The following is a 72,089-nucleotide window of genomic DNA, read 5'->3' as shown; positions in this document are numbered from 1 at the left end:
CATCCAATTGCAAAAGGAAACATGCCACTCTATGATCACCAATGCTTGTTTTTGAGAAGATATGGAATTCATGGCTGTTGTTCAAAGGGGTAAAGATTGGTCCCTTTTAAGCATCCACTTCATCTCCTCAAAATCCTGTTCTTGATTTAGGTTCCATTTGTAATCTTGTTGGACTTTATTAGGATCTTGACTAGGAGTAAAGTCTAAGCTATGTATTCTAGAATGAATCTCTAGTAATAGCCCACCTTCTAGAGTTGTTGACATTCCAAGGACCTGGAATTTCTAAGATGCATTGTACCTTGTCAATGTGATTGCGAACCAATGGTGGCTTATGATGTCCAAGAAGAATCTATATAGGGCACTTCAAAGATGCTTTTTTTGGATTAAGAGATATGGAGTGCTTCACTACAATTAGTGAAGGCATCACATAGCTCTCCATTGGGCAGGTATGGTTGTTTCCAATGTTAAGTTATCCATGAAAGCCTTAAGGTCTTTTAAGAAAAAATTGCCACAGGAGTCATTCTATCTAGCACCCTATCTTTTGGGCATAGGACATGGCACTTTTCTTAAGCCAAGCCCTAGGTTGTACGTGGACTAGAGGAGGAAATCGACTCTCAAATCCAACTTTCTTTAAATGAATTGTTGATGGCTCCTTATGGTTGTAGCCATGGTCATGCTACTAATGGTATAAGTGCTATTGGTAGTAGGGCATTTACCAATGTATTACAACTACCACTAGTTATTTTAACAACCTTTTTTCAGATAATAGTTCATTATTATTTCATTACAAAATTTTGGACTAAAAGATGTGCCTTGTAAGAGAGTTCTTCTTGTGGAGATATGGTAGGATAAGGTGAATAAATATGAATATAAATTTATCTAGTGAAGGTTGTGATATGACATCGTTCTTCCAATTTTTAATTCAAATAACCCAAACTTTGATGAGCCCTTGTACTTGTGCCCTCACCTCCTTATCACGTTTTTGAATTGTAACCAACCTCACAAACTAAATTTCTCAAGCAAACCTAAACTGGATCTCTTGAAATCAAGTCCTCCCATTTACATACTACCTTCCTTCTATCTCAAACAAATATCAAAACGCTGTATATTGTTTGTAGGAAAGTTTCAAAGTGAAAAATGCAGTATAAGCACACCGACACATAATTTTCAACACTCATGCATGATGCATGGTAGAAAATAAGGAAATATGCATTCCCAACCATGCAAATGAAGCTCAATGGGTATGATACTTTGCACAAAACTTAAAACTACTTAGTGAAAGTATTATGTAAAGTATCATACCCATTTGAGGTATGTGCATACACCAAAAGCACACCGATGTTTATTCTTCAACACTCATGCATAATGCTTTTGTTGAAACTTAGGAAATATGAATTCCCAACCATGCAAATGAAGACCATGGGCATGATATTTTGCACAAATCTTAAACCTACTTAGTGCGAGGCCTGTACAAAGAATCATACCCATCGAAGCTACACCAAAAGCACACTGATGCATATTTTTCAATACTCATGGATGATGCTTGGTTGAAAACAAGAAAAAATTCATTCCCAACCATGCATATGAAGCACATACCCATCAAAGCCATGCACATACACCAAAAGTACAACAATGCATATTTTTTAACACATATGGATGACGCTGATGGGCTTTTTTATGCGACTGGTATCTTTTTGTATTAGATGAAATATGCTATGTAAATCACATATAAAAGTACTCATGTGTAGGAGGCAGTAGCACTGATAGGTGCACATGAAGCTAGCACGGATAGGATAGAAGATAGTAGCTAGAAAATATCATGACATTGGCCCTCTCTATTTTTTGGGATGATTTTTGTATTAAACATATATTTTGAAAATAATTATGCGCTCGTATGGAGAACCCTGATTGCAGGAGATAATGACAAAAATTTTGCGACCAAATTGATGGTTGGATGACCCATGGAGTTGGATGTGGACCTTGGATTTTGCAGTGGCACATGGAATGGATGGTGGAGAAAGTGGACACTGAAGCACTCAAGAAGGACTAGTGCTTTCCTAAAAGAGTGCAGATAAGGAACGCTTGCACGACTACAAACGAAAACAGTGGGCCACAAGGAAAGAAAATTAAAGGGAACTACTAGTTTAATTCCTATAAGGAGGATGGATGGCCTTGCTTCAGGGTATCTTCGTGCTCATCTTGAAGGTGAAGAGGGCAGTTGATGACAGATTTCATGAGCTTTGGGCTCATTCTCCATTTCTTGTTCGGGGAGCCATCCATTGTGTGGGTGCTTTCATTTGCTTATGCTGATTTCGGAAGAGCTTTGGCTCAGTTTAGGTTGCTTTGGTAGTGATTAAGTGATTCGGGCTCACATCTGGTGGTTCTTGTTGAATGATCAGAAGTTCTGAACATTCGAAGCCTCTTGAATTGTTCCAGTAGTAGCGAGATTCTGGATCGTTTGATATAAGCTCGTAGGTTAATTTGTGAGCACAGATATATTGAAGGTCGTGGAATGTTTGGTTGCGCCATCAGCATTTTTTCTTGCTCAGAGGTCTTTGGTCATATCGAGGAAGCTCGTGGAGGATGCAGGAGGTCATGAAGCTCCTGGCAGCCTTACAAGGATGTCATACTTGATTACGAATACTGCTGGTATGAATATCTTTGCTGTTCAGGTTGTGCGAGCAGATCAGAGGTGGTAAAGCGTTGCGCCATAATTTGTAGAGGCGGCTGAATGCAGTTTTGCCTTAGTCCAAAGGTTTTTGATTCGAGGAAGCTCGTTTGTGGTTGCGAGAGGCTGGAGGGGTCCTGTCAGCAGCCTAATATGCACAAGATCGCGAATATCACAAGAAAGTTATCGCTTCAATAGGAACTGTGAAGATAGACGGTTTTCACTGCAGCTCGCTTCAGTTGCAGGAGTTGCGCAGCTGCCTTTTACGATCCACGGGCCAGCTTGGGCTTGCTCCAACGATTACGGAAGGCTCAGAGCTTGTGCATGACAGCAAAAGCCACTAGTGATGCAGCTGATTGTAGAAGACCTCCTTTTACGCCATGCAAAGTAGGGTGGCCAGACGATAAGGGATGCAAATTGTACGCTTGAGTGTTTCCGGTGAAAGCTTTGAGACGGTTATGGCTGTTATTGGTACTCATCTTTCTCATGTCAAGGTGGCTTTAGAGATTCAAAAATGTCGAAGATCTACAGCAAGAGGCGAAACGAATGGAGCGGCTACAAGCAAATAAACATTAGGTTGCCCTGTACTTCTAGGCTTGAAGCACAGAGTTCTCGAATGTTAGGAAGCTGTCTGGTGACTACTGCACCCATGAAGTCTATGTATTGTGTTAAAGAAGGACAACGTTGGTAGTATTTTTATTTTGCTGAAGTAATACAAGATGGCAATGCTGACAAATCAGGGCTAAGGGATGTTGGGGATCAATTATTAGCGACAAGCGCGAAGATCAATTAATAGCGACAAGCGCGAAGTTGCAGGGGACCTGTTAGAAGACCTTTCGAAGCTATAGCAGTGTGACTATAAGCTGGGAGAACTCTATAATAATTACTATATAAGAGGCACTCTACATTTGATGTGGTGAAGGCCACGTAGAGAGGGATCGAGCTAGCTACTTGGTGGTTTCTTTATGCATATGTAGATTGAGCATATAAGGTGGAGAAAAGGAGAATCTGACCATAAGACAAAGTTTTGCCGAGTCACTAAAGTGTTCTAGAAGAGTACAAAGAAGAGAGCAAGATCCAAGTTCCATTCCAAGCTCCAGGGCATCCTGTCGATCATTGGAAGCAAGAGTCTATTTGATCCTAAGGGGGTTCTATCTATGAGTTCTTGATTTTTAGGAGGTTGTGATCTCTATATATTTCATTGTCATATTTTTTACATTTATCAGTGGTTATCGGTATATGGTATTTCCTAGTGTTTTCCCATGTTCATGGTGTTTTGAGTTTGGTGTTTCCTCTCGGTGTGTTTGCAAACATGACTGTCCATCTAGCTATAAAGGCATTTAAGTGTAGCTCTGCTAGTCTCATCAACACATGGTGGAAAATGAGGAAATATGTATTTCCAACCATGAAAATGAAGCTCTATGGGTATGATACCTTGCAAAGCCTTAAAATAATTAGGTTCAAGGCTTGTACAAAGTATCACAACGATCAAGCTTCATTTGCATGATGCATTGTTGAAACAAGGAGCTATGCATATATTTTGACATTCAAGGCTCAATATTTATCTCTATCCCATCCCATCTTTCTCAGCCCATCCTCTGGGCCTCCTCTCTACCTGCATCTTGTTACCTTTGATCCTTGACCTCAACCTCATCTCTGCCTCCATCTCGCAACAATTGGGCCTGAAACTCACCTTGGGTGTCCTCTCTGCCTCTTGGTTGCAACCTTCCTTCGTTAAACTCCACATTCTCTATACCAAAGTCTTGCAAATTCCTATCTTGGAACTCAAAACTAGCCTCCTCTTTACCTCTACCTTTGCAATATTCCTTCCTTGAACTAGGCATCCTCTCTCAGCTGAAGGCTTGCAACGTTCATTTCTCAAACTCTCCCTCCTCTCACATGCCTTAAAATCGGCCTCCACTCTGTCTTGACGTGCAATGTTTTGTGTGCAAACTCAACCATCACTGAATCATAGAGACTAGGACTCTTTTTCCTAGCCATTGTACCATGCACAGGAGCTATGGGCCATGTCTTACCAAGGCTAGTCTCACAGTACGCAAATGTTTTGGTGATATATTTGTTGATGGAAGAACCTTATCATGAAGGCTTTCCTACCTCTTGGTTACTCCGATCAATGGAAGAAGAGTTGTTGTGATTGCATTTTTCCATCAATAGATATTGCCAAACCATTTCCCTTGCAATTGCTCCTTATAGTACACCCATGATTCTCAATTAGTAACTGATGCTCCAATCGTTAGGAAACAAATTCTTGGTCTAAGTTGGAAAATAATCTATGTATTTCTTTCCTAATGAGGGAGACCATGATGATGAGATTTTCATCAAATTATGTGAGTACATGCTTCCCCCATCAGTTCTAGAAGATCATTTGACATTTTTAAATTCACTAAAGCAAGATTGTGGACTCTAGATTGGAAGTGAATTTTTGGACCATTTTTTTATAGCTTGACAATTTTGAGAGATCTTATAGATGGAAATATTTTTAGAACACATCAATAGGATGAATTTGGACTACCGTCATCTTGTGCATTTTTTTATGATTGTAGATTTTGTGTTATAGTGTAATAGGCCTGTAGTTCTTAATGTAGATGCATTTAAGCTCATAGGCATCCCAAGACAACACAAGTAGAGGGAGACTTTATCAAAGGGTATTGTGTGATTGTGCACGATGCAAAGGTGTTATAAGGAGACCATGCACCACTTGAGGTTGAGTTAAATGATGGGGTATAAATTCCATTTGTTTGCAATCAATATAGGCAATGTTTTCTTATATGTGACTTTTTTCAGATGATTTGCTAAATTATTTTCATGCAAAGGGATGAGCTTATTCCTTGGACTTTGAGAGAACATGCATTACATAATCACTCTGAGTCAATGTTGTCCCAAAAATATTGAAATGCTCTAAGGGAAGATCAAGAGATAAAAGAGAGACAAGATATAAGCATTAAAAAGGAGGATGCATTGAATGAGGATGAGATATTGGAATACATGACAAGCACTTACTTTGATCCTCCTTCACTTCAAGATTAAAGAGATGCAAATCTGGAAGCAATTAGTGACCATAACATGGGTCTTAAGGAGGAGATATTACAACACAAAGCAAGCACTAGGTTATATGAAGTGGTAGGCAAATCTCATCTTGCAACCATTCTTCCGATCTTAAATTTGCCAGCCACTTATGGATGGTTAGACATTATCATTTCATCCCTATTTTGGTAAGAGTTCAAAGTGACTCGAGCCAATAAATAGTCTCGTTGTATGTACTTCCAACTTGATGATTTCACATACTTACTATGAATTGATGTATTAGGTTGATTCAAGCAATACTACCACAAGGGAATACAATTCCAAAATTAAGAAGAAAATACTTGCATTGTTAGGAATGGATTAAAAGACAATTCGTGGATGAACCTTCTTGCATCCTTTATAGAGGAACATACAAATAGTTTGCAACTTGTCCACAATGTGGTGCATCTCGATATCGGCAAGACACAAAAGGACATAAGATTCTTTGAAAGGTAGTGTGACACATGCCCATCTTAAACCATTGATGAAAGCCCCTTGAAACTTTTGGATTAGTGCCACTGAACAGCTAAAGCTTTAGTTGTGTCTATTGAATTGGTTTACCATTGGTTCTCAATAACTGCTCAATTGTGCTTCTAAGCATAATTGAGTGGACATGAGCTAAGCTTAAGGGTTTTGCCTATTATGGATCCTATGTTTGGTGAGGTAGTTGACCAGGAGTATCTAAGCATTTGTTGGGATACAACGGTTTCAAGATAAGTAATGATGGTCCAGCATAGATGTGCTAGCATTCGGTACTGCAAACATTGGCCACTTATCATGCTTACAATGTGAGCTTGTTCTAGTGGAGACAACATTACAAATGATTGATAAAAGCAATAAAGGGGCCAGCATCAGAACGTCATAGTAATCTAGAGTGGCTTCCCATATTGGGCACATGCTATGGTAAGGACAACCATATCTAGATGAGGGCATGTTTGGAGGCCTCCAGATTGCATTCCCATGGCCAAACTATTTAAAATCTACAAGCAACTATGCTTTGAAAAGTGAAGTGATGAAACCTTACAAAATTGGTGACACATTGCCTTGCCAATAGGACAACTGGCAATTCACCCTGCACCATAAATGTACTTTTGTTAAATAAGGAGTCTCGAGCACCCTAGAATCAAATATATTTAGAGGCTAGAAGCCCATCTTGGTTGGTGTAGAATTCTCTATCAAAACCCATTTCTTAACTGATCTTAGTCCACTTATTTTAGTCCATGAGAAGGTACTCTTGTCCCATTTCCTCTACTTTGTTCAAGACCTTGGTCTCCCTCTGCTTGTCTAGCAATTCCAACAACCCTCACTGGGTTGCACTAGAGGTGGAAAGCAACCATCCCTACACCTTGCCCTTATTTCTAGGCTAGAGTCATATGGTTCTGAGTGGGAAGGGCTATCTGGAGGTTAACTAGAGCCTCCACCTGTGTTACTCTTGCTCCCCCACTTCCCTATGAAAGCTACTAGTACTCACGTGGGGATCCCTCTTAATTGGTTGAAAGCAAGTTTTGATTGGTAACCTTGCCTAATAATCTGGTCTCGGAGTCGGATTTAACCCGCACTTTGCTACTCGGAGGTGCCAAAATCGAAGCATCTACCACCGTTGAATTATTCAATACAGCTCTACTTACTCTATGATTCAGATCGAGTAATCGGGAACTAAAGCATCTCTGATTCTCTTGCTCAACACCCGACTCGGCCCGAGGCTCGAGCAATGCGAAAAGCGGATGCATACATGAACTTATTTAGAGTCTACTTTGTAAAAGTGCTACATTGTTTGCGACGGTGGTCAGTCAGCATTTGCTCAAACAACAGTGAATTAAAAAGTTGCGAGGAGCTCAATCAAACCTTGCACAAATTCTGTCACCCTTGTATTCAAGTCAATCAACACTTAACAGTACGTCACACTGCATCCGCCATAGATTCGGGAATCCTGTGCTCCAGAATGAATGGCGAAAGTACCCGATTAACCAAGCTAATCGAATGTCGGAAGCGCAAGATAACGTATCAGTTTGATAGGCCTATGACCTTCGGGACCCATGCCCAGTCCCCATCACCGTGCAGACGCACGGTGCACCTCTCTTCTACGTTATCTTTATCGGACGGACTCGGACCCTTGGGCCCGACTTTGCACCCCGATTCCTGAACCATGAATCCATGATTCCTGATTCCCTCACCAGCCTTTACAGCCATCACCTGAAGCATTCAGGCTGCACATGCCTCGAAGCTCGGGCCTCACGTTTTCAATAGTTATTATCTGCAGGGATGAACCAGATCCCGGGTTGCCGGACGAAGCGAATTTCATGACGGCCTAAAGATGAAAACCGTAAGAGTACTTCGGAGGAGACTTGAACGTTGATAGCCTGCTAGGCAAAGTAAGAGGCATCGATGATGGAAATATGTCGTCAACGTGAGGATGACCAAAAGGGTGCATTCTTCAACGTAGAAGACTACATCTAGTACATAGTAAAAATAGTTACAGTATTTATCAAGGGTGCTTATAGGTGAAAATCTATTGTAATGTTTTCCATTAATCTATGTTTTAGAACAAGAGGAAATATGCTAAGTTCAAGGCAAGTGAGTGCTCAATTCTATGTTTATGGTAGATGTACTCCTATAATAATTTTTGTGAATCTAAGCAAGATGTCATGTCGAGAAGACTTGTTCTATTCTCATGGAACAGAACATGTTGCTTTAGTTAGTTGATCGTCTCAAGGCCTAGTGGTGTGCTAGGTTTAAGGAGGTTTGGAAAGGTTGCTCTGTAGGGAAGGCTAGGTTTCTCCTGTGGAAGGCCGTGAATCTGTGGCTCTTGATCAAACGGAGATAGCTAGACGCCTTCAGGTGAATCTGGTTTTCCCACTGTATGGGACGGAGGTCGAGCTTGTTAGGCATTTATTTTGGAACTGCGTACTAACAAGAGAGGTTTGGTTGAAGGAGGAAAAAGCCTTGCGAACAACCGGTTTGATGCATTACTTCCTTTGGGGTCCTAGATGGCGTACTTCTCTTTTGAGTGACCCTTATAAGTTGCCCTCTACCCTAGTAGCCACGTGGCTGTACATCAGAGCGGTGATTTGTCTAGGTGTCTTGGAAGCTAGGAATAGAGTGGTGTTTCAATATAAAGTCCACATGGGTTTAAGGCATGGTCGTTGCGGACCAGGAGCCGCCGGTCATAGGCAAAACCTTTGGTGATTTGTGCACGAATCTTGTTGTTGGGTAGATGTCTTGCTGTATGCAGCATGGGCCTTGGGCGGCTAGCCCTTTCTTTTGAGGCCAAGTTTTGTAATCTGGTCTTCTCTTTTAGGATTGACCATCCTTTAATATATTCAACTCTTTTATGGGAAAAAGAAAACTTCTCAAGGCCATATGGATCAAGTGGGACATGGAATGGGTTAGGGGCGCACCTCACAACTTAGTGTTATTTCTCGCCTTGTATGGTCACGATACTTTCATTGAGATTTGATATGAGCTTGGAACCCCCACTTGTGTTAGGTAGGCACAAGCTCGCTGCCTCCATTCTCCTATATGCAAACACTACGAAGGCTTTTGGTCCATCTCCAATGTTATGTTGTGATATTGATAAGCTCTATGTAACTATACTTGTTTCATGTAAAGCCTTTTGATATATCTATGGAACACTAAAGTTGAAGATTGTCGAATGGGCAGAGCCTTGATGTGCTCTCTTAGCGAAGCCACATTATAAGGGAAAAGAGCCCAATAGAAGACAAGACGTCAAGTTATGGCGTCCAAGCTATGCATTATGGGTCACTAATGGTCAAGTGCTTGTTGTAGCAACAAAAATTATACAAAAAGAGATGGTATTTTCCCACTTACTGTAACAGACTGCGTATCGGGAACCCTCGTGGAGGCAGGATGTGGAAATGAGATCCAGAGTCTGTTTACACGTGACCGAACCTTGGGTGACTTGGTGGAAAGGGGAATGTACTAGTAAGCATGAATGTGTGTGTGCCCCCATGCAAAACATTTTGTCGTGGTGGCGAGCTCAGCCATGTGCGGGTGGATAAAACACCCAAAGCGAATTTATGACAAGCCTAAAAGAGAGCTCCCGTCAGTTTAGCGAAATCTCTACATTATAGCGCGGAGCGCCACCATTTTAGGGGCTCGCAAGGGGGGGTGACGAGGGGCGGGTGAAATGGGAAAAGGGCCCGCAAATATGCCACGTGAATAGGGGGCGAGGGAAAGGAGGGTGAGGAATGGTGTCGTGGCAGAGGAGGAGTGGAGCCACGTAAGAAGGCGGGAAGCCAAGGAGGCGGAGGAAGGGAGCACGTGGGGAGGGGGGGTTTAAAAGCAGGGTGCTGGGTTTGGAAAACCGGGGGTTTTAGAAGGGGTACTAGTTTTTGGGAGACGAAGAGGTTTTGGATAAACCCACGTCTCAATACTGGGACGTGACGTGGTGCATGTGCCTTGTTTGCCCATCAGCAAATCGGCTTTGCTCTCCTCTGCCTTTGCTTTCTCACTGCTCCTTATCCTCCTCCTTCCTCTCCAGCTTCTTCCCTCCTCCTTGCTTTCGCTCTAATTTTGGATTTACCCTTCCCACTCTCCTCCTCTATTTTTAGCCATTCCCACCTCCTCATCTCCCTGTTTGATCCTTTCTTTTCGCTTTAACACTGCTTCTCTCTGCTCCCTCTCCTTTCATCACTCTCTCTTTCAATTCCAGCCGCCAGCTTCTCTCTTTCAATTCCAACCATCCACTGCTCTCCTCAGCTCAACGCTTTCTCAAAAGCAACGGTCTAAACATGACAGCTCGAGAGATGAACAGCTTGAGACGCTTGCACACTATCCCGTCAACCAGCAAGAAGACCCCTTGGCATGGCCGTCAGCTCAGGGAAGCCAAGAAGAGTGCATCCACTACGGATTTGCTAGAGCTAGAAGGCATGAGTCGAGGTTATACAAGCATGCGCGACCTTCTGGCGTCGTCGACCCAGGCAAAGGAAATCGAGTGGTGTGACCTCAATTTCAAAGACCGCCTGGTGAAAGAGGCTGCCCGAGCTTACCTTCAACCCATGCTGAGTCAGAGCAACCAGCAAAGCCCCTTCTATGTACGCTTTTGGATGAAGCTCACAAAACAAGGCTCTCCAAATCATTCTTGGATTCACAGCTTTGCAAATAGGATGTACGCGAAATTGTCTCAAGCTTTCGAAGGTCTCTTGGAAGGTTTTTATAAGCCTCATTGGTTTGCCTTCCTTTGCGTCCCAATCGGGCTATTCTGAAGGCAGAGGACAGCGGCGGCCTGTACCTTACAGATCTATACAGTATGGGGTCGTAAACAGTGAGCAACAAGAATAACAATGAACACATTTTTGGTCACGGAGGATATTAACGACCGCACGCGATTTAGCACAACTGTCAGTGCAGATTTTGAAGGAGCAGCGGTTTTGTATGCAGCTGTACAGAAACGCATCAACGCTGCTTCCATTTCCCACGTTGTACATATGCGAAGAAGGTTTGATTCCGGTTTGTTGCAAATTCTACTTCCTGTTCAGAAAGGAGAAGTCAGCTCGATGCCTCTCCACTGAATCCGGAAGCTCTGAGTGGTGCCTTTGTATTTCGATACTTCGTTTGGATTGGATTTTGAACACTTTGAGTGTCACCATGTCGACCCTGAAGTCCTTTATTGACAAGGTTGTATTTGAATAGATGATACGGAATGCAAGTTAAAGCGTTTCCGATAATGATTACGTTAACCATGGAATTGATTCCAGGTTGATGTAGCTGACATTTTCCATGAAGTAGCAGGCGCGAATGGGCAACAGTCGAAAGTGCGGCCAAAGTTAGTCAGGTTAGAGATAACTGTCGATTTAGACATTGCTGAGTTTTCAATGCAATATGAACAGTATCGGTAATTATCAATAGTGTCTAACAGAACTCTTATCGTAGTCGTGCTCTTTACAAGTCTGTGTATTAGTATTTAAGCAAGGCGGCATTTTTCTGTAGATTGGTGATATGTATCGAAAGTCTGTCTATCAGGAGAAAGATAGGGCATGTTTGTGTGATTCATGTTGACAAGGTACATTAAAAATAGCCTCCGTGTATTCTTTGATTCAAATCTCAATTAATTTGCCTTGATGGATTGGTTAAGAAGCATTGGTTTTAAGCATGAAAATCGAAGCGTGCGCTAGGTAGGCTTAGGTTCTTCAACGCGAGCTCGTAGTTTCGCTGTTGATCTTGATTGAGATAAAAGTTTAGCTTCAAGGAAAACAGGATACCTAAGTAAATATAAAATATTACCTTCGATTGGGATTGATGTAGAGTGTCACTCCCAAGTGCAAATTGAGAGCATGGTCCCGAACGTTTATGAGGAACCCTTTCTTAAGAGCTTAAATCTTTCTTGCCATGGTTTTTGGAAGCTATTTATGAGGTCTATTATGCCTTGTTGAAGCAAAGAAGATTGCATACTTGCGTTATGAGGTCTCTTATGCCTTGTTTAAGCAAATAAGATTGTATACTTACTTTTGTCATGCGGGAAGAACCCTATCAAAGACTATTTCCCTTATATTGTGAATGTCCTCCCTCTAGAATTCTTCGAAAATTGGATTTGTGAAATTGGTTATAAATCCTTCATATTCCCACTAGGAGTTGGAGACCTCGATCTCCTTCACACTAAACTATCTTGTATCTCTACAAGTCTCTTATTTTGTCATGTTTTTTGTCCAAAGGTCCTCTAAACTCAGTCTTTCTCGTTGAAAAAATATAAAAACCCTCCTTCTACACTAAGTCTTTCTCATTGAAAAAAGATAAAAACCCTTCTAAACTAAGGCTTTGGTTGAAAAATGATAAAAACCCTTCCATCATAAGCTCCATATTGTATAGCACATAGGATTCAATCTTTGAGAACCATATTATGATGAAAGTTCCACAATTTTTTTTATTCTTATTATAGACATACTATATGGTGTATGTCTTTGAATGAATGTAGCTTAAGGACCATATATTTACAATTACCAAATGTTGCCTTTAAATGGGAACATAATACAATTGTTTTGTAATATTATATTGAAATGGTGAAATGTCATGCTAAAATAATAGCACAATGCAAGAAGGGGAAAGGGAAAAGTACCAAGATAGTTGAGAAAAGTAAAGATCCTCTTGATTTCTAGGCAATACTTCAAATTTGGCTCAAAAAATGTGATTTAAATGTATAAAATTGTCAAAAAATATCCCCTTTATCCCTAAAGCAATATCAAATAAATATTTAAGAATGTTTTTTAAAATATGATTTAATTGGATAAAAATCACTAAAAACATTTAAAATTCAAAAATCACTTTTTAAAACCAAGTTAAGTAAATTGATTGACCACCCACAAATCAAAACACCATGGTGATTATATCGTGTATCATGTCATATAACAAACAAAATGTGTACAATTTCGCATGGTATAACCAAAACATTGTGTGAAATATGTTATCACACAATAAATATGCCCAATTTCATTGTTCCATTCCTCGACGTGGCATGTAACTATGGATACATCTACCGCATGATAAAGGGGAAATGTTGCATGGTAAAATTGATCAACAATTTATGAAAGAGTATTTTCACATCATGCCATTAGACGCCTCCCCTAACTCGCCACTCACAAGAGTATGTTAAGATTTTCTTGATGAGTTTTTGAGATCTCTTCATTTTAATCTGTGGAATGGGTGTGTGGCTCGCAATTATAGACCTAATTACCCCATCTTGATCAACAAGTGCATAGGGACTAGGTATATGGCTTGCTATTGCCAACTTGATCACTCCATCCTAATTGATGTGTGTGTGTGTGTGTGTGTGTGTGTACATATACATACATACATCTCGGGGGGTCACTATGTATAAACCCTATATATCACGCGCATTCAATACGTATTTGCAAAACCCCTTATCTGTGAATTTATCATGAATAAAACACACCCTTTTTCTATTCAATCTATGAATACCCCCTTTATATGATACCCTTATGTATGTGAAAATTGTGTAAAAAGAGGATTTTAAAAATGACTTCTCTTGAATGCTTACATTTTATCAGTGAACCCCCTGATACATACATATATACATACATGCATACATATAGAGAGATACATACATACATAGATACATATAAAAAGATGAATATGTTTTGACCCCATAATATGTTGAATTAAATTTACATAGGCATACTGAGTAAATCCTGGTGATATCTCCCATATTTACATTGCCGCTTATATTACCTCGTTAATGATGTTCCCAACCAAATGTTTGATTAGCAAAGCTCATCTAGATCATCTTCATTATATTTTATGTTTAAAGTTTTAGGGTTTTTATTTAGGTTAGGGTCTCTATAGCCATTTAATATTCATGTATTTTTAAGAAGAAGAGACTAATACAAATTAAGTACATTATTATCATTGTATTATATAATTTGGTTTCTTTAGCTTGGTAATCTTCTTGTTTTTAATATTTGCCATCACATGTCTTTCTTGCAACTAGATTGCAATGGTGGGATGGGTGTGTCATTATTTAGACAAGTTCACTTCCTTACACAATGGTTGTTGTATGCTTTGGATTAGTGTTTAATTATCCATCATGGTGGAAGATTGAGCTTCACATGGCAGAACTAATTTAGGGGTAGTTTTGGGGCTGCAACAGAGCACCAGTGGGTGATATTATGAATTCTGGACAAGCTCGCACTCTCTCCAAAATTTTCATCGGTATACTGATTACCTTACTGGTGTAATAATGAGGCAAAATTTATCAAAACTTGCTGTTCTAAAAACCATAGATCTTAACACACATTACTACATGAGCAGTTCCGCCTTCCTTTGCGTAGTCTCTGTGCTGCATCTTTGTACATAAGATTGTCCATAGTCTGTCATGTCATCTACTCGCAGCTCGCCACATGTCATCTACCTACAGCTTGCCACATGTCATCTACCCACAGCTTGCCACTTGTCATCTACCTACACTCGCCACTTGTCATTTATGCACAAGTCTCCTATGCTAATCTAGATTTGTGACTACTGCGCTGACATTGGCTTTGTGCGACCACTGTGATGGTTCATGGAGGTCTCAAGTGACTATAGCTACTCCTAATTAAATCAAAGAAAATGTGTTTATAGTAATTGGTTGGGTCACATGAGACCTATGTTGGAGTCCCACAATTGTTCATATCTTTCAAATTGAGTTTAAAACAAGTGGTTAAAAGTTAATCCTCGGGAGGGGCACTATGTAAAAATTGCATATAGCATATGTGATCAAGGTGTATTACAAAAACCCTCTACCTATGGATTTTTATAACCTATACATACCCCTTCTGTAAATTTTGAGATGATTGAAGTTACCCTTTTGTATGAAAATTTTCACTTTTTGAATTAAAAAACCCCTTATATATATATATATTTTGTAACTCCATATTATTATAAAACCCCTCCATTGATCACACGTGCTATCTTACATATTCCTTAGTGACCCCTCAAGAGTTAATCTTAAATGAAGGAAAATGTATTTTCTTGTGCAAGACAATGCAACCACATCACTGGTTCTATTTGGCATTTGCACTTAATCCTAAACCAAGGAAAATGTACTTCCTTGCAACAACCACGTTGTTTCTATTTTAGTGTAGTGGTTGCACAAAGTTAAACATTTTCCTTCGTTTAAAAGTTATCTCTAAACGAAGGAAGATGCATTTCCTTGTGCAACCACTGCATTGGTTCTATTTTAGTGCAGGTTGTAGTTAATCCTAAACCAAGGAACATGTATTTTCTTACAACCACCACACTGGTTCGTGTAACTATTTTAGTGCTACTTGTAGTTAATCCTAAAACCAAGGAAAATGTGTTTTCTTGTGCACCAATCGCTTCTACCATGACTGCTACTTTTACAACAATGACTGCTACCAGCCTTGGGGTTCCGATTCCCTTTAGTATGCATGACCCGTAATTATTGAGAGCCTTAGAGCCCAAAAGGTTACATCATCGAGCAAAAATTGAACAAAAGAGATTACATCTACATCCAAAGACAATTTTGAAAAACTAACAACTTGATAATTGATGAGAGCCTCATGGAGCAGAAATTGAATAAAAGAGATTACCTTTTCAAAAGCTTAGCAATTGCTAAGAGCCTTAAAGTCTGAAAGATTACATCCGATGAGGATAACCACTCAACAACTGCTAATTGGTTATGACCCTCATTGAGCAAAAGTTGCAAAGAGGATATTTGTGCAACTAAGTATTGTTGATTGCTGATAGACCAATATATATTATCGTATTCACAGAGGCTAGCCCAACTTGCTGCATCTGAATTTTTGAGGAGCCAATGGAGAGGCCAAATACCATGCACAAATGTAGGACTCAGAATCTGACCCTCCCAACAATACAAGAAAACTCTGCTCTGCAAATCCTTAGCCCTTCGTCAATGTCTCCAAGGAATTCATAGAGCACAACCATAAAGAGGCCTGCTATGCGAATGCCATTCTAGGTGGCCACATGGAGATGTGGAGGGAATTGATGGAGATTATAAAAACTTTCCACAAGAGTAGGCATTTCAAGTCATCGCGCAATGACCTTGTATGCGAAAGCAGACAAAATTGGGAACACATTGTGTCAAGGAGGGGTTAGTAATGTTGGCTACATTTCCTGTAGTTCTTGGCATGGTGAAAAGAGTGGGTGAGTAGTGGAGCGGATGAGCAAGGGAGCAAATCCGTGGATGAGAGCTAGAGGAGGGAGCATAGAGCAAGATAGCTGAGTAAGGGTAGATGAGAGCTAAAGGAGGGAGCATGGAGCAAAGTAGTAGAGCAGATGTTGGATGAGAGCAAAGTAGCCAAATCATGTTTGGAGCCTCGGTTAATACACTCTAATATTAATGAGCCACCTTAAATTAATCAAAAGTCGAGCCAAGGCGGTGACTGGAGGCCCGATGGTGCCATCCAAATAATGATGAGCCATCATAATAAGCCATAGATAATTCAAAATACGAGCCATAGTGGTGATTGGAGGCCTGGTAGTGCCATCCAAATAATCATGAGCCATCTTCAATCAACCAAAAATTGAGCCACCAATTAATCGCATGCCTGGCTGTCTAAGTATTGTTGTATTTTGTGGTGACTGGGACTAGATTGCTTGTTTTGTCCCAAAAATAATTGCCAGCATGCAAGCCCGTCCAATTATAGAATCATGAGCTGCTATTTTAACTCATGCCATCATGGGCTCACCATGGATGATTGCACTAAAAATAATTGAGAATCATTTTGCCCCAAAAATAATCACATGCCACCACGGTAACTGGTAATTAATTGCACTAAACATAATCACATCCAAATACAAACTTAAGGGTGAGCAACCTCAACAAAGATGGTCCACGCTCCATGCTACACCAATGGCAAGGGACCTAAGGTGGCAGACACTCATGACACATAGCATGCCAATGACTCCAGCACTGCAAGAGATACTTTGAATGTGACGATAGAATTATTTTCGTGAGTGAAATCTTTCTCAAATTCCATCAAGAATCTCCTAATATTCTATCTCCCTTATCTTATCCTTACTCAACATTCGACCACTGCTTGGCTCACCACACCCCAAGCTTGGTTTGTAGATTGACATGTGGCACATCCTTATCTACCACATCAACAACAACCCTACAATTGCCATGTCAATACGAATTTCCATCTGTCGTTATCTATAGCCCTTATCTGCCAGATCATTTAAGATGTGCCATTGCCACATCATTAGTGGCAAACTCAGCTACCACATCACCTTTGACACATCAATACATTCCATGTCACCTACCATATCAGCCAATCCACATCATTTGCCGCCTCAGAACCACATCATCATGGGCATGCCGTGTACCAACTCAACACACATGGCACACAGCCCCTTGGAAGGCACAATTACCTTTCCACAGGCACAAGCATGTGCACCTAATGTCCACCTCCCATAGTGCTCCATAGGCGCACTCCTTGCTAGGCATAGTTTCTATGTGAATACAGCTGCCACATCACTATGCCACATCATCATTTTCTTCTTTTTTGCCCCTTCACCTAGATCAAGCCGTATCTCTTGAAGTCTAAGAAGAATTTGAGGGTGCACCAAAATGGAAATACTGAATGGAGGCCATTCTTCTACTTCAAGACAAATGGGAGTATGTCAATGGCTCTAATACCTAGACCATCCGACGGTCCAGCAATAACTTCCACCATTTTCGCAGAGCACTAGTAGAAGGGTTTGCACCTACACCAATGGTGTCCACACCTACTATTTTTAGAGCACAAGCAGATTGGGACAATAAAGACAAATATGCATATCATTTGATTAAGCAAAATGTGCAAGATGTCATGCTTGGATAGCTCAACACGATGAAGACATCCAAAGAAGCATGGGATATGCTCGCAGTTCTTTATGAGTCTAAGAACACATCCAAGATTCTCACACTGAGAAACTAGATCAAACTTAATTTTTGCAACATCAATGAAATTATTCATGCTGATGTACTCACCATAACAATGATCAACCCGCAGTAGTACGAGAGACTATGAATCCAGACAAATCCAGAGGATATTAGATAGTACGAAAATTAGTCAAGGAAGGACACTTGTTCATAATGCTAGCATTAGTATAAGATTTACATGCCATGTCAGCTCAACGGTAGCCAATGCCACTTTTTCTAGTGTCATTTTACCAATATGAATTTCATGCCTGATACTTGTGTGGTCTTGCAGGATTATCAGAGGTACACATCATGCTGAGGTGTTACCCTATGCGCTCTATGACATGTCGCACTAACACTGGGGACGTTGCCTCTTGTGTGGCAGCCACAGGTGTGACTGAACCACTAACATCTCAAGTGATTGAAGCTAGAGAGGCAAAAGCAATAGCTCATGATGTGGCACAACCATCTCATGATGTGGATAGACCAACTTATGATGTGGTAAAACCATCTCATGATGTCATAGGACCATTTCATGATGTCGTAATCTCATCTCATGATTCATAGGACAATCTCATGATGCACCGATTGACTGTAGGGTTCCAAGTGATGCATCGTTGGGGTGAACAACAAAGAAAGGTGCTAAACAGGTGGAGGTTGCAAAGTACGGAAAGGTGATTCAGGCAGCAGATATCTTGCAAGAATCTACATCACAGGTCTACATGAAGACATCCACAGCACCCCCTCTTATCCCTCTCTGCAGGTTGGTGGCCAATGAGTTGATTCGAGCTATAGCAAATAATGTGATGGATGTCTATAAGAGCTTCCAACAATAGGGTTATTTAGTTGGGAGAGGGTATTTCCTTGTGTCCCTTAGTAGACCTAGAGAGGACCCCTTGGATCTCTCGAATGATGATGTACAATCATGGGATCCCATATGGAGGGCGGTGAACGATGAGTTTGAGGCCGATCTAGCTATCAACCCTTAATGGCAATTTTTAACTAGCAAGAGATTTCTTGTATGGGATGGGAATCACACGCTAAAAGTGAGGGTTGAACTTGTAAGGATAGGTAAACCAATACAAGTATGCTTCTCCCTTCTCATTTAGTGAAATTGATTAGTTTGTATACTTAACCACACACCGATTGTTTTGTAGTATATCCAACCCATCCAAAGAGGTAGGTTAGGGTGCAATGCACAATTATTTCATTTGATCGTGCCCAAGAAGGGGAGGTGTTGCTAGCATTGGCAAAGATGAATAGGAAAGGACTTAAATAAGGGGAAATTGTGCTTCATGGATGTTTTATGAATTGGTACCAGTTAATGCAATATGTAAAATTTTATGCCTAGGCTCACTCGTGTTCACATGTCGCACACCATTTCCCACGATGTCTTCCTCATGAACAAGTTTGTGTTGGTATTAAAGGCCATTGTACCTTAACCCCGGTTATACACAATACTCAAACACATATATATATGGATGAAATAGAAGATTAGGGTGTTCTGCACCCACCAAAACTTGTGTCTCTCAAGCTCCCTCTCACCCTCTCAGCTTCCATGATGTCCTCACAACTCGTATCAGAGCTTGGCAGTAGAGCCTGGTGGTAGCGTGAGCAGCCCGGTGTAGCCTCTAGCTCGAAGAGAAAGTGGTGCATCCCAAAGATCCTTGTTCAGCAAGAGGAGCTACAGATTTTGGAGCTGCTATAGCAGTTGGAGAGAAAGAGGCAAAATCCTCTTGGGCATTTGTTTTGCTACGTTGCAAAGTTGAAGGCACAAGATATAAGCAAATCTTCTCAGGCACACATATGTAGTGGTGCAAATGGCCGGAGTTAGAGATATAATTTTGACTTGAATACTTCAAGGAAGTTGTAGATCATATTGAGAGCTACATTTTCACTTTTAACATCTCTATCATCCGAGTTTTCAGTGAAAAGTTACAGCTCCTGCAAAAAGTGAAGAAATTCATTTCCTGCGAGGATTTCGTGTGTTGGATCTCCATATCCAGGCCACCATTTGTAGTTTTGACACTCCCAATGGATCCAAACTTCTACTTAAGAAGCTGCTTCCAGTTCTGTGAACTTTTGAAGTTGTGGTGAATCTCTGTCTACTCCGACGTCTTCATTTTTCCATTTCCAGTGTGAGTAGGATCTCAACATCCGGGCCTCCATTTGCAGAGTTGTCTGTCCCATTGGATCCAGGAATATCTGAAAAATAATTCTACAAATTTGCTTGCCATTCCGTGAAGAATCGAGGGAGTTGTGATTCTCTGTGTTTTTCTGTCGTCTCTTTGAAGGAAATTTCTCAAAGTTCTCATTGATTGCCATGTGGCATTTTGGCTAAGGTTAAGTTTCCTAAGGGTCATTTTTGCACTAAATGCAAGGGTTGACTGGCTCTTACTCCATCCTTGGATGAGATTTTGGAGTTGTGGCAGAAGAGAGATATTTGCAGATTGTCTTGCTGAGTTCGATTATGCAGTGACGCCCATGTTTTGAGACATCCCAAGTTCTACTTTCACTAGCGGTCATTATCATCGTAAGGCCGTGATTTCTTAGATATACCTTATGCAGATCACTCTGGTTGCAGTCTGAGTCATGTGTGCTCATTTGTGGTTTGCATTAGATTGCAGTGGATGCTTTATAGGCCATTTGGATGCATTGCGATCCTTGTTGGATGCGCTGATAGGTCCAGATTGCCTTGTGGGATGCTTTATTGATGGGCGTTTAGCACATAGATGCTATTTTATGACAAAGTATGTGTGGCTCAGGATCTATGGAGTGCTCTAAGGTGGATGGAACCTATGTGGAAACATGATGAAGAGAGTGCTCATGACATGTACCTCAAGTCAATTAGGTTCCAAGATAGATTAGCTTGGACTCATAAACAGAATCTTGAGTGAATGTGCATTCCTCACTTGTAATCAATAATACATGATAGGCCTCTTATATAGAGAGTGCCCTTTGAATAGTCAACACTTGTGGGATCCTCTCATCCACATCTCTCCTTGTGGATATCCTCAATCCGCATCTCCACATCATGTAGTCCACATCCTAGGGTGGTTACTTTAATGCATTCCTTATCACATACCTTTTCTCTTTAATCTATGTGCTCATGGCACCATATCTCAACACCTCCCCTTGGTGCCATGATCCTTTGGCTTCTGCAAGGTGGTCCGATATGAGTTACATTCCATCCCCTCCCCTTAGCGCATGCATTGCTACTTAAGGTGGTCAAGTGTGGTTTCTACATGTTAATACCTCCCCTGGGTGCTTTCATAGCTACTCTCAGGTGGTCAAGCTTGATTTACAAACATATGGGCTGAAGGTGGCAAGGCTTTTGCTTTTCAATGCTTCATGTCGATGTCGTTGTCTTCTTTGCTTGACGTAGCTTGAAGCATGATGCTTTGTTCTACCATGTGTCTTGATCCTTTATGTGTGGATGCCATGCTTCATGCTATGGTCATCTCATGCACTTATGTTTTTGGCATTCTTATGACAATGATGTGTGCATTCATGCGGCACTTTTCCATTTGTTGCAAAGGTCTTACCATGAGCTTTATTTTGCTTTAATGGCAGTGTCTAATTGCTAACAATGATTCTGACTTGATAGACATGTAGAACTTGAAAAGACGATCACTTTTCCTTTTTGGAGCATGTCCAAGTTCTTCTTGGGGTGGAAGTTACGCCTTATCAAAGATTCTATAAAGGAGAGGGGGCCTTGATGATGTGGCACATGGATTCATATGTTGAATTCCAAACTATGCTTGGCAGGGGATATATGCTTATGTGGCATTGTGGTGATGTGGCAATCCTTTAACCCCAATTGCATTAACCAAAGGTTTAACCAAACTTAACCATAGTAAATCTAATCTTGCCATGTGTCAATTTGTTTACCACTGAGCATATGATAACCCTTAGCCTAACCATAGTTCTAACCCAAGGTAAGTGTGGCTTATCTACCACGTGTCCCTTGTAGAGAACCTTAGTAGAAAACTGAAGCTTTGAAACATTGCGAAAATCGACGAAGCTCCTACGGGACGTTGCTCTTCTTGGAGATTGTTTGTACAGGCTCTTTTCCCCTTGCGGATCGTCAATGCACAAGCTGTGTGGCCAAATCCAATTCGTATGCGTAGGCATGGTTGTGGCAAAGAGCTTCGTTGGCATAGGAGAAGTTGAGGAGTTGGCTGGCTACAGTTTGGGTAGCCTATACAAAGTAGTCGTTGGCCGGTGGATTGGAACCATGGGCTATTATTGAAGGAGCATTGGAAATGTCTATTGTGGAGTCTTCGATGGTCCTAGGTGGCATTTGTTAGAGGAGATCCAATTGGAGAAGGCGTTGTCGTGGATTGTTTGATGGAGAAACATTGGAGCTTGCCCGTTTGTTGAGTCATGGGATACTTCTATGGGCGTTGTGTTGCCAGAGTTGGTTAGTCGTTTGGAGCCAGGAGATCGCTGTTGAAGAGGTGGCTTACATGGGCCATGTAGCAGGGGAGCTAAGAGTGGAGCAACACTAGAGTGAGTTCTAGAGATCGCTTGGAGCTTAGAGTCTTGTCAGAGACTGAGTCACTGCTGGCTCGTAGATGGTTGGCATCGCGATCAACTTTGGCGACCGTTTGACAGTGGGTTTGGAGGCACTGTAGGAGGGTAGGTGCTGAAGCCATGTACTAGGAGATGCTTTGTAGTGGCTGGTTGTGTGAAGCTATGGCAGCCTGTAGACTACTGCTCAAAGGTGTCATGGGAGCAATTGCTAAAGCCTTTTCTTAATCTCTGTGTCTGCCTGCTTGCAGATTGATGCATCTTGCAGAAGGTATTGGCCGGCTTGAGAGGATAGAGTAATCTGTGGGTCATAAAGACCTCTATAGAGTAGGTAGTCGATAATGGAATCTGCCATGAACTAAGTGTGAGCCTTTGGACCCTATGCAAGGCTGCCTTGTAAAGCTGTGTTTGTTGTAGGTAGTGGTACAAGATTAGGAGCTTGTAGATAGTACTTTCTTTGCTGGGTCATAGCTCTTTAGAGACAGAGATGAAAGGTGACAAGCTTTCCCTCAAACTAGAATGTTTATTCTCTCCCTATCTATCTCTCACAAAGGAAAGAGTATATGAATGGAAATTTTCCAAAGAAACCTATGGAACGGAAATTTCTCTTGCAAAGAACACTCAAGAACAACACTCTCGATCTAAAAACTAAAACTAAAACTAACCTAGGAGAACCCATGAACTCCTAAGGCAAGCCTATAACTGATCTAGGATACTAGACCTAAGCTTTGATACCATGACAAAGTATGTGTGCCTCAGGATCTATGGAGCGAACCTGTGTGGAAACATGATGAAGAGAGTGCTCATGACATGTACCTCAAGTCAATTAGGTTCCAAGATAGATTAGCTTGGACTCATAAATAGAATCTTGAGTGAATGTGCATTTCTCACTTGTAATCAACAATACATGATAGGCCTCTTATATAGAGAGTGCCCTTTGAATAGTCAACACTTGTGGGATCCTCTCATCCACATCTCTCCTTGTGGATATCCTCAATCCACATCTCCACATCATGTAGTCCACATCCTAGGGTGGCTACTTTAATACATTCCTTATCACATACCTTTGCCCTTTAATCTATGTGCTGATGGCAGCATATCTCAACATTTTATGCTGAGGGACAGCTTTGACATATTGCAGTGGATGCACAGGTTGTGCTATGATCTTTTGGATGAGACATTATTAATGCTTATGCCCATGGACGATGTTTATGCCTGAGGAATTTGGCTCTTATTGGCATTATATTTGCTATTGTTTTGTCATTGTGGGTTGACATTTTCTTTTGGGCCAGATTTGCTCATATGGATGCAGAGTATATGCACATGAGTCAGATGCATTTTGATGCTTTGAGCCTTGAGTTTTGGTGACACTATTCTTCATTAAAGCAGACATATTGGGTGCACCTAGTATTTGGTATGATTTCTCTTTTGTAGGTACTAGCATTTGGGATTTTGTTTCATTTGCATCATGGCATCCTCTTCCATGTCTGAAAAGGAGGTTTTCAGCATTAAAAAGTTTGATGGGACAAACTTTTCTTTATGGAAAGAACAGATAAGGGTTGTGCTTATTCAAAAGAAGTAGATTAAACCCTTGGCAGGGATTAAAGCTAAGCTTGCAAATATGTCTGAGAATGATTGCAATGAGTTGGATGCACTAGCAAAGTCTACTATTAGACTTCATCTTGCAGAGTCAGTTTATTTCACAGTAGTAAATGAGCAAACTCCGAAAGATTTGTGGAAGAAATTGTGTGCCACTTATGAGAAACAAAGTGCCTCTAATAAAGTTTACCTCATGAAGAGGCAAATGAAGGAAGGGGTCTCCATTGCTTCTCACTTGAATGAATTCAATATTATTTTCAGCCAGCTTCAGGCTTAGAAGATGAATTTTGATGCGGAGACTAAGGCACTATTTCTCTTATGTTTATTGCTATCCTCATGGGATACCTTCCGTATAGCTGTCAATAACTCTGCACCTGGTGGAGTACTGAAGTTCGATGATGTTGTGGGTAGCTTGTTGGCCAAGGAGATTAGACAAAAGTCTATGGATGGCAACAAGCAGGTTGCAGCCTTAAATGTGCAAAGGGGTAGATCACAGTTCAAGGGGAAGTCCCAAGAAAGAGGGAAGTCTCATAGCAAATCCAGGGCACGGAACATTGAGTGTTACCACTGTGGCAAGAAGGGCCATATGAAAAGAATTGCTACAAGCTAAAAAGAGAGAAAAGGATAAGAAAAAGAGTGCAAATTGGGGTGCAAATAAGAGGGAAGAGAGTCCAAGGGAGGACAAAGAAAAAACGAAGATTGAGGAGATTAATGCAGTCACCAATGATAGTGATAATGACATTCTCTTCATGTCTAGTCTACCTGGCTACAGACTTGCTCATCACGACTTCAGATGATGCATATCCCTAGGATTGGATTTTGGATTCTGGTACTTCATTCCATGTTACTCCCCATAGGGAATGGTTCTCCACTTATGATAATCGAAATATAGGTTGTGTGCATCTTGGAAATAACTATGCATGTGACATAGTGGGAGGAGGTGACATAAAGTTTTCTTTTGCAAATGGGTCTGCATTTGTTTTGAAAAATGTGAGACATGTGCCTAAGTTGACCAAGAGTCTTATTTCAGCGAGTCAGCTAGATGATGCTAGTTTTCATACCACTTTTGGCTTTCACAGTTAGAAAATTCAGAAGGGCTCTATTTTTTTGGCCAGGGGTGCCAAGTGTGGGACTTTGTATCCCTTACATGTATCAGGGGTGTCTGATCATGTTGTTGTAATAATTGAGCAGCTAAGTACTTCTTTGTGGCATTACAGGTTGGGGCACATGAGCTAGAATGGAATGAAACTCTTATGCCATTTGGGTTATGTACCGCATTTGAGTTTTTCTGATTTTGAATTTTGTGAGCACTGTCTCTATGGAAAGTAGACTAAATCAGCCCATAAAAGAAGGGGAAAGAAAGAGCTTGAAAGGCTTCTCTTCAAATTTCGCATGCCTTCTCTCCATTGCTATTAATAAGGAGCTATGGCTTGCTTACTTCATATGGGCATGGATAAGATTTTCCATTTCTTTTTCTTGCATTATGTGATTAGTGACCAAGAGAAGAACTTTTATTTTGAAATTAGATAGACACAGAGAGGATAATTGGCTTGATGGTTTGCTTTAGTGCTAGTGGTAGCTATGAAACTAGTCAAAGTCATCATCCCTACCATAGGGAGATAGCTTTTAGATCAATTCTCACCAAAGTCATAGATCATGTTTAATACAAGGGCTCATGGGGAGTGCTTGATTTGATCCATCAAATTTAAGAATTCATCTAAGGCTGTAAAAATACCATGTTAAATGTATCCTTTGGTGGTGGTAGACTCACGTATTACATGTGGTACAAGAATAGTGGAGTAAGTCTTGCAGCAATCACGGCCAAACAATCTTAAAGCAATCAATAGATCACACACAATGCCACTCCTCCATCATAGAATTGAACTTTCAAATCCAATGGCATGCGAATTGCACTAGTTCCTAGCATTGATCTTATTTGGATCTAATGGTTTGGAATTAGCTTGTTGCAACTTTGCCACCAGTCACTAGTAAATTTGTATTGCCTTCATGTGTGAAGAAGCCGCTTGAGGACCTTAGACCTCACAATGTCCCCATTGGACCCCCATTGGATCATATATGATCCAATGAGTCATATATGATCAAATATGTTAAGCACCCCTTTTGCCCTTTGACTTGATTTACTTGGCATGGGACCCTTTATTTCCACCAATGAGGAGGAGGAAAATACCCTCCATTCTTTTCATTCTTGATCCTCCTCATTGTCCTAGAGCCTAATCCATGTTTATCCCCATGTCTAAGGAAATAATGGAAGAAGCCCTTTTTTAATCCATATCTCCCCTAATTTAGGCCAGTAATAGAAAATTAGAAATGTGTCCACAAAACTTGAAATGCCATCTTTTTTAATTTGTATCCCTTTGTTGTAAATAGTGGTTTCTACAATTGGAATTAGCATCAATATAGATCATGCCCACAACTTTTTGGTGGAGCTTAGCCATTTCAGATCTGAGGCAATGAGGAAATTTTGGCAATCCATTGAGGAATTTGGGATTCCTCATTTGTAGTCCATATTTTTCTATGCATAACCTTTCTTAACAAATTTAAGGTAGTAGCCATGTTTAACATTGCCATCACAAGAGGGAGTCACTATTTGCAAGGAAGGAATTGTAAGACGTAAGAAGATTCAAATAAATTTGATATGCCTTTTATTTGACATTTTATTGCTCAAATGTCCCCTACCTCACTACAGACTTTTTCAACTATTGTTGACCTCAGGCACATCCTCCTCCATCGTGCGAGTCTTATCCTCTCAATAGCCTTCAAGTGCTCAAGAAAGCATGTGAGCTTCCAGATTCCCTTAATGAGACATCAGTCAAGTGGCCCTAAAGCATGCATGTAGAAGGTGGTTGTTCCTTCCTCGTACTTATGATCATTTTTTCTCCCTCCTAGAGTAAAAACAAAATATTTGTTATCTTCCCTCACACCCACAATAGATAAAATATCACAATACATGCTCTGCTGCCAAGTGCAGGCAATTGGATCATAGATTTACTATTTTGATGAGATGTGTTCTTATCATTCTAGTTTGGGGAATATTGTGTCACTTTGCATCCTCTTTAAGTAGAGGTGTAGATTGTGCTCTATGCAAGGCTTCCTTGTAGCATCCTTTAGGCTTAGTTTTCCATTGATACCTATGGGACACATTTTTTTATACATTTTAGCTTTGGATAGTGGGGCAAAACCTTGGCCAAGAAGAGACTTCCACTGCTACATTAGATCTTTGGGGATACTTTGCAAATGTTGTATAACTATAAATTTAAGACAAATGTGGTAAATCCTCTTTACTACTTTCATCTTTCTTTCAATATTTAGGAAGAGGAAGAGGACACACAAATAAATTCCATTGTCCTATAGAAAAATAGAGACTTTCCCAAGAAAGAAAGTTCACGCAACTAAGCACTTCACATAGATTTAACTCTCAAATAACTCAAAATACACATTAGTAATCTGGACTACATATTTATTACAATAACAAATTGGCAAATCTTTAAAGAAGGATCCACTGTAGTGTTCCCAACAATCTAATGGAACTTATATAGTACCAAAAATCTACTCCATACAAGGAATAGGTAGGAAGAGATTCACAAGAGAGGTTGTAAAAGGGAATTTCTAGGGGGTAAACAAATAGGAGGGAGAGAACAATATTACATTGAAATGGAAACATTACACAATTGGGGTATGATGTTTTTGAAAGTTTCCGGAAAAAGCCAATGCATTCATATCAATTTTCAAAAAAACCCAAACTTTTCACATCTTGACTTTCATCGATCTACAATATGGAAATATTTTTTGGTGCTTCCATTTTATGGAAATCCAAAAGCTTAAATTGAGTTAAACATCCAAATTTACTAGCTAGAGCAAGTTAATTCTGCATTAGACAGATCCAAATCTTAATTATAACCTGAGCTAAACTTTTGAGATCCATAATAACATGTTCCATAACATGATATATTCCAATTTTTGTGCACCATGGAATAATGCATTCCAATTGGTTTTTACATAATCATGTAGCGTATGATAGGATCTTTGCATCTATATCTCAAAAATTCAAACGTGGCTCAAATCTCATATTTCTCAAAAATCCAAATACACTCAAATCTAGTATTTCTACACCAAACAGCTTCAAATCTGAGTTCCAACAAGGGTTCAACTTTTGAACTTGATGGCACAATGGAATAATTATTACTTAATCATGTAAAGTATGTAAAGGTCTATCCATTAATATCTCAAACATCCAAATCTAACATATAGAGCTCAATTTTAGTTAAATTCGACAATTTGTGTTAGGTAGATCCAAATCTCAGTTGTAACATGAGTTCAATCTTTGAGATCCATAACATGGCATATTCCAACAATTTTGCATAACAATGCCTACAAATTGAAGATCTCTCCAATGACACCTTAAATATTAAAATGTAACAACCAGGGCTCGAAAACTATGATTCTATATTTCCTTACTTAAATAGGGGGAAAATGGATTACAAGGGGTTTCCAAATGGTAATATCTTTAATTCCATAAAGAATTTAAATATGAGTTCAACAATCAAGTTGTATTCCTTGTTTTTTCTATCTAGACTAATTTCAAATTTTGAGCTCTATGGGACAGTATAATTTAAGAAAATCGTCCATTACCATGTAGTCATGTCAAGCTTTGTATCAATATCTCAAACATCCAAATCTAACACATGAAGCTCAAGTTATAGTCAAATCAAAGAATTTTGCATCCAATAGCTCCAACTATGAGATCTAGTCAAGTTCAACTTTTGATATCCATGGCATAATTTATTCCAAATAATTTAGAGTAATCTGATACCTTTGCATATATTTCTCAAAAATCCAAATGTGACATCTAGAGCTCAAGTTAAGGTCAAAATTTTGCAATTCTGCATCAAACAAATTCAAATTTAAGTTCTAGGTTGACTTTGATTTTTGAACTCCATGGCACACATAATCCAAGTAATTATTACTTAGCCATGTAGGGCATGTAAATATCTATACATCAATATCTTAAACATCCACAGTACAAGAGTTTTGTCTTGAAATAATTCACATTGGACCATTGATAAAATGACACAAGCACCCAAGAAGATGAACCAAACATACCATTTAAGATCTAATGAGAGTGTTTACATGTAATCTAATGCATATACTGACATCCTACAAAGTGTGACACTTTACTACTAAACTCTATCAAACAACCCTTCTACTCGTTCAACTCCCCTATACTTTCATGTGTGAGATCTCATTTACAAGTGCTCCTTCTAAATGGAGCTACATCTCTCTAGAACCCTCCCCTATGCCTAGCACTTTCCACTTAGATTTTTATTTTGGTGCCATCTATCCTACAAGGACCCTTCCTTTAAACTCCTCTCATGGGCTTCTCTATCCGGAGTGTTCGAAGTACCTCTGTAGGGGCATTCACTTGCCTTGTGGGGGCCCTGGCAGGTATAGCATTGAAGCAGGGACCTTTGGGCGACAGAGTTTAGGTCTCTAGCCCTTGAGTTCACGAGAGCAGTCTGGAACATGGGGACTTGCTGATCCTCTTACAGGAGGTAGTGACTTAGGGTGCCACTTCCTTCCTCGTAGGGGTAGTAGTCGAGGGGTCCGTGATCTGGATCCATCTCCTCCCAATCATTGGGCACTTCCTCTACCAATACTTGATTGACTAGAGCTATACGAGGTAGTGGAGATTGAGGGCCCAATATGGGTGGTGGTAACGGAGCCAACTGAGTCCTGTACTCGCTTGAACTAGCCAAAGGGTCACCTTGTGTATTCAAAGGATTAGGAAGAGCCATTAGGGCTAATGGGGGTCTCATTTGATACATGGGTAAGGGAAGGGACCTTGGAAATTGACATTGGGAGGTATCGTGGTTTCCCCACCTATGGCAGTGTACGCAGTAGAGTGCGAGCCTTGCCCTCAGGCGCGGACACTCATTGGAGGGATGGTTGCCATTGCATACCCCACACCAAACGTTGTCCCTCCGTGGAAACAAGTAGGGGTTTCTTGGCACCTCCTTGGAGGTTCTTGACCTCCACTGTTGGCCTAGCTGATTTAGCAAATTAGAGACCAGCTCATTCATATCCAAGCCCTTGGGCTCGTTGGTCTCCTTCTTGATCGTTTCTACACTAGAAGACCTAACTGATGGAGCTATTTCTGAGGGATTCGGGGTTTTATCTGCATTTGCCTTGTCCATCATCATGTTGTCACTTATACAGATGGCCACCTTGCTGCATAGATCAAAGGAGGTAGAACTCATCGGTGGTTGTGCAGCTTCAGTTCTGCCAATCTGATGAGTAAGCAGATAGTCACTCGTCGCTCATCCGCTCGTACATTTCATATCGGGCATTGAGGTGCTTGATCCTAGTTGTGTAATCCCTAAGGGATCCCTTGTCATTCGGCTTTACCTTATACAACTGGTTAATTGGGCTCCATTTATGGTGGCCGCTGGGGGCGAACACCACAATGGTCTTTCTCAATGTCTCCCACTTGACTTTCTCTTTTGGGGTGAGAGCCCTATACCATTGGACTGCTTTGCCATCCAAGTTGAGACCAAACACATTGGCCATTTCTAGGTCCCCGGGAGCACCAAAGGCTTCACAAATTTGATCAAATCGCTCCACGTGTGAGACTAAGTCTCCTTCTCCAAGGAATTCGGTCATTACCTTGGAGATAGCTATGGGTCAGCTCCTCAAGGGATTCGCAATCCCTGCATCAGAAAACACTGAGGCAGGTGGGGGTGGTGTGGCCCCCCTCCCTAAGGCATTCACCAAGATGTGCATTGCCTCATCAGTTACGCTATTTGAGCTTCTGGATCCCCAGCTAGGGCGAAAGGTGGGCTGAGTGTAGCTCGAAGCACTATCTTACAATACGGGATCCTTGGACAAAATTCTCTCGGACCTCAAGTGCATGTATGAGACCTCTAACTAGGCACACTCAGGATGAATTGTAGTTGTGAAATTTTTATATTCTGGACTACACCAGAGGTATCCCGACAGTCATAGGGATAGCTCTATGGCGACGGCCGTAGGGATAGCTCTATGGTGATGATCGTAGGAAAAGCTCTATGGAACCAGGGGGTGGGATAGGTCTATGGAACCGGGCTACAGGATAGGTGTAACACGTGGGTCAATGGATCGTGCCAAGTGTCTCGCAAGATATATCGTGCCACATGTTCGGCCTAATAAGACACAGGTGGTATCCCCATGGACGTAGGTTTGAGTTTAAGACGACGGAATAATGGGATCGACAGATTAATTATGGCGACAGGCATGGGGATGAGCTTACTGCGTCGGTCGGCAGAACATATGGATCGGTAGGATACGAATATGGCCACCGGCATGGGGATGACTGAAGACACCGATCGGCGAGATAATGTTATAGCAACGGTCACGGGGATAATGCTATGGCCATGGGTCAATAGCTATCAGGTCGGCGGGATAATTAACTCTGACATGCATTTAATCAAGGCGATGGGTTAGGCCATGGTTAGAAGTTAGTTCAGTGGGATACGGCTATGGCATCGGGCCAATGAGGTTTGATCGATCGGATACGGTTATGGCATCGGTCGATGGGATAGCTCTTCTGTGCCGACCCATGGGGATAGAGAAAGACTACATCGCCAACTGGTTTTTGGTGCTTTTTGGGGGATTTTGAGTTTCTATTCTGGTTTTTCTATGCTAGGGGTTGCTACACTACCTAGTCTACCTACTCCATGAAAAAAACTTGAAACGTTTGCAAGCCAAAATGCAAGATTCCTTGAAAAATGAGTTTTACCACACAAAACCACTTCGAAATTCAGTAAGAATCATCATTTTTTATTGTTTTTTGTGTGTTTAGACATCATACACTCCTTAGCAATCTCTAAGCTGCTACCAACTCAAAACACTAAAAAACATTAAAAACAAGCTTCAAATGATCAAAAAGTCTCCCTAATAGAACATGACAACTTTCCTAACTTTTATATCCAAAACTCTCACTTCTTCACCCTTTCCTCTCCTACAACTCCACTAAACAAAGCTCCAAGTTAAGCTTGAAGCCTTGTGCAATGGGTAGATATTGGAATTATTGGAAAGTGCTATGTAAGTGTACCACTAATTTGGAAGCTGACTCCCATGTGATAACCTTAAGAGTATGGGTTTGTAAAGCATTAGACACCATGGTAAAGATCTTGAGAAAGCTTTCCATAGATAATGAGGATGTGCAGTTAATATGAAGTTGCAATGAAAGAGCTCATTGAAGCCATGTCAGATGGATGGGTTGAACCACACATTACCCACTATATGGTATGTTTGGTCTTTACTTTTTTTAAAATTTTAATTACAAAATGAATTTATTTCTGTTGTGTTTACCTCGTGTATGTTTCCTATGGATGTACAACATTCTTGATGCTCACAGTCCATGGTTCCTTCAAAAATATGGTTCATGAATGCTTGGAGTGCCCAAGGGATGGAGAAGTTGCATAACAAAGCCTGAGGTGCATACTTCAAAATTAGGTGGGATGTAGGTGTGGTTGATGGAAGTAGCACTCTTTGTGAAATTTTTGAGTGACTCTATCATGATAAAGTTGGGTCCACTATTGCAAGGGATAAACCTTCGTTTAACAGTTAGCCAAACTCAAACAATTAAAAGAAGGCATTCATGGAAATCCTCGCAAGCTTCCCAGAAGCATAAAATATGGTTGGTAGCCAAAAGTCATTTAGGAAGGCATTGGATCACCAAACAAAAAGTACATTGATGCTAATCCAAACCCTCTTTGAAAATTCAATATTTTTTTGAATAGTATTTTAAGGACACTTTCAATAAATCAACCTTTTTTTAAAGTATCAAATTCTTTATTCTCTTTTGCAATCACTCACATTCAAATAGTAATACTTTTTAAAAGTAATAGGGGGCCTATAATTATCAAAATGTTTGGCATGATAATATAATTATATCAAACAACTTTAATCCAAAATAAGGGGGGGTTGTGGCTATAATGAAGCTTTAAAAAACCCTGCTATCACTAGAACTTGCACATGTGGCTAGAACAATGTAGACTAGTAGACCGATTGATTCAAGGACAAGGCTCCCAATTTAAATGAGGGCCAGTTGCCAAAATGGCCCCATCCCCACTTATGTTTAATGGTCCATTTCCTCTATTTACCTCTTTTCTCTTGAGAAGAATACAGGAGGATGCTTGAAGAATGGAGAATGAGGAGAGAGGAAGAGGAGGAGATAGAGATAGACTCTTCAACAAGTAAGAAATAGATTGCAACCAAATCAAAGACTCAGACAATCAGAGGCAAGAGGATGATCAAAGACCAAGACGAGAAACACCCTCATAGAAAGTACGAGTAGAATGTAAAAGACAACAAATGGAGGCATGAGCTAGACAACAACAAGAAGCAAGACAATAAAGAATTCTTACAGCTCAATAGACAAGGGCATGACTACAACAACCACAATCGCACCACCATAACGTAATGATACTGTAAATTTTTCATGAGGGAGATAGAGTAGGGGAAATATTTAACCAAAGGGAAGGTAAAAGCAAGACTTAGAAGGATTGGAGGTGGAGAGAGAGGTGGTGGAGGTGGAGGTGGAGGTGGAGGACCTTCTAGAGGGAGGCTCCATAAAAAGCTGAAAATGAACATACTTCTTGAGATCAAGGATCATAGAGCCCCTAATTGTGAGAGCTCCAATTGATCAATTGGTCAAAAAAATAATGGAGGAATATCACAATGGCCGCTGAATACAATCAATTCATCTCTTCACCTTACAAGAGGCATGCAAAATCGCTCTATATCCCTTCTTGAGGAGACAAACTTGTTTGTAATCCATGCCAAGGGGGTTTTTATCATGAACAAAGGCATGCAACTTGCAAGGAGGATAAGAGGTAACCCATCTCTCATGCCAAATTAAGTTTTGTTGACGCATCTCTCATGACTTTTAATGGTTGTAACACTTTAGGACACCAATTTTGGTGGTTGTGGCAATTGTTTTTCAAGTTTGTAACAATTTTGTGATACTTGAGGACACCAATTTTTGTGGGTATCACAATTTTGTAAATTTTTTTCATGCAAACATTGTTGTTAATTTTCTACTCTTATATCTTTTCTGGGTAATGGCTTATTAGCACCATGGATTTTTGTTATTTTCATAGTTGAATACTTTTTGGGTCAATGATGCCAATTAGTCATTTCCCAAAAACACTTGAACAAAATGACCATATAGCATGCTAGGCATGCATTTGGGCCAAAAGGGATGCCCTCCAGCCCAAAATGAATGCCTTTGCACACATAGGGACTAAATGGCCATTGTTTTTAAAACATTTTGGGGAAAATACTAAATGGGCCATGAATCTAATGTTTCTCCTGGGCATGCATTTGGGCCAAACACAGTATGCGCATAGGGGCAAAATGGTTTTTTTTAATTTAAGATTTGTTTGGGGCAATGACTAAATGGCCCACCAATCTGATGTTAACAAAAAATTTGGGAGAAAAAGGCTATCTAGGCCCTCTATGCATGCAGGTGTGCATTTTTTAAATCTTTTTGGGGCAATGACTAAATGGCCCCTGAACGTGAGTTTAGTAAAATAATTTTTTTTTAAATGGCCATCTAGCCTCTGTGCGTACCAATGCACATTTGGGCCAGACGATGATGTGGTCTAGCCCAAGTGCGCATGTGCATGCACATAGGGGCCACCCGATTTTTAAAAAACATTTAGGCCAATGATTAAATGGCCATGAATCTTAAGTTTAGCAAAAAAATTGGAATAAAAAGGTCGTCTTGGCCCTATGTGTGTGCAAGCATGCATTAGCAAAAAAATTTGCACAAAAAAGTCCTTCTAGCCTCTATGTGCATGCAAGCACATATTTGGGCAGTTGGCAATGCCGTCTAGCCCAAATGCAAACCTCCACACACATAGGGGCCTCATGGCCTTTCTTTTTTGAAATTTTTGGGGTAATTACTAAATAACCCATGAATTTGATGTTTGGTTTAAATTTTTTGAAAAGAAATGGCCATCTGGCCCCTATGTGCACGCCCATGCACACATAGGGGCATATGGACTTTTTTATATATAAAAATTGGGAATATGACTAAATGGACCATGAATCTAATGTTTATCCCCAAAAAAAGGGGGGAAATGGCCATCTGGCCCCTTGTGCGTGTGAGCATGCTCGCACATACATAGGGGCCAGATGGCTTTTTTTTTCAAAAATTTTGGGGTAAAGTCTTAAAAGAACCATGGATTGCTATATAGGGAAATTTTATTTTTGCTTGAAATTTTGTATATCATGAAGTAGAGGGTAGATGAAGTACTAGTTGCACTCTCCACTTGGGAGGGTAACATCAATTTGGACTTCCCAAAAGAAGGGCTTGATCTTGCATGGATTTGTCATCTGCCAACACTCTGGAGCATCCAATCTTGCCGATATAGGAAAAAATGCATGACTCCAATCATGCAGGAGTGATAGAGGCAAAGTTTGAGGAGGCCTAGGAAGCTATAAAGATGGCAAGGCATTAGAAACAGAGCAATGTAGAGGCCCCATCATCTACAACATCTGTAGACATTGATAAGAGAAAAAGTTCCGTCAACATTTGCATAGAGGGATACAACCAAACAAATGTAAAACAGATTGTAAGTTGATGTTGTTTTGCCAATTCTTTTGATTTAGTGTTCTTAGATTGATGATTTTAAACAAATATTACTGACCTGGTGATTACAATTCTTAAGATGTCATTGAACTCAATAATTTTGCAATCCGGCATTCAAGTCGAGAGAAATAGCATTGGGCCATTTTATGGGGATTTTATATATTGAAATCTAATAGTTAAATTTTATTTTCTCAAGGTGCTGTTAATTTGCATTGCAATTAAATTTTATTACGTGGTCAAATTGTATTTATAATGAAGCTCTTTGATCTAAATTCATTGTGGTCAAATTGTATTTATAATGAAGCTGTTTGATCTAAATTCATTGTAATCAAATTTTATGGATTACTAATTTAAAGGTTCTAAAAATGCATGTCAATAAGTTAGCTTAGATTTGGCAAGAACTTTGCAATCGATTCTCCTAGCAATAGTTGGGAATTATTTATTGAGGGTAACATTAGGAGTTGTGTATGTGGTAATTATTTATAGAGGGTAAGCTTAGGAGGGCAATCGTATCTCCTAGTTGGGAATTATTTATAGAGGGTAAGCTTAGGAGTTGTGTATGGTAATGTTATGTAGGAGTTGTGTAGTATCAAGAGTGCTTGTAGCATGAATAGGTGGTAAAGCAAAAGGGAAAACGTTAGAAGCACTAACCTAAATCTTAATGGGATAAATCTTTCATTCAAAAATTTTGGGAAAATATAGAAGGCTCTGCATCAGAAACTCTCCTGTCATGCCTTCTTCTTCCTCTTCTCCCATAGTGGACTCTCCCATGGGAAGATGTTTTAGCTTCCTCTTGGCAAACCATGCCCAGCTCTAACCCTGTCACCTCTACAATGTGTTTTCCTTTCTCCAAAGTTTTGCTGGACTACTCCATAGCAAGGTTGGCTTCAACATTCACACTGATACTTTCTTTTCTATCTCTATCTTCCTCTAGAGAGCTAGCACCTCTTATATGAATGAAAGTTTGAGGGTGTCTTCCATCTCTAAACTGATTTCATAATTTTAAAAAACGGGTTCCTACAGCACTCCTTTGAAGCTCTACTTCCTCCTCCTTTGATATTTTCCTATACTGTTTTGGACTTAGGACTTTATAGATTCTATGCAATCTATAATATCTAAAATTGGCATCGTTTTTGCAACTATCTATGAGCAAATTAATAAGCACCCTTGTACTCTATCCATGTAAAAATGGATCATGTAGCGTTAATTTTATATCACATAATCTATCACATCCTTGCAAAGATCCCTATGCTTCTGCATTGTCATCATCACATCTATCTCGCAATCAAAAATCTGATATAACTCCTCCTCATGATGAGTAGAAGCCTTGCAAGATGTGGCCATTGGAGGTCTATGGAAGGTGGTATGAGTTGGGGTTGAAGAGTACAAGAAAAGCTTCTTTACTTTTATAATTGACTCTTGACTCTTCAAAAAACACTTAAAAAGTCAAATGGCACATCTTATACAATTTAGATAGTAAAATATTGGGCAAAATAATATATTAGCCTATTTCTCAAAAATCTAAGAATGAATTTTCAAAGTTTATATCATGATTAGATACTAAAAAGCCTGAAAAAAATTTACCATGACACTTTTAAAAAAGAATCAACCTAAGAAAAGATCACAAAACAATATAGACTCATTTCACGAAATCCAATAGTTTCACTTCACAAATGATATCACGCTCCCAAACCTATCAAATTTATTCAATCAAAGTGTGAATGGCCAAGGTACAAGCAGGGTTCCATTTATCGAGCATTGCTATTGCTTCAAGTCACCTTCTTATTATATTTCCATTCAATGTAAAGAAAAAGTCCAAATCATCAAAGGTAGTAACAATGAATTCTTGAATGTGCCTCACGCTTCAACTATCTGGGACCTCAAGAAATTAACTTCACCATTTGACATATGTATCTCTACCTCCATGGTATCCACTACATCACAATCCATAGCTATCCATATGCCATGATTATTTTTCGAACGCCTGTAAACAAATCTAATGTAATAAATACTACGCACTACTCGATACCTTATTACTAAACGTTGTTTACTGAATACACATCTAAAATGGTCTCCCTTCTGGAAACCTTCCCTGACATCCCACGGGTATAAAAGAAATTCCTCCACTGGATATTTGCAAACCCACATGTCTTTGTTTTGTGGATGAAGACTAATTTGAAGCAGTAAATAAATACAATGGCGGGCATGAACCCAAAGCACACCCATAGATTTTGAACCAAAAGTAAATTTCATGTATGATTGAATATTAGACCTCATATTCCAATGCATTTATAGTGAATGGACATTTTGGACAGGCTTCCATATGCACCTACTTTGGAGGAGGCCATTCTGGACAGGCTTCCATATGCACCTGCTCTTCGAGGTACTTGGTAGTATGCATTATAGAAAAAATTACCAGACTTTGTTAAGGAGGTAGAACTCTACCCTAAGAACATTAACTCTCCAAAGTTTGAATAGAAAGCTTGAAATGTTCGCGTGAGACTATCCAAGAATTGCGTTTCAACTTTGGTAGAAGGAAAGAGGTCTACACAATAACCCAGCAATATAAGCAAGATGTCAATGAGCCAATCTCTCACTCTCTCTCTCTCTCTCTCTCTCTCTCTCTCTCTTTCTCAACAACATACCGCTGCCTCTGCCTCCTACTCTCTCAAGCTCAATATGGCTGCCTTTCTCAACACATGTACACATACACATTGGAATGGACAAATAAGTGCACAATGCAAAAATGACAATGTGAAAGATACATACAATTTGATGGAAAACAAGCTTAATTTGCAACATCCAAGTTCATTTATTGAGCACGTGCACGTGTTGAACCTTCACCTTGAATCCTTTTTTTGTATTTAAAAACCTAACAATGCAACCCTTAGAATGCTTCTCGTTCTTTGTTCTATCCTTTCTTAAAACCTTGAATGGACATATTGTAGAAAATCACATTGTGATCCAAAAGATTAGCCTAAACTCTTAAGCAATCCAAACATGACTATCGTCCTTCAAAATGCAATCCACACAAGATTGAATTGATAGCTTTGGTCTAGGGGAAGGGGAGTGCTTCACCATCGTAGAAAGAATGGGAGCAAGCAAAGAGAAAGAGGTCGGGAGGGGCAAGAGATTGAGAGGAGAAAGATGTTAAGAGAAGGATGAGGTTGAGAGCAAGATGTTGAGAGAAGGAAGAGGTTGTGAGAAAGGTCACGAGTGAATGGGATAGTTGGGAAGGATTTCTAGGAGGTATTTAGGGGATGGGGACACTCTTTGAAATTTTCATTTTATTTTTTTAAGGAAAAAAAATCCATATATTTTGAGAAGAGGGAGGGTAAGGAGGACCAACCAAAAGTCAAGGAGCGAGTAAATAAGTCAAGGAGAGTAAATGCCCTAGATAGTGCTGGGAGCAAGGGGGAGAAAATTGGGAGCCTAGTGGGTATCAAGAGAGCTCTCTCCACCAAAGGCCAAGAAGTCGTCCCCCATTCTTTTAATGCCCAAGCCTTCCATTGACCGGTTTGCTAATCAAAAATCTTTACGACCTACAACTTTGAACTATCTATTTTCAATTTTGAAATTCACAAAATTTTTCTCATGTCGAGAAAGGAGGGCTACACATCAATACTTCAAAAGAACATGTTTCCCTATAGTTTGAGAGATTCAAGCTCACCACCTTTGTAAGTCTAGAATATATCCAATTGTATCAATTCATATTTTTGTTGTTCTAAAGTCCAAAATTCTACATAATGTTTACAAATTCTATCTTTCAAAAAGCACCCTAAAAGACTCTGCATCGCATGTGCTTGTGCCCGTGCCCCCTCACCCCCCAAAAAAAAAATCAAGCCCATTCCCCTCCTTGTCTCCCCCTCACTTAAGGAGGCCCTCTTTTATTCAATTTGACCCTACCTCTCACCTACACTATTGCAAATGGAATTGAAATTTTTATTGAATAGCGAGATATTCTAAATTAGAAACATGAATAGATCACATTTACATGTGCACAACATTTTTCATCGATGTGGGCATTCGCCCCTTGAAACCCCACAACCGTGGTCAATGTCGAGCCAAGACTACTATATTCCCAAACTATACCGTACTCCATTTCTCAAGGTAAGGATCTTTGGAAGCCATATCGACAAAGGCTCAACAGATTTTATCAATAAGAACTACAAAACATTTTAAAACTGAGTAAAATAGATCAGATTTACACGTGCATGACATTTTTCATCAATGTGGGCTTTTGCCCCTTAAAACATCTCAATGTCGATCCAAGACTACTATATTCCCAAACTATACCATACACAATTTGGAAGACATACCGACATTAGAGGCAATACATATTTTATCAATAAGCACGACAAAACATTAAAAGGGTCGATTCATTGGGAAAATCACAAATAATATTTAGAGCTACATTCACATATAACAAAGATGCAAACATTTAGGCATTCCAATTGATGTAACAAACTACCTCTACCCATATCCATTTAGCCACTAGGAAATCCTATCGAGGAAATACCACCACAATTACAATCTACAGTTTCAAGCCCAAATTATCTCTTTCAGCAATCCAAAGAACATCAATAGAGTGGGACAGCGTTTGACAAGTCAATAGGCAGAACAAAAGATAAGGACTTTGACAGCATGAGCAACTTACCAGGTACATCATGGCAGAGACAGGCAGACTGCCTTAGAACATATCTTGTTTTAGAGTCAGATAAGGTTCTTTATGACAAAGAAAGCATGAAGGAGATCAGTAGCGAACAGAAATGCAAGACATTCATTAGTCGAACCAAATTGTTGACTGCAATTCTTTCTTAAGACAAGCACTTTATTATCCTCCGCATTAGCTTAAGATCCTAAAACTTATTGAGATATTGGAGTAAACTAGGCTGCAAATAAGGCTCCCACAAAAACCTGCAGCCCATCATACATTACAAGCCCTGAGTTGAAATATTAAATCACAAACAAATGTCAGAGAAAAATATTTTCCTTTAAATAAGACCATTGATCCATTCAGAATTCTCCATGCCCAAAAAAGATCCAAAATGAGGTAACAAATTTGTACAAAATGCCATACGTGAAATTTTTTTGGCACTGGTCAGCAAGTATACAGAGAAAACAAGGTTGGCTAGCAAATGCCGGTCATCCATCAGCACCAATTGTACATGACTTCAGCTGCCCCTTCAGCAGTAATAAACCTGACCTTGCAAAGAATCACAAAGACCTTGCAGCTTGCTTCATGTAGGCATTGAATTTCTGCTGAAAGAACTCGGAGAATTACAAAGCAGTGCAATATACACAGGAAAAATTACTGATACAAGAGCCCTGCTTTGGCTCAATGATGAGACTCCCAACTGGAGGGTAGGAAACTACTGTTGTATTGTGTAAGAAAAGAAATTGGTTTGCATCACTTTAACATCATGAAGTCCTGAAGTGCTCGTTCACTGTCAACTCAAAGCTTCCATCAACTACGGTAGGATCTGAAGAGTTCCCTTTCGCTAAATTTAACCTGGGTGGAGGATGGAACCTAGGTAATGAGCATCTAGGAAAAGCTGAAAGGTTACTACAGCCTATCGGCGTGCAAGTAAGAGGGTTCCAACGATCAAATATTATGCGCCCCCCTCTTCCAATCCGACCTTGGAAACGATATGGAGGCGCTGCTGGGTTTAAACCATTGGTCTCCGGAGGATCTGAAGGGGGCACAATCCCTGCTGCAGCTAACTTTTCTGGATCCACTGGATTAGTAAACAGAAATACTGGCTCCAAAGAATCCAAGGCTGTAATCTGGAAAATGGAAATAGAGTTTAGACACTCTCTCTCTCTCTCTCTCTCTCTCTCTCTCTCTCTCTGTATCGTGCCTAGACATGCCCACACAATTCTATTCTGAACACTCAGGTGTGTATCCATGTGTCAGTCCCATGTCTGCACACACACGTCCCTGGCTCTCATAACATCGTGAGGCTACATTCAATGCAATCTTACCAGGGTAAAGTTTGAACATTCCAGAAAAAGCATACAATATCAGAGACTCCAATCTCACCCTCTTTAAAGGACGTCCACGTGGTTGATGCACCCTCTTCCTCTTCCATTTGTGTCTAGAGTGGTCACCATGATCCAGCAACACTGCCCCATCACTGAAACGAGGTGTGGGCTCACCGCTCCGGTGCACACGTCCATTGATAAGATCTGGTGTAACAGCACTAGAATTTGTACGATTCAAAGTGCCATGACCATCATCTCTTTTAAATGGAGTGGTTTTACGGGACAATGGTGTTAGTACTGCTGAGCTTGCAGACATAATGACCTCATCATCCAGCTGGGCATCATGCTGGAAAAAAACAGTAACAGTGAGAACTAAACATCATTTTCTTACCTTAAAGAGCATCAAATAGTTTTGAAAGGGGAAAACAACTTTCTTTTTAGAGTTCACTGTAAACATCACAACTTTTTCTACCAAGGAAAATACCAATCTCGATAAATAATGAGCAGATATGAAGCCAGCCTTGAAGCGTGGCGTAAACTGTCTTTTACTACAGCCCACCAAGCAACAACAATCAATCGCTCCAGTACTAACCTCCTCTATCACTCCCACTAATTGTAAGTCCAAGCCACTGCAGATATGCCATTCAAGAAGGAAATCTTGACCAAAAAGCTGCATACTCTAGAAGGCAGGCTGCAAGCTAGGGCTTTTTACAGCCCGCTGCCTAACAGACTGGTTTGACAATCTGTAGTAACCAATGGACTGGATTCTGGGGGTTACTCTATACTCTAAATGGCTCTCAAGCTGGACAGTCCATACTCACTTAAAGGCACAAAAACTCACTTTACCCTCTTCCTGGATTTTACTCCAAAAGGATGGATTCAATCAAGCAAGGTCTTTTTAACTCCCACTCTTTGGGCTCCAATTGCAATGGCTAATATTGTCAACATGGGTCTAGGAGCTGCTCAGGACAAAAACAGAAGAGAGAGAAGCATCGGGCGGGCGGGCGGGCGGCGGGGGGGGGCGGGGGGGGCGATAAAGAGATTGTTCTTGAAATTTAAAAAAAACAATATAGAAAGGATGGAAGTCTAAAAAAACAAGAGACGCTTTGACTGTCCCAGATACATATGGCAATCAGCGACAAAATCTTCTTTCATAAGTATTCCAGCTTACATGGATGTCAACTGATACAATACAACAAAGGATCAGGGACATTCACCAATGCGCTGCTCAAAAGTGATCAAAATAGTCCATAGACACCCGCTCTATGGTGTCCTCAAGGTGACTATCAACATGATCTAAAAGACAATGAGCTCGAACAATGAGACGAGGTCATAATGAAAGGACATAATCAGCTGGCTATCGTCTAGTACTATCCAATGAAAACCATGGTCAATCTCCTCATGAGGCTAAGGAACCCACGTTCTGTACCCAAGAGAAGTAGCTTTGACCAAGGAGAAGCTGTTACTCATTATAGAAGAGAATCCGTCCAGTGCTACTCTGCACTGCTTTAGTCAGCTGCTTATTTCATTTAGACAATCTAGGGTGCTAGTTAGGAAGTCTCTATGCTAAAAATGATTCCCATCTACACCATTGCCAATGACGGTTGAGACCCAATGATGTCTAGGGAGCACATTGTTCCCTCAATAGAGTGTTAGAAATCAACCCAACAGAGGGTACACACAGCGGAAGACTTATAGTAATGCCCAGGAGCTCACACAGTGTGGTGTGGGTGTGGAATCACAAACTTCTTTACTTATGTGCATTCAATAGATGTGCAAACTCATCAATAGACAATGAACCGGCCAAATAGAGAAACCACCAAAATATATATATTTCCGTCCAAAACTATGGACACAATACAAGAGAGACAGATCCAGAGTCCCACCAATGGTGTGGTTCTCTGATCTTACCACAAGGTCCTTCTCCTATCAGCTGGCTATCTCTAGACTTGAGCCCGCGTGCTCCACCTCGAGCGTCTGTAGACTTTCCATCCAGAACGATCCTCTCCACCTTGCTGTCTGGAAATCAGCCTAGGTGGGCTGCCACTCAAGCTCAGTCTGCAGCTCCTTCAAGGTCACCTTTACCTCCTGTGTATAGGCCCAAGGCTTGCCTTCTTGCTGCATATGCGCCTCTGCTTGGGTAACCGCTCTGCTCTGCTACTCTCGATACGAAGTCTGTGTGAAGAGATCCTGTCTGCTGTCAGAGGGCTGCTCCAGAGAATGTGATCACAACACCTTGCTGCCCTAGAAGACAGCCGAGGTCCAGCCTCTAGGAACTCAGTCTGCAGCTCACCTTCAACTCTCCTTCACCCCCAGTGTGAAGCCCAAGGGAGTGACTCCTGTCTGCTCCTGCTTTTGCTGAACTGTTGGATGATGAATGCTGCTGGTCCAGCCCTTTAAGGGCTCTAAAACCGGGGCCCTTTGGCCCAAACTTCTAGGGCCTTTGGCCCTCCAATTAAGGTGAGGGCCCAGCCCTATACAAGGGCCCTAGCCAGGCCCTTTTGGGCTGCTGCTAGGCTGCCCTTTGGTGCTGCTGGAGATCCTATTGCAGGCTGTACTCCTGCCCATAGCCTCTGCCATCTGCCCCGTATCTTTCTTCATGCAGGCGCCTTCCTGCTGCAGCATCCTTGCCTCCTGCCAGGCCTTCACCAGCCCCGTACAGCCACGTATGCATACCGTACCCTTCCGTACTGCTGCACCGTCTGTCCTTGCTGGAAATCCCTGCGCAATCAGGCTGCTGCAGGTCCCTGATGTCCACGTGTCTGCCCTGTACATCAGGAGCTCCACGACTTGCCAGGTACCCTTCTTGCTTTGTGTGAGGTGCTGCCCATGTGGCCGTCCCCTCTCTTTCTTCTCTCTTGGGCACATCCTGCCCTAGGTCTCCCTCCCCCCCACTCTCCTCATTTGGGGGCTTACAGATGGGGAGGTGACCTTTCCAACATAGAGTCCCCAAATAATAATACCCCATTGGACCCAGCCTTTGAAAGGCTTGCCCTGACTGAAAGGACGTGGCTTCCAAACTCATCTAGCATTATGTCGTGCAATACTTAAAAGCTTCCACTAATAAAATAAAGAAAACTGTGCCTACAATCTCTAAACATGGGCAAAATCAAGGTATCCAAGCCCTCAAGAAGCAGTGATCTCAGCCAGCCTGACAAGGATGCCACAATCTATGACAGAATGCCCTACTACCTTAACTCAATAAGTATATTGCTCTCTCCACAGGGGGCACCCCCTACAAGAGCTCCAACTAAGCCTAGGTCCAAGCAACTCCCTGCCCCAGATATATCCACCTGTTGACTACCAAAAGGATAAAGAATAGCCCCAAAATCATGCACATAAGCTGTTCAATTTTGAAGACTACTGCAGAAAGCCTACAAAAATTCAGTGCTGAATCACATCCTCTACAGTGTCTAATTAGCATCAAAATCCCTGCAGATTGCATACCTTACAGCTTTAGGCTTGTCATTTCATACTCCAAAGAGTGGGAGATACAGGGCATCCATTTTTTTCACCATGAGAGTACTTCAGATGAAGTCAAAGCAGCTAGAACACATTTTTTATATACCTTACAAAGAATACAAGGTGTATTATTTGCAGCATATACTCGTTCAAGACTGCACATCATGCTCTCATACTAAGAAGTTAATTGATGCAATTGTTTTCTTATGCCCTTTTTTTTTCAAGAAGTAAATTCTATTAATGTGTTTTCTTATGCCCTTTGCGGAGTCTACATTTTCTTTAACACATGTCTCTAGATTTCTCTATGTGCCATGTACAACCTTCCACAAGTCAAGCAAGCAAGCTTCCATATGCGACTTCACTAGTCTTAAAATTACAAGGATCACCAATCATTTGATCACTAAGGACTCTCTTTGTTGATTGATCCTCTATCAAAGTGCACCAAACCAAACATCTCCAATTACTTCATCCCACTTCTCATAGGTTGGCCCCCAACGATCTAAAAATGGTTCCTCAACCTTACGTTCAGCTTTCCTACACTACCACACAAAGTATGGGTCATCTTCCTCGTTCTCCGCAAAAGGCAACATGAACTGTGTAGTTATCCCCCTCTACGAGTGCATCAATGAGGTCATCAAATCCCTCCCCAAACAGTGCTTCATTATTTGTCTCTTTGATATAGTCTCCATGTACAGGGAAAATATGACATAGTCCCCCCTTGTTTCACAGTTGCAATGTCCTCGCACTTGTCATGATGTCTAATGAGTTTTGCAAATCTATATGACATGGTAGTGTCATGTGGTAGGCCAAAAAAAAGTTTGCTGGCCCTTATAGGCAAAACTGTCCTAGCTGAGCTTAATTTTATGCTGGCATGTGCCTAGCTCATTAATTGGGTGACCTAATCCTACGTGCATTTGTAAAAGTTTAGACTTGACCACCTTTCTCTACATAGATCGCCTACTAGTTTTTGCATGTCTATGGGTCAACTAGCAAGGGGAAGGAGGCAACCGGAAGAGAAAATGGATAAATAGACCTAAAACAACAATTTCCTCAAAGCAAACAGTCTCATGTGTCTCTCAATGGTCACCACACATGTCTATCGTCCCAGTTTTTGGATAAAAAGAATGGTTCGTAAAAGTCAAGTTTGTTAGAATTATAGATATAATTCAGCAGTGACCAATGTAATTTAATAAGCTAGTTAGGGGCACTTTTCCCTCTTTAAGAGGTTTTTCCCCCTAACTGCAGTTAGTTCACTAACTATGGTTAGTGACTACTAAGGTTTTGTCACTAGGACAAAACCTTATCTCTCACTCTTTGAGTTGTACTCTTTACACTCTTCTATTGCAACTCAACTCTCAAGCTTTCAGCTCTCAAGCTCTCACTCTCTTGCTCTCTCTCTCTCTCCGCAATCCCTCACATTTGGTATCAGAGCAGGCTGATCCTGCTCCCTACTCCTTCCTTGTTGAGCTCTTGCCTCCAGCCCAAGCTCCTTGTGCCCGTACAGTTCGTGCACCTGCTGCTTCGTCCTACCGTCCGTACCAGCTCGAAGTTTGACCCGTATCTGCTCAAAGCAGTCAAACGACTGTCCGTACAATTCCGTACGACTGTACGGAATCCGTACCCTGTGCCACTCGCCTGTACCTGCCCGTACTCAGCCGTACCCACCGTACCTGCACATTCCATACCGATCGTACCTTCCGCATCATCATCCGTACGTTCGCCGTACATTTCGTACAGCCTTTGCGTATACGTCGTCCGTACCAACACGTACTTCTTCCGTACTGGATCTATGTTTCCGTACCGCACGTGTGGCCCCATACATTTGTAGTCCTCCGTACATCGCTGGATGCTGGTTGCCGTACAGTACGTACGGTTGTTCACAATCTTCCATACATTTCTGTACAAACTGCCGTATAGACAGACTGACAGTTCCGTACTATCTGTCCGTACAGTTTGCAGGTGATCTTAGGCAGACACATCTCGCAGACAGCCATTGTTTGGCTCAGTTTTTTGGAAGAATTTGGGGCATCCTGTTTGTTGCAGACATTGCAATCAATTTGTAGTTTCGGAGCTACACTTGGAGCAAACATTGCAGATTTGGTCTGAAATTTGGGGCTTTCTGCTGAAATTGCAAAATTTGGGGCTTTCGGAGCTTATGCCCCTCTCTGGTTGCAATTTCAAGCTCGAAATTTGGGGCTTTTGATTCTGCAATACAATTTCTTGAAGAAATTTGGGGATTTTGTGATTACACTGCAATTTTGCAGTAAAATTTGGGGCTTTTGCAGACAGAGGGTAATTCTTGCAACATTTGGGGCTTTTGATCAATTTGCCCCTTTCTGGTTGCAATTTCGGGCCTATTTTGGGGCTTTTGTGTTGGGAGAGCAATTTCTGGAGATTTCACTTCATACTGCCTTTCTTGAAGTGTTATGCAGCACTTTTGGCAGATTCTGGAAAGTTTTTGATGCTTGGACAGATTTCTGACAGTGCAAGTACAGAAATCTGAGTTGCATTTACAGCCAGTACTTGGCTGTGTTTTTTGGGAGTTGTGCATTTTTCATTCCCAGTAAGGGAATTCAGTTTTGTATCTGCTTAAATCTCTTTCTCAGATATGGCCCAGCAAAATCACAATGACTTCTAGTTCGGTGGTCTTTCACAGGAAGACAAGTTGGATGGTACCAACTACTCCCTTTGGAGCTTTATGGTACGCAGCATTCTGATTTCTCGCAATTTATGGGATTATGTGAATGGGGGTGAGATCCGACCAGCAGGTATGGCACCTAATACCCCTCCTCAGCAAGGAGGTGGAAGAGGTCGTGCATAGGGTACAGCTACAGATTAAGTTGTTGGTGCAGCTATAGCCACTACTCCAGAGCAGAAGAGATGGGATTCACGGGATGCCTTAGCTTTGTCATGCATCTCTCTTTCAGTGAAAAGATTTATCATTCCGCATATCCAGTCGTGTAAGACCTCGAAGGCAGCGTGGGATATTTTAGAAAGCATGTATGCAGCCCGGAATGATGCAAAATTATCTTTCTTGAAAAGAGAGTTAAGTAATACACATTTGGAAGAGGGTGACTCCATGTCAATCCACCTCACAAAGCCACAGGATCTCACAGAGCAATTATTAAACATAGATGAGATTATTCCTGATTCAGAGATGATTACTACCACTCTGAATTCTCTTCCTGAGTCTTATCTCAGCTTTCATACGTCGCTGAACTTATCATTGAGGGGGGGTGCAAACAAGCTATGCTCTCAAAGTTTAAATCCAAAACAAAGGGACATGCAAAGACATCAGTAAATCAGCCTTCCAATGGGTCAGGACAGCCTTCACAAAAGGCTAAAAATTATGCAAGTAAGCCCAAGAGAAGGGTTTTTGTCACTACTGCAAAAAGCCAGGTCATCACATTGCAGAATGCAAGAAAAGGCTTGCAAAAGATAAGAAAAACAGCTCCGGTATGTCTGTTTCAGATTCAGCTCCTCATGCATCTGACAGTGGGGATGCTGCAGCCAACTTTGTTGGACAGGATTATGCCTTTTTATCTTGCATTTCAGATTCTAGGCTGGCTGCTCCAGATGCTCGGGATAGTACAGCCACTTGTAATGATGATACATATGCATTTTTGACTTGCAGTTATGACTCTTCTACGGATGCATCTGCTTTCAGTGTCAATAAAACACTGAACACTTGGTATTTTGACAGCGGTGCATCCAAGCACATCACTTCTAGGAAGTGTCTTTTTACTTCCTTGCATCCACCTCCCGTTGGTAAGAAAGTCACTTGTGCCAATAACTCATCATATTCAATACGTGGCACAGGAGATGTTGAGCTTACTGCAATTGATGGCTCAATTTTCAGACTTTCAGATGTCTTATATGTGCCTGGTATCACCAAAATCTTCTTTCAGTGTCCACTCTTAACAGAGCTGGATTTCAGGTCATCTTTGAGGATGACAAATGTGCTGTCCGAGACAGGGAAGATGATTATGCCTTAAGATTATCGGGTACTCTGCTGCGTGGGCTTTTTCAGCTTGATCTTTTTGAGAAAAGAGCAGCCCATGCTCTTGCAGTTTCTACCCCTACTGCTGCCATGCAAAATGCAGAATTATAACATGCCCGATATGGCCACATGCATTACAACAGCTTGATGACACTTCAAAAGCATTCTATGGTTGATGCATTGCCACCTCTTGAGATACCTCCTCCACATGCCTGTGAAGGGTGCATTTTAGGCAAGATGCATAGATTCCCCTTCAAAAAGGATGGTTCAGTTAAAGCTGTCCGCAAATTACAGCTTATAAACAGTGATGTATGTGGTCCCATGAGGACTCCATCATTGGGTGGTCATCTCTACTTTGTTACCTTTATTGATGATTACTCCAATTTCACTTGGGTCTTTGGGCTGAAGCGCAAATCAGAAGTGTTCATGGTGTTTAAACACTTTTCAGCCATGGCTGAAAATGAAACCGGACTCAAGATACAGACATTGCGCACAGATAGAGATGGGGAATACTTGTCTGCAGATTTTGATGCTTTTCTGAAAGGCAAGGGTATTGTGCATCAGCTCACAGTCAAGCTGACCCCTCAGCAAAATGGCAAAGCTGAGAGGAAAAATAGAACTCTCATGGAGATGGACAGATGTATGCTGAAAAGCAAACACATGCCTCACAAATTCTGACTTGAGGGTCTGATGTGTGCCAATTACATTTTGAATCGGGCTCCCACTAAGGCTTTAAAAACAAAAACTCCCTATGAGGTCTGGAATGGGAGAAAGCCTTCAGTGGATCATTTCCGAGTCTTTGGATGCCTTGCTTATGCTCATGTGCCAGTTGAATTTAGGCACAAGTTGTCAAATAAAGCCATTAAGTGCATATTTGTTGGGTACAGTGCAGAAGGCAAGGGGTACCGTCTCTACAATTCTGCTACACGCAAGATCATAGTCAGTAGAGATGTGATATTTGCAGAAAATTCAGCTCACACTCAGGCTGAATTTCAAATGCCTTCTTCTTCAGAGGATGTCTTTGAGGGGTTACTACCCATTGCCTTGGGTTCCCCTGCTGATATTTCTGATGCAAATCAGAATTTACAGCCACCTCCCGATGCTTTAGTTCCGCCACAGGATGTCTTGCCACCTCCACAGGCAGTGGAATAGGTGGTGCAGCAAGAAATTGCAGACATACATGCAGCAAAAACAGTCCCAAACTGGCTGTTGCAGACTCTCAGGGAGAGTAAAATTGATGCTCCCGTTACCTGGCAGGACTCACAGTGCAACAAGGCACATGGAAGGTGCTAATTCAGTGGAATCAGCATATGCAGGTACTCTTCTTGATGAGGAGAAGCTTGCCACATTCGAAGAGGCAAAGGACAATGTGCATTGGATGAATGCCATGCACGATGAGTTGCAGTCCATTGAAAAAAATCAGACTTGGGATGTTGTAGACTTGCCACCAGGTAAACATGCCATTAGCACACGATGGGTTTTCAAGGTCAAACGGAAGCCAGATGGCTCCATTGACAGATACAAGGCAAGGCTGGTTGCTAAAGGCTATGCTCAGAAAAAGGGCATAGATTATGAGGAGACATTCGCTCCTACATCCCGGATGACCACCATCCGATCAGTTATTGCAATGGCTGCACATTTTGAGTGGCATGTTCATCAGTTGGACATAAAAACAGCCTTCTTAAATGGAGACTTGCTGGAAGAGGTGTATGTCAAACAACCTCCAGGCTTTGAAATTACAGCAAATGCACTTCAAGTATGCAAGCTAAACAAAGCTTTATATGGGCTGAAACAGGCCCCTCGTGCATGGTATGCCAAGATTCATGCCTTTTTGACCAGCAAGGGGCTGCACAATAGTCCTTCTGAGGGCACCCTCTACATCAAGATGGATGGGGGGGAAATTTTAGTCATCTTTCTTTATGTCGATGACTTACTGCTCACAGGGTCCAATGAAGACAAAATTGCAGATTTCAAAGCTGATTTGCAGACCAACTTTGACATGTCAAATTTGGGGCTGCTTCACTTTTATTTGGGGATCCAGTTCTCTCATGAGACACGTGGCACTGTTATGTCTCAGTCCAAGTATGTGCAGAAACTCTTGGATAGATTTAACATGCATGATTGTAAGCCCATAGCCACTCCCATGGAGCCGGGGCTGAAACTCACAATGCATGATGCAGGAGAATTAGTTGATGCCACACTTTACAGTCAGGCTGTTGGATGCCTCATATATCTCTGCAACACTAGACCTGATATTCAATTTGCAGTATCTCAGGTGAGCAGGTACATGCACAGCCCAAAAACTATGCATTGACAGGCAGTTAAGCGCATCTTCCGTTATTTGCAGGGCACGAAGTCTTTTGGCTTGCTATTTCCCAGGGGGGGTGACTTGCAGATGCATGCCTACAGTGATTCAGATTGGGCTGGTGATTATGACACTAGGCAGTCCACTAGTGGCAATTGTTTCTTTTTGGGTAAATCTTGCATTTCCAGGCTAAGCAAGAAACAATCTACAGTGGCTACCTCATCATGTGAAGCTGAGTACAGGGCAGCTTTCACAGCAACAGTTGAATGTGTCTGGCTGCGATGTCTATTTGCTGATCTTCATCTGTCTTTGGAGGGTCCTTCTCCAATTCTCACTGATAGTCAGAGTGCCATTGCAGTGGCAAAGAATCCAGTGTTTCATGCTCGCACGAAGCACATTGAGGTTCACTATCACTACGTCAAAGAGAAGTTGCATGCAGGAGAGATCAGTATGATCTTTGTGTCCACACATGACAACGTTGCAGATATTTTGACCAAAGCACTACCACGTGAAAAGTTTGAGGCATTTCGCAGTGCCCTAAACTTATATCCATTTGGTGATTAATCGGCCTTGTACATGACATTGGCACTGCAGGGGGGTGTTAGAATTATAGATATAATTCAGCAGTGACCAATGTAATTTAATAAGCTAGTTAGGGGCACTTTTCCCTCTTTAAGAGGTTTTTCCCCCTAACCGCAGTTAGTTCACTAACTATGGTTAGTGACTACTAAGGTTTTGTCACTAGGACAAAACCTTATCTCTCACTCTTTGAGTTGTACTCTTTACACTCTTCTATTGCAACTCAGCTCTCAAGCTCTCACTCTCTTGCTCTCTCTCTCTCCGCAATCCCTCACAAAGTTAACCATGCCACCATACCTACTTTTTGCGAGTCTCCAAACTTAAACAGTCATCAATCTACCTCACATTACCATATGTTTATTCTAAGGAATTCTCGGCTATACATCCTACGAATAGTTGTTCACATGTACAACCCAGGTAAAATCAACTACAAGGAGGAGGGCTATGAAATTGAATCCCCCCTGCATTGCCCCCCCTCTTTTTGTCCCATTGCTTGGGCATAGCTGCCTGTAGCAGACCTTTTAAAGAAGTACAGGCTGCTCCTAGCTGCCCCCCCGGCAGCTTGTACTAAGTGCACGTCCATCCAGAGGCTTAATGATTGCCTCACCTACCCCTGTGGCAGCCCACTTAAGCAGCACAAGTTGCTTCTGGCTTCCCATAGCAGCTTGTATCAATTACATGTCCATCTAGAGGCAGCACAGTTACTCCCAACATCTGCAATTCAGTGGTAGGCAGCCCTAGAGAAACAAACAAGTTTTGAGGCATGAAGTGATAGCTGCAAATTTCATTAGATCGTGAACTTACAAGAAGAAACTCTCCTTTATGGCGATGCGCTGTTCTCCAAGCTTTTGGCTGCGGAAAGCCAAGGTAGCAAGCTTTTCTTGGCAGGGCTTACCTAATTGGGCTGACAAGCTGCTTGTATGTCGTATTCCCCACTAGCAAAGCTAATTCTATCAAATGCATAAGGAGGCCACGAGCTATTAAGGTCACAACTAGCTAATTGAGGTCACTGCCAGCTGCAGCACCCTCTTGCCTGCTAGAATATGTCACCACATAGTGTTCAACACGGGAACATGTGCTTGCTTAATAGAAAAGGTGATGATGCCAAGGGCACCATGCCTTGGGGTAGCATCATGCATAGGAAGAGACATCCTTGCTTCCTCAATTGTTTGTCTTAGTCTTTGTATATGCTTGCTTTTGATCTATGTATATGTGTACAGTCACCTCTCACCAATGATTTTTTTTAATGGAGACCAGCTTGTAGCTTCGAGAACACAAAGCTGAATTAGCTTTCAAACAATAACACAATATTGACATAGCATGGGTCATGCATCCATGACTCAATGTAGATGATTGGAAATTTAAAACTGGACAAGTTTGGAAAGTAAACAAAGAACTTCCTTTACGCTACAAAATGCTGTTCGAAATTCTGTGTGGCAACATGTAGACGAGCTAAGCATAGAACTTTTCTCGATGAATGATTTGAATGGGAAGAAGAGGGTTCTTTCTTTTGGTGGGAATAGGGGAACAAGAAGTTTGTTCAAGATTTAAAGGTTATATGAACAGACAGACTGCACAACATTCATGTGATCTGAGCGAACCTTGCATGTTATCTGGACTCTTTGCAAATTTGCCTCACAATCCACAAATTCCCGCTTCTTCTCCTCTCTCTGATAGCCAATGTAGCAAGAAATAAGAGGAGTCACCAAAACAATTCACGTTTTAATATTTTAAATCAATTAAGAACCACAAAAAAAAATCCATAGAACCAGATACAAATGATTGTGAGCAATCTAGCTCTTTCAAAATGCACATCTTGATTAATCCAGGAATGTGCCCATAAGTCATCCTCTAACAACAAAACAAATCGTGCTGTCTTGATCTTATTATAGTCATTCATGAGCTTGAAATCTATAAACTTCATCATGCACCATAGGGACTAGCTATTACAAGATACCCACCAACATCATCAGCAACCACAGTAACTGTAGACCATAGTATCAACATATGCTCTCACACATATAGATATTTCCACACATCCATATACACTCATATGAGGATCCATTCATACAAAACTCTTTGTACTATATTTCTATCAATACTTGGAGGTGAAGGGCAGACTCTGTCACGATGAAGGCAAAGCACTAAAGAGAAGAATAATAAAAAACACAGTTAGCACAATAAGCATACAGCCAGATTCCTAGCTTACACAACTGCTAAAAATGAGAAACGATATTACACATGATTGTTGACAATACTTTTGAGCAAAACCCTCAGCAGTAATCCATACTCCATGCTGTTTATATTCCCTATTACTCAAATCTGAAGTGAAACCATACAATCCACACAACTTGCCTTTTTTTAATAAAACAGAAAAGGCTTTACTTTGCAGCATTTGAAAGCACAGATGGAAGACTTTTGGTTAGAAATTTCCAGAATATTGTAATCAAGCTCTGATATTGAATATGTGTTAAAGGTCATAAAATTATGGCATCTCCATAAGAATGCAGCAGAAATGCAGTCAGATGGATATACTATCATTGAAGGATAGCCCATAAGCATGACATAGATGCAGAATAAAAAGCCTCATTTGGTGCTTGGAATCAAGGCATCGGACAACAGATCAATACAAACAGCCTCAACCAACAGGCTGCAAAAGGAAAAAGGAAAAAGAGTAAATAGGACACACCTAGATTAATCCGGGAACAAGCCCAAATTCACCATATAAGAAATAGGATCATGGAGAAGAGAATGCACATGGTAAGAAGGTCCTTTTTTCTAAGAAACATGGAAAGGGAAAAGGGTAATGTGGGTGAGTCAGGGAGAAGGAAAAGGAGGTGAGGAAAGAGAGAGAGAGAGAGAGAGAGAGAGAGGTCACTGTTCTCTCATCCAAGACTTCTGCTTATGAGTTGCTAATTTGGAAACATCACACATCATGTCAGCACTACAAAGGAGTGTAACAGCATACAATCTAAAGTAATTTGTAGCGAAGCTCCAGCAAAATAAGTCAACAGCAGTCATCATCATTGGTCTACCATGACTCCATCAAGAACAAATTAAAAATACTCTCTCAGATATATAATGATGATACCTTCTGTAAAATCTGTAGCAGGGCCCTGGCTTGCTCCAAATTGCGGCGAACCTGGCAAAGAAGCGTTTAAATTAGTGTGTTTTACAACAATCTGCATACCAAAACAAAAGCACACCATATAAGCAATTCAAAGCCCTGGAAGCAAAATGCCCATCAAATAAGAGGAATGCTCAGTCAATAGGGAATAAAACAATCAATGAACAAACATTCATCCAGATTCCACTATGGAACGTTTAATGTTTCCCTTTGAGTGGAAGGCTGAATTAGCCAGCCTGTTTCAAATTAAGAGAAGACTAAGAACGGCTTTTCATCAACTTAGAACCTTACTTGGCGCAACTTCTCAAAGGACTGCACATCATTTTCACGTCTCTGCATCTGTTAAGGCAGAAAAGACCACAGAAAGACTTTGAATTATGAAGAAACAATGCTTGACTTTTGCAGCTCCAGCCTGACAGAGATATATTGAGATGCTAGAAAGACTAATGTTAGTCATTTCTCACCCTTCGAGTGTGAGGCCGGTGCATCTTTTCCCTTGGCCTGAAGACATTAAAGGGGTTTGTATCGTTCACCGGTGGGGGTGGCTGCAATTTCAAGGATAAGACCAAAAAGTCACACTTTGAAGTAGGTGGCAACTTGACCATCATTAATCCCATCACCCAACTCCAACAATGACAACCGAGCGTCAGAGAAACCTTTACCTGTAGGCGACGAAGGATAGGCTTTTGCCATTGCTCTCTCTGACAACAAGGGGAAAAAAATTAATTCTAGAATCTTCAATATACCAGAAAGTCACAATAACCAGCTCCAATAAAAGCGATGCTCGAGATACTCCAAATTGGATTTGCAAAAGACTCCACTGTAAACCTTTATAATTGCCTTGGCCTTTATAAGAACCATCTATCACACATGGGAAATACTTACCTTCTCCTTCCAGTAGTCATAAACAGCTGACAACACTGCAGGTCTGGGAGTTTGAGCTCGAAGCACCTATGCCCACACAGTCAATTACTTAATATGTGTATATATGAGCAATTATAGCAAGCTGAGCATGATCTGCTAGACTCATGTTTAGACTGTATTTACCACTCACTGATCCTGTAAAGGCCAATACTCCAACTTTTACCAAAAAACATACATACCAACTTGAACTAATTTCAGACACAATATACAATCATACCGACTATAACTGATGGTAGGCATGTTGTATTTAGGTGTCTTTCAAAAAAACATTTACATCAGTGATTCACATGATAGACAGGGAGAAGAATCATGCCAAAGAGCAACCCTGACCTCAATTGCTGCCTCTTGCTGAAGAAAGATGTGCACAGGTACCCCAAGAATTGTGGGCAGTCCTCCAGCCCGTTCGCGAGCTTTGTGATCAAGAAGCTCCATCTTATATAGCATCCACTCAAAACTGTAAACATATGCACGCAAAAACAAAGAAAAAAAGAGGCTTACTCCTGAAAGCTAAGGATCAACCCATATTTTACTCCAGCCACCCATCCCACATACTTACATCAGCAAAATGCAGAATAATGCAAATCTTTAGAATATTGAGCATCCACAACTAAGAACACTCAGTGTGACAATAAAAAGTATCATGAATCCTTCACGTTACACAGGACAAGTCCAACACAAGCTTTAATGACTTCCTCAGTAAATTCAAAGAAGTAGATGAAATATGTGAATCTCACTTAAGTGAGAAATTTCTGGTATCCAGGATTCGTAAAGAATATAGACTCAGTACATTGAGTCACCCTTAAGCTGAAGGTCTAGGATCCTCACCTGAACATAGGCACACAACAATAAGCCACAAGGTCCCATACCATCGCTGAGGTTTCCTCATTGTTTCCTGGCTCTACAAGCTACACCAAGGATTTGGATAGTCAAATGATACGAGATATGCCTCTTACATGGCTTTGGCTGTATTTAGCAAGCCTTAAAAATAGCCCTAGATATGCCCTTAGATCCATGTCCTAACAATTGGATTATGAAGTCTATCTAACATCCATCCTTCCTAAACCACGTATTGCATAAGATACAAGCGAACTATTGTTAGTGAGGAAAGTAGCAATATTCCCCTCCGTTACTAAGAATGTGTGCATTCACAAATAAAGGTAGAGAATTGTTTCCTAAGCTATCTACGCTTTCCCTTCCCAAGAAAATCCATCATCCTCTGACCTCCCTTTCCATCGGATCAATAATCATAACGGATACGATTCCTCAATTGTCTAGTACATTGATTTAGAATCATCTCCCAAACCAATGAACATACATAGTCAAATCTTTCAGCTAGACCAGCTCCTCCTCCATCAAGCTTTCTTTCAACACTGCTGAATTTTGACACTTTTTGAAAGCTCCAACTTGTAAGCCACATCATGTATCCTCTATACAGCCAACAACACTTCGACAATAACTTAGTAGTTTTAAGTTTGAAGAGCCTTACAACCCTTGAAAATCCTCAAATACACCACTTTCCTTCCTCTCGACTTCAAAGCCTACCATAGAATCTAGTGCTAGCCTAAGCACTTCGGATACTATCCTTATGGCTCGTTACAACACTTACTGCATATTCTGCAAGAAATGAACAGCCCTTTTACATTGATAATCTTAAGACTAACAACTATGGGTGGTCTCGTGTGATATGCAAACATATCTCATAAAGGGTTTGAACCAATTGATTTCCAAACATAGTCATAAAGGGTTTAAACCGTGGCAGCCTTATAATGCAACCTTGCTTGGACACCCCCCACAAGGGACATAACAATACTCAAATAATATATGCACCAAATGTCATCTATCTTCACTAGTTTTAAACAATATTCTAGTCTTGCGTTCTTTACACCTAGGTCCAATAGTTTAGCCTTTTCAGTATTCCCAAATGCAAGATGGGCTACCAGCTTGGACCCCTTGCCAAACCTTACTAAAATGCATATCCATCTACGAAAGCCCCTTGAGAGGAAGATGCTTACTCAATAAGATTTCCATGGAAGAAATATTGTTCACTTTTGAAACCTTGCAATGAGGGCATCCGCAACCCTACTAGAGATGTCTTTGCTACCGAGTATCTCAAAGTTACACTCCTATGTAAATTCCATCCCCCTAGCTTTTTAAATTCTAAGATCAATTTAAGAGGGGTGTGTGTGTGTGTGTGTGGATTTGGTTAAGTTCAATAGGATTTCATCTCACAGACCATGCATGCTTTGGGTTTTGGCACAAAAATGCAGCATATTATTTACTAGTTGTACAATGATAGTAAAGCTATGATATTTCTGAAAATTGGACTCTCCGTTGTTCGGTTCACCAAGGACCTCCACTTAGTGTGCTGTTGTATGCCAAAGCCACGCATGCAATGCTGCAATACATGGATCATCTTGTGCCTACATACATATTGCATGGATTGGAAATTCAAGCATATGCTGATGATTCTTTTTTTACTCCGAAGAATACTGAACAGTGGATCTTTCTTCCCTCATGCATGCTCTATCATTATATGGCCTGGCTGTTGGTATACATATGAATTTTCAGAAGTCTGATTTGCATTCTAAAGACAGGCATAGTCTTTTATGGCCGGGTGAAATTGTTTTGCCTACTCAATTAGTTCGCCATCTTGGTTCCCCTTTGGGCTGGATGATTACTCGTCGCCAACAAACAGACTGGGTACTTGCAAAATTGAAGAAAAAGCTTGAATATTGAAAATTAGCAACTTGGTCGTTGGATGTTCGCTTAAAAATAGTTCAATCTATTTTGGTGGCATACATTTAGTTTTACCTGCCTTTGATCATGTTTAGTAAAGGAGATCTTACATACTTTATGTCAGCCATTATGGAAACTTTTTGGAGATCTACACAAGGCTGGAAAAGTTTGATGGAAAAGTTTGAGATTGCTTTCTATGCAACATCTCTGTTCGCCAAAAATGCATAGGGGTTTAATTATTCTCAACATTCACGTGAACATTCTTGCTCATAAGGGGAAGCTAATGCTGCAATTTATCCAAGGAGATCAACCGTAAGCTGCAATGATGTGTTATTTTCTTTGCAAATTGACACCTTTGCTTTTGGTTATTGTCAACCAACTCAATGGGATTTTCTTCTTGGCTGTATTGATGGCAAGATCAAAGGCTATCCTTTGGTCTCCAAAATGTTATTTGATTGGAAGCATATCCTTTCACATTTGGAATGGCATGGCCGTGACTCCTTGCAAGCTGAAAGTTTGCATTGGTCGAAAGCCTTTGACCCTCCTTTGGCTTTGCAGGAACCAAGGCGTTCCTACTTTATTAGTTTCAAAGGGATCTACTCTGTGGATGATGTGATTCATGCTGATGGTACCATGATATCTTTTCCTTTGGCTACGAGACAATATGGCTTAGGCATGCATTACCGTCCCCTGTGGCAAAAGATTGCTCTAATGCTTCAGCCTTTTCTGCCAAGTCCCACCACTTGAGCTTCATGATAGGCTTGATGATTGGACTCTTCATTCCACCCGTCCCTTGAGGCTATCTCACATTACGGTATCTTCCTTGTATAAAGTTTTGTTGCCCCGGCCCCCCACCTTGGGCTTCAGCTAAGGCAAATCGACTCCAGCGCATGAAACACCCAGCAAAGTGGTGGCAGAAGAAATTACGGCAGCTTTGGACTTCCAAAGTTCCTCTTCGACAACAGATTTTCTTGTGGTGGGTGATGCTAAGGGTTCTTCCATCTGGACAACTCTTGGCACGAAGACATATTGCTCCAGTTGTTTGTCACATATGTATGACTCTAGGGGATTCTGTGCATTATCTCGTTTGGCATTGTCCACACACTTGTAATTTCTTGGGATTTCTTGGGACTTCTTCGGCGGCGTTTGAGAGCTAGAATTCATGCGGCTACTTGCGGGAAGCATTTCTAGCTTTTTGGGACTCACCCATGCAAACAGGGGTTCGACTTTTCTTCACTTGAGTTCGTTACTGAGCACTCTAGACTCTATGGAAAGATAGAAATCATAGAGTGTTTGGTGATCCTACTTTTTCTACTCTCTCTTTTTTTAGACGCTCCCTGCAGCAATCTTTTTTGATTGTCTACAAACCGATTACATAGACTATGCTATATATTTCACATAGTGAGATCTTCAGCTGATGTACTGTTGAGCTCCCCATTCACGGGGCGCCACTATGTAATATAAAGGGTCAAAAATTCCTAACCAAAAAAATGTGTGCGTGCGTGCGTGCATGCATGTGTGTGTGTATGTGTGTGTGGAAAGGCTACCTGCTAGCTATTGGAAAGGTCACCTCCCCATCTGTAAGCCCCCACATGAGGTCAGAGAGAAAAAGGAGCGTACCTAGACACACCAAAGTAGCTGCAACACATGGCGTCAAGACCATGGCAGATGGCGATGCATACATTGCATGGATCTGGCCTGGAAGAGGCAGATCTGGAGCAGCACAAGATGGCGGGTATCCCGGGGTACAGGCGCCTACATGGCGAGCTATCTGGCGAGGCATGTGGATAGGCACATGGCCTGCAACATACCCTAAAGAGGGCGCATAAATATGGCAGGACAGATCAGCAAACAGGTCGGCCAACAGTAGGGCTGGTTGGAGCTGGTTGAGCCAACCAACCAGGCCTTGGTTAGGCTTAGGCTGGTCAAGAGGGCTGGATCCCTGCCTGGAGCAAAGGCTGCAAAGGGCCTAGAAAAGACCCTTATATAGGGCCCTGGTTGGGCTGGTAGGGGCAGCCAACCAGGTCGGTTTTTTAGGGCAGAGAAAGTCAGCCAGAAAGGGGTCTGCCAGTCGGCTATTTTGAGGGCCCTTGGGACCTATAAAAGAAGAGGCCCTGGGCCTCACAATTCATCCAACCATTCAGCAAGAGCAGGAGCAGACAGGAGCAGCTAGAAGCCACTCCCTTGGGGGTGAAGGAGAGTGGAAGGTGTGCTGCAGACTGAGGACCTTGGCTGTCTTCTAGGGCAGCAAAGTGTTGCGATCTGGACAGAAAGTCTACAGATGCTCGAGGTGGAGCACGGGCTCGAATCTAGAGATAGCCGGCAGATAGTATAAGTACCTTGTCAAAAGATCAGAGAACCACACCATTGGTGGGACTCTGGATCTATCTCTTTTGTATTGTGTCCATAGCTTTGGACAGATATATATATCATTATGGTGGTTTCTATATCTGGCTGGTTCATTGTCTATTGATGAGTCTGCACATCTAAGTGATGTGTATTAAGTAAAGGACTTTGGGATTCCACTCCCCACACCACACTGTGTAACCTCTTGGAGCTTCTGGGCTATTCTATCAGTCTTCCGCTGTGCGTACCCTCTGTTGGTTGATTTCTAACATGGTATCAGAGCCCAAGTAGGAGGCTCACAAGTGTGGGAGCCTGAAAGCAGGGACCTTGCAGAAGGACGACCTTGATTCAGAAGCTCCTCGGAATCGACTTCCACGACTGGAGGACAGTGCCCTTGCGAGAAGAAGGGTGACTCTGGTTCAGTCAGCTGCGTAAGGAGTTCTGGTCTACGAAAGAATGAGATTGACTGACTTTGCTGCGTGGTTTAGCCGCAGAGATGTCGGTTTCAAAAGCCTCTTCAGCCCCTGCTCTCCCTTCCTCCTCCCCCAGATTTCTTTGTTTCACCATCCCTGACTTTGGAGAGTCTGGGAAACTAGATGGGACAAATTACCTGATCTGGAAGGTGAAGATCCGGAGTCATTTAGCTCAAAAACTGTGGAAACTCACAACGGGAGTGGAGGCGAAGCCAGAGGATATGGTGGACAAACAAGGGAAGATACTCATGCCAATAGATGGAGAGCAGCTCGAAGCTTGGGAAGACAGAGATACCCATGCCCTGGCATTGATCATAGGGACTACAGCGGACTTTGTGCTTCCTCACATCCAGATGACTCACACGTCAAAATAGGCGTGGACCATTCTCAAGGATCTGTACGAGACAGATAACACATCCCGGATCTTGCTTCTTCAGCATCAGCTCAAAACCTAGATATGGATGAGGGAGATTCGGTACATGACCACTTGATGAAGGTCAAGGTGGTGAGGGATCAACTGACATCAATTGGTCAGAAGGTGGACTCGTGCCATTTGAGGAGGCTACCTCGAAGTTTCAAAAGCTTTGTTACGACTGTGACAATAGGACAGAGGACCAAACCTCTGGCTTTTGAGGAGTTAGGTCACTTACTGCTACAAGAAGAAGCTAGGGAGAAGCTCTACAACAACGAGAAAGACAACAAGGGGTTGCTGGCAAAGGATTACGTTGGCAAAGGGAAGGGCAAGCCTAACGGTGGCAAGTCGAAGAAGGATGACTCTAATGACGAGGACACTTCCAAGACGAAGCAAAAGAAGAAGTGCTTCTACTGTGACACGCCAGGTCATTTTGAGAAGAATTACAGAAAGAAGAAGGCCGATCAAAAAAACAAGAGGAAGGAGTCCGACTCAGATTCAGAGGGTGACACAAAAGCCAAAGCTAATGTGGTAATCGAAGAGTTGTTCTTGGTGACATCTCCGAGTGTTACTAAGGTCAAATATGCCGACCTAGAAACCACAGTGATGATGTCTGACATTGAGATGTGGGTCGACGAGGAGTCAAAAACCTTTGTGAAGGTGAAGGACAGCATGGAGTGCTTGGTATCTTCCAGGTGTGTGGTTGTTGATACTAACACGCGGGTGGATTCCATGGGGTTTCATGTTCAAATGGTTGCTGTACTTCAGAAGGGAAGAGTACATAATTACACAGGCTATTGGTATGTGCCTCGATGAGGTGCACAATTTGCTTTCAGAGCAAGCACACAGGCAGTACGACGATCTGGTATGTACTTTATGTTCTTAATTTGAGCCTTTATAGCATGCTATGGACAGACTCTACTCTTCATTTGTATCAGGTAATGTGAGATTTGAGCCTTTATAGCATGCTATGGAGAGACTCTGCTCTTCATTTGTATCAGGTAATGCAAAGACAGAAGGGGGAAGTGTGGGTGCTTCTTCAAATATCGATTGCTGGAAGGTGATGGACAAGGTGTACTGAAGCTAGAAGAGTACCTGCTTGAGAGCTCCGTGAGAGTTTATGGTCCAGGTTATCTGGAGATCTTCTTTTGTTCTGGACCTTGCCAAAGGAAGGAAGGGTTGAAACGAACCCTCAGAGCATGGTGCCTAGAAGACACCAGATTGTTCACTCATTATGAGAGGGACAACTGGAAGATCATGGCGGCTCGATTGCTCGAGTTCGAGGGCGGAAACGTGACTGAAGGTTGTGGTGCCAGGAGGTGCTACCAGAGATGGACCTGTGTACTAGGACGATGTGCGTAGGCGAAACCAGACCTGGTGGAGCAAGAGCCACTAGATGAAAAACCACGAAAAGATTTCCACATTGAAATGTTCCAGAGGACTACGACCAAGGAGTTATTGGAGCATCGTCATCGACGTGTTGGCATTGGGACGAGATGTGTTGTTAGAGGGGGTGTTGGAAAGGTCACCTCCCCATCTGTAAGCCCCCATATGAGGAGAGCATGGGGGAGGTGGACCCGGGTCCTGAGGGATGGCCGCATGGGCAGCAAGATGGTTGCCATGGGGCCAGAGATCAGAGAAAAAAAGGAACGTACCTAGACACACCAAAGTGGCTGCAACACATGGCGTCAAGACCATGGCAGATGGCGATGCATACATTGCATGGATCTGGCCTGGAAGAGGCAGAACTGGAGCAGCACAAGATGGCGGGGTATCCCGGGGTACAGGCACCTACATGGCGAGCTATCTGGCGAGGCGTGTGGATAGGCACATGGCCTGCAACATACCTCAAAGAGGGTGCATAAATATGGCAGGACAGATCAGCAAACAGGTCCGCCAACAGTAGGGCTGTTGGAGCTGGTTGAGCCAGCCAACCAGGCCTTGGTTAGGCTTAGGCTGGTCAAGAGGGCTGGATCCCTGCCTGGAGCAAAGGCTGCAAAGGGCCTAGAAAAGACCCTTATATAGGGCCCTGGTTGGGCTGGTAGGGGCAGCCAACCAGGTCGGTTTTTTAGGGCAGAGAAAGTCGGCCAGAAAGGGGTCTGCCAGTCGGGTATTTTCAGAGCCCTTGGGGCCTATAACAGGAGAGGCCCTGGGCCTCACAATTCATCCAACCATTCAGCAAGAGCAGGAGCAGACAGGAGCAGCCAGAAGCCACTTCCTTCGTGATTTGTGATTCCACTCCCCACACCACACTGTGTGAGCCAGAAGCCAGATGTGTATTAAGTAAAGGAGTTTGTGATTCCACTCCCCATTTGTGATTCCACTCCCCACACCACATTGTGTGAGCTCCTGGGCTATTCTATCAGTCTTCCGCTGTGTGTACCCTCTGTTGGTCAATTTCTAACACTAGCTATCTATCTAACAAAAGGGAAACAACACGGGTTGCCAAAACCCTAACAGACAGTATGCAGCCCACGTGGCAGTCAAGCAGGCTGCCAAGTATCTACAGGAGCAAAACCATGCAGGGCTGCCATGTTAGCCTGCAACAGCTCCAAGCAGTAAAACCAGGATGAGTATCCATTGTACAGCACCATGCCTGCCACATTCAGCTGAAAGGTCACATGGACAGCCATGTATGCTGCCATGTCAGTACCTGGGACATTTGGACAGCCATGCAGGGCTGGCACATCACAGTGCGCATGCAGCAGACCCAGTCGGCAGTAGATCCAGCACTGCTGACATCAATAACAGCCACTGGGCTGTCATGTCTTAACATCAAAAACATCAGCAGTCCGCCGACATCAGTCCTAATCGGCCATCTACAGACACAGTCAGGTGGCAGCAAACTCACCCTTAGATACCAGGTACACAAGCCGATTCAGCCTCTTTATTGAAGATAGACAAGATGTATGCGGCCCCCTTTAGCGAGGGATATTATAGTTGTATTCTTTGACCTCATGGTGATTGCCGAGCCACAAGCAATAAAGTAGTAGGTAGCTAACTCAAGTCTTCTGCTGTGTATTACTATATGTGTGAGTGCGTATGGATCTTACGCATGCATATAATGTTTCTGTATAGAGTCAGCATTCACGCTTCTGCAACCATCAGACAGCATAGGCAGGCTAATGAGAAAGATTTATACTAAGTAGTTAGCATAACTCAAGCCTTCAGCCATGTACAAGTCTATGTGTGTGATTATGGAGCACATTCGGTTTTTCTCTCTTTGCAGCTAGCATTACACTCAGTAATTAGCATGGGCAAGCTATTAAGAGAAAGATGTAGAGTTCATGCCCATTACATAAATCTATGGCATGCTAGAGCTATGTTTTGGAGGCAGGTATATGGAAAATCCTCTAGAAATACGTCTTGATAATCACACTTAATAAGTCGTAGTGATGGTTCCTTAGAAGTGACATTATATAAGCAACACTTATACAATTCAGTGTTCATCATATAGAATTTAGAATTACACATTCCATTAGTGGTTAAAAACACAAATTCCTTCATGGAGCGAACAATAACATATCACACTGGAACTTTATACAGAAGGTTTGTGAAGGTTCTTAATATTTTATGTTTCAAGTTTAACAAAATTTGTTTAAGTTCTATGCAAATGAAGATGAGGATGGGCGTTCAAAGAAAATGTTGTGCTACAAGTAGAGGCCTCTTGCATAACAAGGCTGCTTGGACATTTTAAATTGGATTTATTCAACTGATGAGACCCACTAAGGCAACTATTAATAAATGAGAAACTGAGGTGCCTGTTCAATCATAGTTCAAGCCAAATGTAATGACTTTTTAACAACGTACAACATCATAGGATCAGCTTCCAAGCTAGAAGTACATGTTTCCAAATGAGTGCAACAACCAGAAAGTATATTGGAATTAAGCTAGTGTTCTCTGAAATTCTAAATTTTTTCATCCTCTTCTTAAGCATTGATAGTCTCATGGCTTCATTGTTAAGAAAGTAACATGCATAGAAACTTGAATGTCTAACGTTATGGCTTGATTGTCAAGAGAGCAATACGCAAAGAAATTTTAATCGCTAACATTATATTATTTCATCAATTGTGCTCACATTTCCTTTATGTAAAAGATGTGTCTAAGGAATCCAAGCTTAGAAAGCAATTAAAACTTACTGAAAGCTAGTCCTGGAAGTAAGCCAAGATTATTAGAATACTAAGCATAATCAAAACGAGAGTGCTATATGGTCTACATTGTATGAAACCCAATGTGAAATGGAAACAGCTAAGCAAAGACGGGTTACGACTTGGCTTGGAGCAAGTATAGGCAACATAGCATCTTGCAAGAAGCCTCAAGGCTGCATTAATAGAAGCTGAGTTTTATTTTTCTTGAACAATGCTACCCTCGGTATTAGAGGAACAAAGTAAGACTGGTGGAACTATTGATAATATTATCTTCATAGTGAGATCACGTCCAACATATACACTTATGACTAGAATATATCCAATCTCACAAATTAAAATGTTTATAAGGAAAGAGAAAAAGAGACCAAGATGAAGAGAGCTTGTAAGCGACATTAAAAAAGATTGAGAGTAAATGTAGCAAAGCTACACTTATGTTTCTATTAGTACCAAAGCACAAGCTTCGATCTAGGTTCCGAAAATTTCGGAATCTCTTGGGTAAACCCAGTGCTTACTAAGCTTTAAAATCCCAATCCAACAAAAACTTCAATAGCAAAAAGGAACATAACAAAAGCAGAAAAGAAAAAGAAATGTGTGTGTGTGTGTGTGTGTGTGTGTGTGAGAGAGAGAGAGAGTTAAGTTAATCATCAACAATAAATATACATAAGAAAACAAAAGAAACACCAATTCAAACACAAGGAAACAATTATTATCATTATTTTCTTAATTATTATTTATCTTAAATTTAAAGATAATAATAAATAATAAAATAAGGAACTAAAGAAAATGGACTTTGAAGCTCCCCATTTAGGATTTTGATTCTACATTCAAAGATCCTAAAGCCGAAACTCCAACATGTAATGATTACAACATAGGATAGAGATTATGGAGAAGGTACATGTGCCAATGAGCTAGCTAAGAAGGACTGCGAGATCTCCAAATAGATATTGCCTTCATGAGGTAGCAAAAGTTGTATATAGAAATTCTAGCACATCTAAAATCAAAAACCGTTACATTTATGAAAACATGAAACAAATTCCAAATGCCAATCAACAATTTCTAAAACTGCAAATAGTTTGAAGTCATGATAACACATGATCTTGTTAATTTTAAAATTTAAAGAAGATCTTACACAGGGCCCAAGGGTCAAAAGAAGAGCTTAGGGACCATAGGGCTGATGCTCAAGCCATTCTTCCCCTAAGGCATGATCATCCACAATAAGTTGTCATAATAAAAAGTTTAATTCCCATCAAGGATACATTTTCAATGTAGGTGACGAAACACCCACAAGAGAATATGGAAATAAATATCATGAAATCATCGGGAGGTGTGAATCTTGACTCATGGTTGTAGATAAAGAATGGGAGCCACTGGCAAGATCATCTAGGTCAATCAGCTCTTGAAATCTTCCGTAAGCCTCACATGGCATAGACAACACATAACCTGCTTTCATCATGAAAAAGTACCTTTCAGTAGACAAAATTTTCCTCTCCTTGTTGAACTCTTGCAACCAGTCTTCATCTTCATCATCCAAATCATACTCGACATATTCTGTAGCTTCACTCCTTGCTGCACAGATATCGGAGAGCAAATAAAGTCATTCATATTGTACCCATCCAATTGCCAAAACAGGAGCACCCCAAATAGTTTCAATCAATCACTATATTCTAGCACATGCATGCTTCAAGTTCTAGATTTGCCAAAAAGTAATGTCTCTGTTCCAGTCTCTTTTTGATAGAGTTTTAGGTCAGCCTTCGAAAGCGTACATCCCCGACCGCGCACATAAGTTGAAGGCTGAATAAAAGTGGGTGTATAGTCTCTCTCGTATGAGTCCACAACAACAAACTGAGGCGTTGGAATCTCTGTGGCTTTTCGCTTTGTTGCCGTAGCCTGCACCTGCACAAATTTAGGTGAAACTGATATCAGCCCAGAGATATAATCCAGAATGTTCCTCCAGGAACTTGTGCTTGGGAGGCGTTTGGAAGGTGCCCAGAGGGAAACATAACGTGGAAGAAAGAGAACGGCCCCTCATCACTTTTTCCCTCCCTTTTTTGTATTTTTAAGAAGGTGGGATGGGAGGTTTTAAAAAATGAGACTAAACTGCACGATAAGATCATGCAATCGAGTAAATATGTTCCAAATTTGTGTGCTCAGTCAGCATCCTAGTTAATCCAGTAAAACATATGTTATTGGCATAATTTAAGTCAGCATCCTTGCTTGTAAACCACACGCAGTTATCCAGCCAAACATATGTTATTGGCATAATGGAAGGTCAGGGCGCCAGAGCCAAAAACATGTTCATCACACAGGAAACAAATCGATGTATATTCGATCCTAAACGAGCAGTAGAAAGCATAGGGTTTAAGCGAGGCTTTACCGGCTCATTGTCGAAATTCCCCACCGTATGGCCATGAAGAAAAGTACGAGATGCAGCTGAGGCTTCATCACTATCCAAATCCTTCACAGACTTTACTATGGGAAGCTTTTTGTTGATGTCTAGCGGCCGGGGCCTGAATGGCCTACTCATGTCCTCTCATCACCCTACAGAAACCCTCCTCAACAGGGCTCATCCCAGACCAGCACTGTCTATGGAATCCCAAGTTCGATTCACAACGAGCCCACATTGAAAAGGTTCCGCCTGGTCCTCATTTGATTGCTGAAATTTGAAAAATGACACAAAATCATGAAAGCTGCTTCCCACTCCGTCCACACGATCTTATACGTCGTATTTGAAAATTACGTTCGCTGTTCCAGCTCTATTGCCCGCATAACCATTGCGGGTAGAATTCTCAATTACGCCATAAATTAAAGGCATGGCCATCTTCTGGCAAGAGCGAAGAAGGGTTTTATTAGTTCACTGCGTGCTCCGTTTTACGGCCCATTTCGTAGTTTACACAATTGAATTCATTCTGGATACTGATTCGCCGAAGTGCGTAGGCTACCAAACTCGTCCCAGGATTGAAGGTAGCCAGACTTCTCCTTGGAATGGGCAGCTGAAGCTACTGTTAGGAGGAGACGAACGAATTCCCGGTCGATTTGTACAGACAACTCTGTGCCCTAAATTGAAATTCTCTGCGTTGGGCAACAAGTGGAATGAATGATTGACCTTGGGATGTGCACGACGCTGCAGCGACGACTACCACGAGCAAATTCGAATGCTTTTCGAAATCCGGGCGAGCAAGGGACAGCAACAGAGCTGGAGGAAAAACCCTAATTTGAACAGAGCTCCAAATCGAACAGAGGGGGGGGGGACTAAAACCCTAAAAAAGCGAAATTACTAGCAATTTCGGGGGAGGAGGGAGCAGATCGAAGGGCAGGGGGGAGGAAGGGAGGGAAGAAAGGGGGAGGGGTGCCGGGGGGGGGGGGTACGGGGAGATCTCTACGGGGGGGGGGGGTAGCGAGGGAGGGGGGCAAATAGCATATGAGCGTGTAGGGAATGGAGAGGAGAGCAAGGATCCGGGGCGAGAAAGGGGAAGGGTGGAAAGGGGGAGGAGAAAGAGGCTATGGAAGAGTGCGAAATCTGCAGAGGGCGGGGGGTTTAGAGCAGCAGCAGCAGCAGCAGCAGGAAAAACACAGTCAAAGCTTGCATGCAAGCATGGAGAGAGAGAGAGAGAGAGAGCGTACATACATACGGTCCCCACCGTATCTCCCCCCCCCCTACAGCCTCTTCTCGCATACGGAGTTTGAAAAACAAACGGTTACTTTCAATCGTATCCTCGTACTTTGACTGTATTATTGTCATCGTATGCAACCAAAGAGGGTTCCTCCCCCCCCCCCCCCCCCCCCCCAATGCTTATTGCGCTCTCACTTAGAGAGACCTTCTGTCACAGCCTGCAAAATACAGCATCAGTTTTTGCCGAGAACGCTCCGACCAGGTGTCTATGCGCGTTCACGCCCCAGGGGCTTTTACCTTGGTTACCCCTTATGGGGGCCTTATTGGCACTTTCAATTTCAGTACAACACTGACACACACACCCCAAAAAAAAAGGGGTGGCGTTGTTGGCGCAGCACAACCCCCCCCCCAAAAAAAAGCATGTGGATTACACACAAAGCGGACAATGTAACACTAACAAGTCCTTCATTATTGCAATCATGTGAAAATTCCTACATGGCCTAGGCTAAGGGACTTTGGCACGAGTCGAATCTCGTTCTCAAAGTTTGGGCAGGCGATGGGTAGTGCTTGCCCATGGAAGACACACAAGGAGACACCCCTTCCCTCACTTGGGCGAGCGGCAGTGTGCAAACACCCTCAGAGTCAATTTGTTGGCAACAAACAATGTTGCACAAATGACAACTTAGAGGCCTCATACTTAAACAAGTAGTATAGACCATCGGCCCTTTGAATCTCCAATCATAAAGGAATAATCAAGCAAAATCCCATGGGACTTTGCTATCAGGCTCGACAACTAGAAATCAATGAAGACCAAACCTTTGCATTTGTCTCCCTTGAGTCTCTCTTCTCTTCCCCAAAAAAACTTCAAGGAAATGTGGCCCTTAGAGTTGGAATTGAATGTGCAATAAGTGCAGACATGGCTTGCCTCTAAGCTTTAAGGGATCTGAAACCTTTATTACATAGGTTCCCTCCACTTTTTCAAGCGATTATCTGTGCTCAATATAACGTTAATACAGCATGCATGGGTATGAAAAGAGTTTACTTCCAAACGTGAACAGAGTCTCAACCACCCTATTCTTTTAAGTTGTTTTTTGGCCTACCCCTTAGGGTAGGACTTAGCATGGCATGAGATTGCAAGGGAAATCTATTTTTAGAATTTTTATCCATTTTCTACATAATTTTGATGCAAATTTTCAAAAAAAAAGAGTTTGCCTTGTATGTACAACATTATTTTTTGTTATGAAACCAATCATGTGGCATTTCATTTACTTCTGCATTGCCAGTCTCCAGGTAGCTCCACCATCCTCTAACCAAGTCCATCCTACCACCATCACAACATCACCAACTCCTACATTCAATCATCTTCTCTTAGAGCTTGGCCAGACTTTTGGAGTTAGACCTTGCTCCAGACTACCCTACCCTTCGTTTATTGTGTCCCAAATCCATGTTTATCCACCCAACCATGCCAATTATTAGTGGAAAGAGAGGAGGAGAAAACCATTACACAATGTCCCATTGGCCTGTAGATGATGCCCTTCAGGCATCAGAACTCAAGAGTCCTATTGGGTTGGCCTGCGTGAGCTTCGAATCAATGAATAGTGAAGGAACCCACGTGCACAACGAGGTATTCTTCATTTCTTTCGCTTCATTCCAATACCCATTTCTTTCAAGCAGGCCTTTTGAATATCATTCACCTTGCTTTTTGAATTCATCAAGCCTTTCAACATTCTCAATATGCTTCATTATTTTCTAGTTTTTGAATTCATAAACTAGGTATTCCTCATCCTCTACCAAATATAGGCTTTCTATAAAGCCGTTTTATATGTGCTCAAAACAATTTCCCTTTGATATGATAAATTTGACATGAGAATGTTCCAACACTAGCACATAAATAAAATGTTGCTCCCCACAATGATGCTTGTGACACAAGTGTGCTTGCTTGATCAAATTGTTAACTTTTATCCATTTCAAGCTTGATAAGGTCAATTAGAATCAAGATTGTAGATGTTAAATAAATGTAATATAACCCAGAATATCTAGTGTAT

General features: G+C 41.6%; 1 protein-coding gene across 3 annotated transcripts; it reads right to left on the bottom strand.

Annotated features, from left to right (window-relative positions):
- Window positions 1–40,967: 40,967 nt before the first annotated feature.
- Window positions 40,968–69,665, bottom strand: LOC147887267 (enhancer of polycomb-like protein 1). 3 transcript variants are annotated; one of them, XM_087394422.1, is made up of 13 exons: window positions 69,538–69,665; window positions 68,809–69,087; window positions 68,198–68,327; window positions 67,898–68,000; window positions 56,650–56,773; window positions 56,281–56,346; window positions 56,058–56,096; window positions 55,860–55,940; window positions 55,687–55,734; window positions 55,360–55,410; window positions 53,870–53,938; window positions 41,981–42,268; window positions 40,968–41,724 (listed from the first exon to the last, which is right to left on the bottom strand). In XM_087394422.1, the coding sequence occupies exons 2-13, from the start codon at window positions 68,956–68,958 to the stop codon at window positions 41,359–41,361; spliced, it is 1,515 nt and encodes a 504-aa protein (XP_087250548.1). In that variant the 5' UTR covers window positions 68,959–69,087; window positions 69,538–69,665; the 3' UTR covers window positions 40,968–41,358. The 3 variants fall into 3 exon arrangements, with proteins under 3 accessions (XP_087250548.1, XP_087250547.1, XP_087250549.1); XM_087394421.1 differs by having other exon boundaries at window positions 68,809–69,665; XM_087394423.1 differs by lacking the exon at window positions 41,981–42,268 and having other exon boundaries at window positions 68,809–69,665.
- Window positions 69,666–72,089: the final 2,424 nt, after the last annotated feature.

Source organism: Dipteris shenzhenensis, chromosome 23 (genome assembly GCF_047967505.1).
Source record: "Dipteris shenzhenensis isolate YYH24624 ecotype China chromosome 23, Dip_SZ_1.0, whole genome shotgun sequence".
NCBI lineage: Eukaryota > Viridiplantae > Streptophyta > Polypodiopsida > Gleicheniales > Dipteridaceae > Dipteris > Dipteris shenzhenensis.
This window is presented reverse-complemented; position numbering and strand designations above follow the sequence as displayed.

Excerpts from the sequence above, each read along its gene's own strand:
- LOC147887267 (XM_087394421.1), bottom strand. The coding sequence starts at position 68,958 with ATGAGTAGGCCATTCAGGCCCCGGCCGCTAGACATCAACAAAAAGCTT. Across the intron at positions 68,328-68,808 it reads GGAATTTCGACAATGAGCCG|GTGCAGGCTACGGCAACAAA; the intron begins GTAAAGCCTCGC and ends AAATTTGTGCAG. Across the intron at positions 55,735-55,859 it reads ACCGGCCTCACACTCGAAGG|ATGCAGAGACGTGAAAATGA; the intron begins GTGAGAAATGAC and ends CTGCCTTAACAG.